At 35.8% G+C, this 72,089-nt stretch overlaps 4 protein-coding genes across 5 annotated transcripts; 1 reads left to right on the top strand and 3 right to left on the bottom strand.

Annotated features, from left to right (window-relative positions):
* Nucleotides 1-6,872: 6,872 nt before the first annotated feature.
* On the bottom strand, nt 6,873-8,574 carry LOC121985069 (probable methyltransferase At1g29790). The gene has a single exon (XM_042538340.1). The coding sequence runs from the start codon at nt 8,456-8,458 to the stop codon at nt 7,217-7,219; it is 1,242 nt and encodes a 413-aa protein (XP_042394274.1). The 5' UTR covers nt 8,459-8,574; the 3' UTR covers nt 6,873-7,216.
* Nucleotides 8,575-25,468: 16,894 nt separating this feature from the next.
* On the bottom strand, nt 25,469-36,362 carry LOC121985078. 2 transcript variants are annotated; one of them, XR_006113059.1, is made up of 3 exons: nt 36,153-36,341; nt 35,743-36,083; nt 25,469-26,718 (listed from the first exon to the last, which is right to left on the bottom strand). XR_006113059.1 is itself a non-coding variant. In XM_042538350.1 (3 exons), exons 1-3 carry the CDS (start codon nt 36,318-36,320, stop codon nt 26,487-26,489), a joined length of 738 nt encoding a protein of 245 aa, XP_042394284.1. In that variant the 5' UTR covers nt 36,321-36,362; the 3' UTR covers nt 25,469-26,486. The 2 variants fall into 2 exon arrangements, 1 of the variants encoding a protein (XP_042394284.1); XM_042538350.1 differs by having other exon boundaries at nt 35,743-36,080; nt 36,153-36,362.
* Nucleotides 36,363-38,707: 2,345 nt separating this feature from the next.
* LOC121985090 (E3 ubiquitin-protein ligase At4g11680-like) lies at nt 38,708-53,448 on the bottom strand. The gene is made up of 5 exons (XM_042538366.1): nt 52,737-53,448; nt 42,646-42,765; nt 42,426-42,558; nt 39,442-39,603; nt 38,708-39,123 (listed from the first exon to the last, which is right to left on the bottom strand). Exons 1-5 carry the CDS (start codon nt 53,255-53,257, stop codon nt 38,953-38,955), a joined length of 1,107 nt encoding a protein of 368 aa, XP_042394300.1. The 5' UTR covers nt 53,258-53,448; the 3' UTR covers nt 38,708-38,952.
* An 11,056-nt stretch (nt 53,449-64,504) lies between these two features.
* LOC122043372 (phenylalanine--tRNA ligase beta subunit, cytoplasmic-like) lies at nt 64,505-65,891 on the top strand. Its single transcript, XM_042603954.1, has 5 exons — nt 64,505-64,561; nt 64,655-64,720; nt 65,141-65,182; nt 65,507-65,548; nt 65,811-65,891. The coding sequence occupies exons 1-5, from the start codon at nt 64,505-64,507 to the stop codon at nt 65,889-65,891; spliced, it is 288 nt and encodes a 95-aa protein (XP_042459888.1).
* The last annotated feature ends 6,198 nt before the right edge of the window (nt 65,892-72,089 follow it).

Here is a 72,089-nt window from a genome sequence, read left to right on the forward strand (position 1 = left end):
ATGAAATGTAAGTAATATAATATTACTGACAATAACTTAGTAGAATTTGAGTGCAGGTTGTTAGAATGCCTCTCGGTGTAACAACAACAGAACTTGCACCAACTTGCTTCCAACAGTGAGAAAAGATTTGGATCGTAGAGAGAATTAGATTGTTGAGTCTCAGATCCCCAGGCTTCTTTTATAGCCTTTATCCGATCGACTGAAATCTCATCAATCGACTAAACCATCCAATCGATTGAACCATCTATCAAGCGACTAGACTCTGATCTTTCCTTTCTTACTTTGATCCGATCAAATCAATCCTACAAAATCCGCTTGTTCATTCGCCTAAATGCTTGTCCAAGCGACTAGACCCTAAAATTCCTTTACTATTAATCTGATCTCAACGAATTTGCTCTTTCCATATGTGTCTGATCAACTAATCTTCCTGATTAGGCGATTGAAGTTTTATTTCGTTCTTTGGTCGAATACGAATCTAATCTGTACTTATCTGCTTGGACCGGTCGACCGAACCACCATATTCAATCGATCAAACCCTTCGGTCAACCGAAATCTTTGTTTTGCAGAAAAACAAAGTTAGCATAATAGCATGATAGTAATCTTGCAAAACAGAGTTAGAAGCAGATAATTATGCATGAATCAAACTAACAATTAAGACTGTCTGATCTTGACTTTGAAACCTCCGTTGGTTTCTTCAATCAGATCAACGCCTAAGGTTGTTCCAACTAGGACACATCCTCACTATCTTCCAGAACGAAAGGTCTCACCAAGGCTTACCTAACTTACTCGCTAAACATCCGGTCCATTTGACCTATTGGAATTTCTTCTCTTACTTAGCGTCTGATCGACCTGATCCACTGAGACTTTCCTACAATACCAAGTTAACACAATAGATATAAATATTAAAGTAAAATAGTGTTATGAACATATACATTAGTCGTCCAAATAAGTTGGTCTGGTTGACCACATGCGGTAGACCTAAAACCTTACCTCAGTCCCACTTGCTTGGAGTTCATTTCTCCAAGACTTCTCACTACTTAAAGTTTACTTGCTTAGATATTTCTTTTCTCTTATAGTTTACTCCTCCAAGACTTCTCATTACCTAAGTTTCACTCTTTTAAGATTTTGCTCTTGCTTGGAGTTCACTCATCCAAGACTTCTCACTACCTAAGGTTCACTCCCTTAGATTTTTCTTCTTGCCAAGCATCCAATTACCCTTGACTTGCTTGACTCCTTTGCTAGATATCCCGTCATTCTTAATCTGCTTGGACTTTTTCTTTCCTAGACATCCGGTCAACATTAACTTGTTTGGACTTTTCCTTTGCTAGACATCTGATCAACCTTAACATGTCTAGACTTTTCCCTTGCCAAGTATCTGATTAATCGTGACATACTTAGACTTTTCCCTTTGTGACCTGACTAGACTTTTTCCTTACTTAGGTCAGTCTTGACCTATAAGGACTTCTAATTAACTTGGTCAACCTCAATCAGATCTCATTAAATATATTATCAAACAAATATTAAAATCCTAAATATTGATTGCACCAATAAAAACTAGATCCTAACTGAATGTCCAAGAGAGAAAGCTTAATCCTGGCCTAGCAGACATCTTTTCTCTTAAAATATGGAGACATTATTTGTACGGGATCACTTGAGATTTTCAGAGACCACAAAAACCTTAAATATTTGTTCACACAAAAGGAGTTAAAACCTTAAACATAGTAAATAGATGGAATTTCTAAAGCACTATGACTATACCATCAATTATCATCCGAGTAAAGCTAACATGGTAGCAGATGCGTTGATTATGAAATCTCGAGTTCTAGCTAGCCATTGGGTAGAGGTATAAATTAATCTGACAAATTTTAGATATGGATATGATAGAAAAGAGATAGACACAACGAGGGATACTGGTGTCCATGGTGGCTCAATCGCCCTTAGCCGAACAGATCAAGGAAACACAAGTCAGTGATCAACACCTCAAATTCTTAAGTAGCGTATTAGACTCGGGATGACAGACAGAATTTTCATATGATGAGGATGAGACTCTCCATTTTCGAGGTAGACGGTGTGTTCTCAAGACACACCCATTTAAAGAAAACCTACTCCAAGAACCGTAATGATCACAATTCACCGTTCATCCAAGAGGTGCCTGTATGTATTAAGACCTAAAATGTTTTTACTGGTGGAACAATATAGACATTACGTATTTTATAGCTCGATGTTTGGTGTATCTATAAGTGAAGGCAGAACATCAAAGACCAACAAACTTATTTCAGAAGTTTTTTATACCAAAATAGAAATGAAAACATATTATAATTGACTTCGTGACGGGCTTACCAAAAATCAAAAGGGGCATGATTCAATTTGGATGATCATTAATCAATTAACCAAATCCACCCATTTCCTACTAACGTGTAAGACTGACTCTTTAGATCATTTAACAAAGTTATACAGTAGGGAAATCACCAAGCTTCATGGAATACTCTTGAGTATCATTTCTGATTGAGACACACGTTTCATTTCATAATTCTGACAGAGTTTCCAACAGACTATAGGTACAAAACTTCATTTTAGTACATGTCACCCTTAGATAGATTGACAGATGGATTGCATCATTTAGATACTGGAGGATCTACTACAAGTATGCATAATGAACTTCAGAGGCAATTAGGAAGATCATTTATATCTAGTGGAGTTTGCACAATAATCACTTTGTTATCCAAATGACCCCTTTTGAAGCTTTGTATGGTAGGATCTATAGCTCCCCTACCCTACGAGAGGAAGTTGGAGAACGACAACTTTTAGGCACACTGGGTATCCAACAAGATGCAGAATTAGTACGGAACATCCAACAAAGTTTGTTGACAACTCAAGATAGATAAAAGAGTTGTGGATCGCATCACCCACCAAAGGGGTTAAGATATTTGTCCTGAAAGGGCAGTGAGTCCCTCATTATATTGGGCACTTCTAGATACTAGAATGGATAGGTGCGGTAACTTACAAGCTGCCGCTATCCCTGACTCTCGTAGTTGTGGATCCATGCCTTCATATTGAAAAAAATATTACCACATCCTACTCATATCTTAAAGGATATATTGGTCCCACTTCAACCAGATGCTACTACAAAGGGATTCCAATACGGATCCTGGATCACAAGAAATGTTTGATGTGGATCAAGACACTTCAACTTGTAAAAGTTATATAACGCTGGAGGATTGTCAAATCATGTCTTGTTAATCTAAATATCTTTGTATATTTTACTAAAGCACCACAATTGCATGATATTAAGATGACGTAATTGTGCTCTCAGAATTATGGTATAATGTATGATCTAAATACTCACGGATCGATTTCTAATTATGATAAATTTATAAAAAAATTTCCTCCAAATGAGACGTACAACCAAAGAATATTGGACTTCTTGGCCACCCACCGTGAACACTTCCTAATTTACTCCGATAGCCGATGAAAAAATTTTGTGAGACCAAATCAATCATCCCAAGACTAGTAAGCTAACTGAATTTTTTTTTAAAGATGTCATAATTGCAAGGAGTTAAATTGTTACATATTACTAATCTAAACATCTCCAATTGCCAATGCTAAAGGATCATTAGTGTGACTACACTAAAACATAACTAGTTTTGACGAAGTTTAATACACTGACTATGTTAGCATGTGACTTAACGATGCTTGCATTGCATTTATTAATTGTCGCTATTTTTTTTTTTTTTGTATGATGCTGTATATGTTGCTTAAAAAAAAAAATCTGCATGGAACTCCCGTCAATCCAGAATCTTGAGAAATTGTCAAATTACATTAAGTCTATTAAACAGTCTTACCTTACATTTAAAAAAAAGGTATATTTAACTTTGCAAGAGGCTTTATGTGTTGCCATAAATATTTTTAAAAATCTAAATGACAATTCTCCTGTAGCAACTCCAATAATAGAAATATCGTGTGCATCCAATAATCGAAAATATAGTATGTATTAATTTTAATTAATAATGTTATCTAAATGTACTAGGGCTTGAAAATCAATCCACAACAAGTATTATCATATAGACTTTTATTACTTTATTAAATTCCCAATAAAATAGAAATGCAATAAAAGATTCATTTTATAAAGTATAATCGGAATACATAATAAATGTGCATTCAATGTGATTGTCAATGCATCATATATGACATACTATATCTCCTAATGATGATTCGCCAAATAGCATATAGCTGAAATTGTTCCTAGTTGCAACACTCGTTCTCCAATTAGCCTTGTGTTTATCGAAGATTTTGAATCATGTGATTCATACATGTCACTAAACCCAATATATTGCAGACTTAACCAAACAAATTCCTGAGCTGGTGAATAATTTTACCCATATTAATCACAAATAACATGATAAGTTGAAGATACTAGACTAGGTATACGTTTACTTCGTGTTGCTTAAGCAACCTGTTCGGATAATTGTAAACATTTCAACCCAGGGACATGCTACAATCACTGGTACCATATTTATAGGTTTACTCATTAATTCCCTTGCAGAAACAAAAGAAACAGAATATTTGGAAACAAGAAAGTTAAGCATAGGAGACAAGAAACAGGTGGGGTTCGCCATGGAAAATTAGAAGGAATGTGCATAAACAAAACAGCTATCTACTTGTGATAAGTCATACTAACATCAAATTGATTGAAAATCATCATATCCTGTGGCAATAACCAATGTAGAAGGTACCATATGAAGACTTGTATTTGCTGTTTATAAGACCAGTCAAAGTGGCATACATTTCACAATTAAATGTAGTATGTCAACAACAGATCATTCCTGCTTCTCGTATTGGCTCCTCTTCCAATATTCGATTAAAAATTCTCTGTTTACAATCTAGTTCGACCTAGTCTATTTAAAATATATGATGTTTAAACTGATATATACCAGCACAACTATTATTCGGTGCAGTTCTCATGGTTGTTTCCATGTTTCAAAATGAAATTGGCAAAGAGGATAAGTAAATACAATGAGCAAAGGTGGAGAATTCACCAGGAGTGGCGAAAGCTGTGCAGGCTGCACAGGGGAAAGATGACAACCTTATTATTTCATTATATTTTTAGCTTACAGAAGGGAAAATATGCAAATTGCATAGTGTTATGAACTCCAACCCTATGGGAGAAACCAAATATCCAATATTCTGCTATCCCAGTTGTTGAGTTTGATAAGTTCTAATGGAGCAGTTGATTTAGACAATTTTTCAAACATGGTGAAAAGGCTGAAATCACAGGAAGAGTAATGACCACTGTACCAGCTCCGTTCTGAACTTTGTTAGTTAGCACAGAGGGGAGGTTAGATGACTAGCATTTTGTTGCAGATAAGTGTACATAGGATGAAATAAGGGGATGAAGCAGAAAGTTCTAGTCTTATCTAATGAAAATGATTTCGAGTAGGACAAAAGTTACATAGTAATTAAACAGGTTAATATGGTTGGCTAAGTGAATGAAGGATCCTTCTTTGAAGATTCCCTCCAAATAAATCCCTTGAGAAGGATGTCTTGTTTCTGGTTGAATCTCACCCAAGATTCATCATATACAGATCAAGCGAATCGGTTAAAGAATGATAGACTTGATTCACGTGCAATTACCTGTTTGAAAAGGCAAGCGGCAATTTCATGGTGCTCTCCCTAATTTACCTGTTTAAAAACTAGACGCAGAGTAGTCACCTCCCCTCTCCCCCAAAGTATTTGTCCAAATTAAATGTCTTCCCAAATCAAGCAAATGCAGAACTGTGTGCAGAAGAGAAGGAGAAATTCCTGATTTGCCCCTTCGGCGAACATACAAACAACGAAGGTTGAGCCTTTGTAGGGTGAACTAATGTTGGGCAATAGTGGGTCAGGGCAGGCTGGCTTCGGGTGTAAGGAGGGGGGACAGGGGGTTGGCATCAGTTGAGGAGGAGAAAGGCATATGCCAATTGTCTGCTAAGGAAGACAGTCAAGTGAGAAAAGTTTTGTAGAGCTAACAATTAAGGTTAAGGATAAACATGTGTACAATCCTTCTTGATATCCCTCCTCTCCTAAACATGCTACAATCCCTCTTGATCTCCCTCCTCTCCTTTCCGTAGGCAAATTAAGCTAGTAACAGGAAAGAGAACTTTTTCCCCTTATCCACTCCTCTCCATTCTCTCCTATCTTCTTCTGCCCAACTGCTCTCCTCCCAAGTAGACTGAGCGTTAAAGAATGGCATACATAGCCAAGGGACGGATGCAGTTGGTCTAAAGAATGGATACACGTGCATTTTTCATAAAGGACTATACTATGTCAGGGAAGAGACATCATAGAATTTGCATCCAATCATGAACCATATATTCATGCTCTCAACTATACCATTTCAAAATTGGCTAATTCAAAGCATTTATAAGTATTTACATAAAATTTGACCTAATAAAGAATATTCACATGAAATAATTCTAGAGATGGATCTTCTTCAATCTTTTGCAAAATATGGAAATCCTGAAATTTCTGTGACTAAAATTGTTTGCATAAGCTATACAAATACTTATGTTGAATATTGACAGCTTTACATGTTCAATTATGGGTGTTGAGAACAATTTTAAACACTGCCTATCCTTTAGTGTTATAGATAACAAGTATGGTGGTGACTTCAGAGTAGCCCGAAATGAGAAGCTGAGCCAATATGTTTTGCAAGTTAGAGATAAATTTACCCTCAAGTACTCATAAGAATGATACTCTTGGGAGTGGTTTAACAAAGAGAGGTTTAGGTTTGTTGCTCCCGCGGTGCTGTGAGGAAGCCTCGTGGTCAAAGACCAAAACTAATCAAAAGAAAGTACAACCATTTGATCATTATACAGAAAATTAACAAACATGGATAACAAAATAATGAATGTATATTGCTATTTGCTATAGATGAATTAGATAATTCTTCTTTGTTTTGGAAACAAATTTGATCATGGTAGCACTTTAATTCTAAAGAAGATACCTAGCTACTCTACATCTGCCCAGAAGCAGTTTAGTTGTTTAAACGAGAGAACAAACACCAGTCCAGTGTTACACTTTATTCAATATTCAGTAATTTGATAAATGAATTCCATAAAAATAACTAGCCAAGGAATTATATCATTATAAGAACCAAAACAATGGGGATCAAAGAATTTAACTGGAATTTTCCATACCGTGATAGCACCTATCCTCCATCGAACAATGCTGCAGTACTTCAGCCTCTAACCGGCTTCTCTAGCACAGCGGAGATATAAACTTGCGCCTTCTCCGAGCTGCTTTTTTCGGCCTTCTCACCCACCACCCATTTGAGTTTCTTGTACCCAAGTCTTTCCATAAGCCTGGTCACCAGACGCTTCTGCTCATCGCCAGCACACAGGTAGTTATCAAGCCAAAAGAAGCCCCCTGGTCTGAGGACACGATCGATATCAAACATCAAGAATTCAAGCGCCTCGGTACGGCTTGCCTGCCCCAGCGCCGGAGCTCCACCCTCATCGAAGGCATTCATTGTGTGCACCAGATCGAATACCGAGTCATAGAACGGAAACCTCTGTGCAGGGGAAAGGAACAGAGGGAAGAGGCCCCGAGCAGCTATGAACTCGTTCATCTGCTTTCCCCCTACTTCAAGGGTTGACGTCACGATGGTGACGTTCCGCTCCGCCATGCGGGCTGCAAAGTTCCCAGCTCCGCCTCCGATGTCGAACCCGATCCGGATCCCGCCTCGGGCGAGAGCCAGGACATCATCGATCAAAAAATCGTTTTTTCCGCCAGGTTTTATCCATAATTGCTTGTCGATGCCATAGACGCCGGCGCCAGGGTTCTTGGCGCCGGGGCTCCAGAGGGACTGAGGAAAGGGGAGGCGAGAAGCAGCAACGGGGACTGTTGGGCGCGAAAGACAGCGTCGGCGAGGGAGGGGCTCGCAGGCCTTTGCGATGAGTTTCTGGGAGAGGAAGGGGTCGTCGAGTGGGCAAGGGACGGCGGGTTTGTAGGACATGTATCGGGTGAGGAGATCGGCGGCCGGGGAGCGGGCGCAGGAGTGGCCGACGGAAGCAACCATCTCGGTGATGCCGGAGCGAGTGTCGCGGCCAAGGGGAAGGGGGTGGCGAGCAAGGAAAAGCTTGAGGTCGGGAGGGAGGGAGGGCTTGGCGGGATCGAAGGTGTCGTAGCCGGCGAGCTCGCGTTCGATCTGGTGGAGGCGGCGCTGGGAGGACTCGATCTCGCGGACAATGATGGCGACGTGCTCAGAGATGAGGGAGATGTTACGGGAGTCGGCGGTGGCGCCGGAGTCGAGTGAGTGGCGAGAGGAGAAGGAAGAGGGGGAGGAGGTGAAGGCGTAGAGAGCAAAGAGGTTGGTGGTGAGAACGGAGGCGAGCATGATGAGGTGGAGGGCGGAGGAGCAAAGTGTCGCGCGGCGGAATCGAGCGGTGCCGTCGCCGATCTTGAGGGAAACAGAGCCCATGGCTGCTGTGCCTGTGGCGTCTGTGTCTGGCGTAGTGGAGTGAGTGAGTGAGGGAGAGAGGGAGTGAGCACGTGAAGCGCCTCTCTTTCTCTCTCTTTCACGCGCAAGTTTATGCCTTAGACGCGGGTTTGAGGGGATGACGAACATCCTTGTCGGTTTCCTCACCTCAACTCCCGTGGATAATAAAAATTATTATTATTACAATAATAATAATAATAATGGAATAATAGTAATAATTATGGGGTATATTTATACGTAAAAGATATTGTCAAACAAATACTGAAGAGGAGTTGGGAGCAAAAGACTTTTGGTCGAATAAACAGTTTGTTTATCGAGTAGGTAAGCTTTTAGAAGGGAAAAATATATTTAACCCCTTCTATGTTTTTATTCCGTAGTTTTTTATCCCTTCACATTTAAAAGATAATATTTAACCCATCAAAGTTTAATATGAAAAACTTTATAAAAAATAATAATATCCTTATGTTTTTAATTTTTTTATAATATTAAAATAAATAAATATATATATATATATATATTTAATTGATATGAAAAATAATTACTTATGTTTTTAGGTCCACTTTTAATTATTAATTAATTAGATTAATAGTGTACATAAGGAGAAAAATATGCATAAAAGGATAAAAAAATATAGAAGCATCTAGTGATGTGTCCTTCGTCACTCGCTCGGATTTGTGGTTGATGTCGATTTGTCGGTGCGTCCACTCTTAGTGTTCTACAAAGCAAAGCTTGTCAATTAAGGGATGACATTGTCGATGTTATCCTCTTTGACAGTCAAGTCAGTGATGAACTGAGATGTGAGGCTCGCGTGCATGAGAAAGTAAAATAGCTCAAAGAAGACGACGAAAAATTATCTTCGCATAAGAAAAGAAAATTATACCTTCACCTATTATCGTGGAACCTTATATAATCATAAACAGAGGCAGATCTAAAATTTTGAATTTAGGGGGAAGCGAAAAAAATAATTATTATACATTATATTTTAAGGTTGCGCGACCATAGTGACGAAAATATATTTTTTAAACTACTTAATTTTATTTTATTCATATAATTAAGTATTAATATTTATATATTGTTGAAGGTTACATATAATTTATTGACTTTAATTAGTAAATTGGTAGTCATGCACATGTTGAAAATATCAATTAGGGTCTTGAATTATCTAGAATTAGTTCATATATCAACAAAAGAAACAGAAATAGATATAAATTATCAATAAATTTGATGTTTTATGCTTAAGATTATAAAAAAAATATCAAAAAAGATAAGGACATAATTGTTTTTTATAATTTTTTTTTCACATTTGACTTTGATGAATGTTATTTTTAAAATATAGAGGGGTAAAATTGTTACTTAAAAGAAAATAGAGGAGTTAAAAGTATTTTTCCCTTTTTAAAATTACCAAATTGTATAGGATAATTTTAAAATTATCAAATCACATATGAGTTGATTGATTTTTTTTTTATTAATCGCTTTTGTTTATGTCAAAAGTTAAATTTTTGAATAAATTGATTGATTTTTTAATGACTTATTTATCATTTTTTTAATCACAGTATATTTTAAATAAAATGATTGATGAATCAAATGATCTCAGATTGAAATGAAACTAGTTTCTATATATTCGTTTACCTCTCCTGATTATATCCACGTAATCAAATATCAATTTGACCTAATATATTAAGAACAATAAATTATTTTTTTTTACTAGATCATTGCTCTCAAAGTTGATATAGGTGGTGTTGTCATAATAAATTATAGAATTCATTCTCAATATATATATATATATATATATTATTTTTTTTTTTGACCCCGTGTAAAAGGTCACTTGATAAAGTCTCATATGATTTATCTACCTTTCGCATGAATAATCCTGAAAGAGTTCGAGATGAGGATTACCACGTAATTCCAAATGCTTTCCATTATAGGAAGAAAGGATTTGATTGAAGCTGTGCAGGTATTTGATTGAAATACATATGACGATTTGGCATAGTCAAAGTTGGAGATTGACTTCATAGCTCGAGCTTCGTTAAAGATTGGAAATGAACAGTGTGAGATTAGCACGGGGCCGCAAGGTGAAGGCAAACTACACAGGTGAAAAATGAAGGATAGACATAAAGAGAGCCAAGACATCCGAAGGATTTAGGGTTTAATATAATGAGAGACAATCTTGTGGGAAAAGAGGAGTTGCTGCATATAACTTTTAAGTGAGCAAATATTTAAACATGAGAGAGGGTAATTCTAAATTTAAGTGAAGACTCAAACATTATGGAACTTTTAGTCGACAATCTAGTTGACCAAAGGCAGTCTTCATTGATTGGTGGATGAGTTGATTAGGTAGTCGACTTAAGCCAATCACTAATGAACAAAATATTTTTATTTGTGACTGGGTCAACTGCACAATAGACGATAAGATCTAATTAGCTACTAAGTTAGCTGAAATGCTAGAGATAGTCGTTGATTTAACAAAATGAACATTGACCGTTAAATGACCTAAGAGTTATAGGAACAAATGTTGGAACTTTCATCCCTCTTTGCAGATATGTAGTTAAGGGTTTTGGTGAGTTGGACAAAAGGTTTAAGTTATATGTGTTGCTATATCTATGCTACAAAAGGTAAAATTCATTATCTTGAGTGGAGTGGCCCTTATACAAGGGATGAGAAATAGTGATAATTAACTTAGGTGGACTCGACCATATATGTAGTGAAAGTAGAGGAAGTCAGTCAACTAGTAGATGAGAAAATTCCACCCTAAGTGTTTAAAGTTTTAACCAGATAACTAATGGTTGTAGATCAATCAATTGGTAGGTGAAAAACTCAATACCCCAAGTGTTTGTGTTTGTTGTTTGCTCGATCGACTAGTATTTTGGGACTACTCAACTGGTGGTTTAATATGCCAAGTTGAGTCTATTTTGGGTATTGTGGAGTGGAACAATATTCATTTGATGGGTAATGATCAATCGATTCAAACCATTTAAACAATAAACAAAAAGTTTGTCCGTCAATTAAGATCCGTTTGGCCAAGAACAAAAGGTTTTTTGGTCAACTAAAGCAGTAAGCTCAATTCGGGTTGTAAACAAGTTAAACCGAGCCGAACTTTGAGGTATTCAAACTTGTTTGATAAGATAATCGAGCTGAGCCGAGCTGAGCTTAAAATGAACCAAACTTTTGAAATGAGTGTTTAAGCTTGGCTTTGTTTACTTTTTATGAGCTTGAGCTTATTTGAAACTTGACTTGAACTTGGTTCGTTTAGATATTATCAAGCTCTCAATTCAAGTTTGGTTTAAGCTTGGTTCATTTAGATGTTATCGAGCTCTCAATTCAAGTTTGTTTGATTGTTTAAAACTTTTAATTGTTTAATTGGTTATTAAGATTGATAATTTAAATTTATTTTATTTTATTGTTTATTTAGCATATTGAAAAGAGTTTATTAATAAATATGGTTTGTGACATTGTTCACAAACGTTATTGACAAATGTTAACGAGCTGAACACGTATATGTTCAAGCTTGTTTATTTAATTAATCTTATGTATATTAAACGAACATAAACAAATTCTTACCAACCGAATACCAAGTTTGTTCACGAACGCTTGGTTTATTTACAGCCCTAAGCTCAATAACAATTAGTCAATCGCTGGTAAGTCTAGCAACTAATGTTATAACGATTTATTCAAATGCAATAAAAAAATGGAAGGCACAATGGCCAAATTCAAATAAGTTTACATAGATCAGTTGATTGATGGTTAACGAATAGTCAGTTGATGGTCGCCAGTCAGCATAATGAAAGGATTCGAGGATAAGGCTATAAAAAAGCTCAGGGTACGTTGCAAAATGAAATAACTATCAACTTCATACTCTTCTCCCATGAAGCTTTTATCATATTAGATTTATTTTCATTTTTATTTCCTATGATTATTGATTTTAAAGAGGTTTTCCTACCGCGGGTGCTACCAAAAAAGAGAAAAGATAGAGGTTCCCAGGAGTGATTCATCTGAAAGATCATGGATTAGGAGTCTCAGGGTTGTTAAACCATGTTAAGCTATCAATGTGGTAAAAAGGCGATTCGCTCGTCCCCAGCGCCCCCGCCAACGCGTCCCTAGGTCAACAAGGAGGAGGTAAATCACGGATGACTACTAGTTATTAGTGCAAATGGCCAAGACATAGGGGATGTTATGCTCCATGTTAAGCTATCAATGCACTTTGATTTGATTGTTTTGTGTTTTTCAAAATTAATTTCACTACATATTTTTATTTTAGAACACTAACATCATATTGTTGGCGCAATCGACTTTTAAAATTTGATGTTTATTTGATAATATATTTAATGGAGTTCGATTAAAGTTGTCCAAGTATTTTTGTCAAAATTGATCAAGTTAATGAGAGAAATTAAGCAAGTCAAGGTTGACTAGATGCTTGAAAATGAGTTGATGAAAAATCTAAGTAGCTCAATGTTGACCAGACGCTTGACAGACAATTAAGAAGTCTCCGATAGGTCAAGACTTACCTAGGCAAAGGAAAAGTGTAATCATATTAAGATTGACTAGATGACTTATAAAGAGAAAGTTTCAACAAGTCAAAGTTGACCTAATGTTTAGCAAAAGTAAAGTTCAGTCAGGTCAAGGTTGATCTAATGACTAATAAAGAGAAAGTCCAAGCATGTTAAGGGTGACCGAATGCTTGGCAATGAAAAAGTCTAAATAAGTTAAGATTGACTAGATATATGGCAAAAGGAAAGTTCACGTAGGTCAATGATGGTCGGATGTTTGATAAGGAAAAAGTCCAAACATATCAAAGGTAGTTGGATGCTTGACAACGAGAAAACTTAAGGGGAGTAAACCCAAGGTAATGAGAAATCTTGAAGGAGTAAACTCCAAGTAAGTGTGGCCAATAGATTAGGTAGAGGAGGTTCAAGCGACAAAAATAAAGTTTTCGATCGACTGGAGATCAATCGGACCAGCTTATTTAATCAACCAAAGCACAATGTCACTAACTCTGTTTTGCATTTTTGTTTCTTTATCTATTGTGCTAACTCTGTTTTACATGAATTAATCTTCTAGTCGATCAAAAAGTATTACTGGTCGACCGAATTGTTCCATCAACCTATCACTCGGAGATAAGATCGACCAAGATATGATCCAATTTCGAAAGGAAAGATCAAAGTTGATTGTTCAAATGGATCGATCAACTAAAAACAGATCGAGTAGGATGCAATCCATCCCTTGAAAGAAAGGTTAGGATCGGTCGACAGTTCCTAATGATCAAATGACCGAACAAGCGGATCGAGCGGGATGTTTATCTAATCCGCTAATGAACCTAGACAAGAAGATGACATGGTAATTTATCGATCTATCGAAAAATTGATTCAAACAACAGATTGAGTGAGATCAATTTGGATCAGCCGTCGAACATAACTAATCGGTCAACCGAAAAAAGTCTACAAAAAACCTTCAGATCTAAGATACAATCAGCAAAGCGATCATCTTCATTCTCATGATCAAGAAGTCTCTACCAAACTCTACTCAGGTAATCTAGGAAACATCAAAAGGAGTATTGCAGCATTCAGGGCTTCAGACTAGACCTGACCACGGTTCGGAACCGACGGTTCGACGGTTCGGAACCGCCGGTTCGACGGTTCGGAACCGCCGGTTCGACGGTTCCAGGCAGGTCGACCCTTAACCTTAACCGCCCAAGACGGTTACGGTTCACGGTTCAGAACCGCCGGTTCGTCACGGTTCGTCACGGTTCAAGATTAATATGTTAATAAAAATTAAAAATTAAAAATTAAACATTAAAAATTAGAAATTAAAATTTATTAAAAAAAGGGCTTGCACTTATTTAAGTTGCCTACGTATCCCTTTAGGGGAATCAAAGCCCACGTAGTTCTTTTACATTTTTATCCTTTTACATTTTCATTCACTTCCATTTCCTGTCGTATTTGTTCCTTCAGTATCAAAATCTTCAACTTCGTCATCTGAAAGTTGCATTCCTTGGATTCTTTTCTCCGCTCTGGTCCAATCGTCCAGTAATGCTTGGGCTTCCAATGAGTCAGGAGACAAAGTTGATCGTCGTTCATCTAATATGTTGCCGCCGGCACTGAACGTCTGCTCCACAGCAACAGTTGACACTGGACAAGCTAACGGGAAAGCTTTGAGCCTTCTGTGACCACCACTTTAAGATATCGAAGTTTTCGCTATCTGCTTCATTAAAATCAAAAGAAGTCGTAAAATAATTCTCAAGTTCCTGTGTGGAACTTGAGGATCCCCGTGGACGTTTTGTCCGTTCTTTTAATAAGAGTTGTGCTTTTGTAAGTTTTAAATTACTACTAGTAGTTTGTTGAATTTCAGAAATATTAATTTGTATTCCATATTTTGCATAATATTGATTATAAATATCATATAAATAAATTCTAACATTATATATAATATTAATTGGATCAGGGGAAGAAGAATCTTTAATTGGAATTAAAGCATCATAATATAAAGTTAACATTTCTTGTAAAACTTCTAATTTAAATCTAGGATCTAAAGCAAATGCAATTAAATAAATTTTAGGAATTAAATAAAAATATTTTTCCCATTTAGTTTTCATAGCTAAGATGCAAGGAGATAAAGATTCATTATTAATATGTTCATTTAAAACTAATACTATATTAGAAAAATTTTCTAAAACTAATTGAGCAGTGGGATAATAAACACCGGAAAGTTGTTCGATTGCATCATTAAATACTTTTAAAATTTCACAAATACTACTACAAATATTCCATTGTTGTGAAAATAAATATATATTAGCATTAGTGTTTTGTGCAAAAAATGAACATAATAATTCTTTATATTGAAATGAATCTTGTAATAATTGGTATGTTGAATTCCAACGTGTTGGTACATCACGTGGAAATTTTTTAGGTCTCATTCCATTAATTTTACAAAACCTACCCCATTGTTTCATTATAGATGGATGAGACCATAAATAAGAAATTGCAATTCTAATTGGTTTAATATAACTTTCTAAAATTTTAAACCATCTTGAACACATAAATTTAAAACATGGCATACACAACGAATATGAAAAATAAACCTCCAATAATAGGTTGACAAACAAATTTTAGATCATCTATACAAGCGGTATTAGAACTAGCATTATCTAATGATATTGAAAATATTTTATGAGTTAAACCATATTCTTCTAAAATTAAACATAATAATTGTGCGATATTATGAGCATTATGTGATTCATCAAAAACTCTATAAGCTAATAATCTTTTTTGGAGATTCCAAGAGTTATCGATCCAATGGCAAGTCACACCCATATACGAATGTGTTTGCCAATGATCACTCCAAATATCGGAACATAAAGAAACTTTATTATCTAATTTACTAAATTCATCAATTAAATTCTTTTTTCCTTGTTTTACTAATTTTTTAATTGTACGAGTAAGTGTAGTCCTAGGAACACGTTTAGCACATGGATTAAGAGATTCTTTACAAAAATCTTCAAATGTGCATTTAGATCCAAAACTAAAAGAAATATGTTCTACGGAAACAAATTTAGCTAATGATTCTCTTAATTTATTATCCGAATATAAAAATAAACCGGAATCGGTACTACCGCTAGTTGAAGAAAATCTTGATAATTGTGTTTGAGAACGGTCGAGTCCATATTCCGTCGGGTGCTTCGTTTCTACATGTCGTTTCAACGACCCATAGCCGCCGCCGGCTTGGAATTTGTAGGAAGCATTGCAGTGCTTACATTTTGCACGCATTTCTCCCGACGGAAGAGTGACCTTCTCAAAATGTTTAGTAAAAATAGAAGATTTTAGAGGAGGAAGTTCCCGAACCTTAGAAGTAATTGCATCGGTACTTCCTTGTGTGTCGGGTGTCGGATTCGGAAGATGCTCGATCTCATCATCGGTGGATTGAATGTTGGGGTCCTCCTCCTGCGGATTCATTATTTGCTTTCCCTTCCGAGCTCGATGCACCTCCGCGGCCTCCTTCCATTGTAATTAAACGAAAGCGTGTAGAGATTAGAGAATACGAAAATGAGATTAAGAGTAGAGAAGATGTGTGTGAAAATGATGAAATAAGCTCTCTATTTATAGAGTTTTGATAGTAACGGACACTAAATCATAGCCATTGATCAAAAACGGTCAAATGATCCTAACCGTTGAAAAAATACCTAAAAACCCTCCCAATGGCTACGAACCGCCGGTAACTATGAACCGGTTAACCGCGGTTCAAGCCGTTAAAAAAAATTTGCGGTGAATCACGGCTCAACCGCGGTTAACCATTTACATCAATGAACCGCCCGCAACTTGCCGGCCGGTTCCGATTCCGGGTCGACGGTTACGGGCCCGGGCCGGGTCCGGGCCAGACCCGGCCCGGGGTCGGGTCTACTTCAGACGAGATCACACGAGTTTCTTTATTTTTATTATATGCTTATGCTTTAAGTTTATTACATGTGCTTGTACCTTACGAAATTGGTAAGAGATATTTTCCAGAAAGGGGGAAAAAATTATAGTGGACTCATACTAACTACACGGATGGTCTTAATCCTAAACTTTTATTTATCCTAATTGTCAGTAAAAAATTTTCATGAGATCGGATTGGTCACCTCCAGAGATAGCCAATGAAGCTAATTAAGATTATCATTTTTATCCCTGGGACTATGGTACCGTGATAGGACATCCAAGTTATCACTCAGGTACTCACGGTTCAATTTCCAGTTATGACATATTTATAGAAATTTTTCCTCCAAATTGAGGGTACAACCAAAGGATGTTGGACTTCTGAATTAGTCGTCGTGTGTGCTTCTCGATTTATTTTAATGGTCGATGAAAAACTTCTATTAGACCGAGTTGAGTACCCTAAAAATAATCAATGAAATTAACTGAAATAATAATTTTTTTTTCCGAAGAAGAAAAAGTTAATAAGTTTACGAGCTCACCGATGAATCATAGGCTGTCGTTGTGGAATGGAAACGAAGATTCTAAACCACATTATATAGTGTGCTAGCAAAAACACATTTAATTATTATCAGTTTTATTATAATAACAATGAGTAATATATATATTCAAGAAAAAAAATCATCTCTAGTCAATTAACAATAGTTATAAATTCGACCTATAATTTATCTTCTTTTATATAATCTAAGTTAATCTTATAATTTATTTATTTTTTATATAATTTAAAGACGGCTGATATCTGAGATAAACGTAATTTTATAATTAATCATGGCAAGCTGTTAACAAGAGCAGAAGCTAATTTCACATTTTAAACGTGATTTACACTCCCCTATAGCCATCTGACCATCAACTAAATAGTCCTAATAGAAAGTAAAAACACAACAAGAAAAATAAAATAAAATACTTTAAATGCACTGAACATAGAAAATTATAGGTTAATTGTCCAAACAGCATGAAGAAGGAAATTCACATAAAAAACAAATAGAAAAAAAAAAGAACAGGGGAAAATAAACCAAGAAGAGATTAAAGTGTTTTACTGAGGATTAATTGTCCAGACACTAAGGAGGCGGTGATTTACTGAATGAATCATGCACCCAACTTTTACAATTATCTAAATCATGCACCTCTTTTCTAAAGTATCTTTCTTTGTGCACATGTTTATCCGACCCATTTGAGCCACCGAAACACATTTAAAAACTATTTTTTTTTTTAAACCTCACAATAGGCTAAATAAGATGTGAAATCGACATTAAAGAGTATAGTTACCCAAAAAAAAATTGATCATGGTTTGAGTTGAATCTGATAATCCATTAGTAAGTTTTGGCTAAAACTAATTGTGTGACTTCATAATAAAATTATAAAAGGTTGATTTTTTTTTTTTAAAAAAAAACTCCCTTCGAGCTAACTAAGGTATGAAATAAAGGTAAGAGGACATGGATATACTCAAGAGTCTCAAAAATATATTGATCTTGATTTAAATTTAATCTAATAAATTTAAGGTCATTAATGAATTTTGGCCTAAAGTTATGATAACCTTAGATACATCCAAATCAATTCAAACTTAGATCAATGCATCCTTAGAGGTATCTTGAATATAACTATACCCTTTAACTTTTGTTTCATGTCCCAGATAGGTTTAAAATTTATATAACTTTAAGTACATTTGACACAAACTCACTTTTAAACTTAGGCATCTCATATTCACTCACCAACAACACTAATGAATTTTTGAAACTCTCCTAACTCTTACCATTCCCAAAATTTTTAAATATGGCCATTGTATAGTCATTAGTTAGTTTCACTAAAACTCACTTATGGCCTTAGCCAACATCAAAATCAATCCAAATTAATTACAAATTTTGTAGCTTATGTGACCATCAATGAGTTTTGACTACAACTCATTGATAGCCTCAAATTAATTAGAATGAATTCAAATCAGGACCAATGCACTACTACAAACCTCTTAAGTGTCGTCATGTCCTTAAACGATTATTCCATAGCATAGATAGTACATTGTGGATTTCTAAATTTAGATAAACCTTATACAATTTTGGCACAAATTCACTGTTAAACTTAAGTCTAACATATTCACTCAATAATAACATCAATGTATTCTTGGGACTTCTCTAACTTGACCATACTTAAAATTTTATATTTTGGACATTCTACGACATCAATGAGTTTTAACTAAAATTCATTGATGACCTTAGCCACATCAAAATCATCTCAAATCATGACCAATGCACTTCTCCCTCCAACCTTGGTTTCACATCCTAGATAGGTTACACTAAATTTTTAAAATGTATGCCACTTTGAGTAAATTTGACATAAACTCGCTGTAGACTAAGGTCTATCATATGTACTCAATAGCAATACCAATGTGTTCTTGCTACTCACTCTGCCCATGTCATGCAAGCGCTAGAATTTAGAATTTTAGGTATAGTGAGACTCAAGAGGTTCCTAAGAATGCATTGATCATGATTTTCGTTGATTCTAATGTTCCTAAGGTTTCAGTGAATTTTGGCTAAAGCTCATTAATGGTCATACAATGTTCATATTCCAAAATTTTAGATATGATTAAAGTCAAAAGAGTCTTAAGAATAAATTGAAGGATTGTGAAAGACGATAAGGGGGGGATTGAATATCGTCAGTTAAAAATATTTTCTTTTATCGTAAAACAATCAAAGTAAGCAGCGGAATAAGATAGCAAAAGCAATGCAATAGACAGTTGGTTACTTGATTCAGAGTCTATGTTGACTCATACTTTAAGGCCCGCGATCCTTGATCGCACCATTGGATAATCGACAAAAATTCTCTTTTCAAAACCTTCAGAACAGAGGTAATTCATACAAAGATGTTTACAACGGATTATGCAAGCTAAAAATAAATATACCGATAATGAAGGTATAAGATGAAGTTTCATCGGAGCTCTTCGGCATTGTAGCTTGAACATAGAGTTGAAGCGTAGAATAGTAGCACGAACAGAATGATTGAAGATCAAAAGGTTGCATAGAAGTTCTTCTTCTGGCTCGAAGCTTGAGGTGTACTTTTTATAAGTTGCATACGGTTGACCGAAAAGCCATTCGATCAACTGATCTTTTCGATCGAACGATCTCCCTATCGATTGACTAATCACGTGTCCATCCTTTTTCACCAAGATCCAATCTTCACCTCATTAGTTACATTTAATGTATGGTCAACTAATCCCTGGGTTGGATCGACTGATCCTCCTGAATTCTTTCTTTACCGGATTCGATCATAAATTGCATTAAATGTTCGGTTAATTGATCTCTGAATTCGGTCAACCGATCAGTCTGACTTCTAAGTTTACTCTACTTGATCTGAACCCTATCACATTAACTAGGTTTGATCAACTGAACCTCTTGTTCGATCGATCGATCCCATCAATTTCTCTAAAATAGAGTTAATTCCACAGTATAAAAATATCCTTGTAACACAAAAGTTAGCACAATAGTATAATGTTGCATGAGTAAGAAAATATAGTAAGACCTGTCTTGATCTCAACTTAGAAACTTCTCAGCTTCTTCAGTTGGATCGGTGACATACAGTTTGACCCTTCCCGAGACACGCCCTCCCCGTCGCTCCACTCTAGTTAGTAACCCCAACTCACCTGCCAAACATTTGGTCCTCCAAACCTATTTGGACTTTCTCTACTCAATGTCTAATCGTCTGATCCACTAAGACTTTTTCTGTAATAGTAAATTAGCCAACAACAATAATAGTAATACAAAATACTATGGTAAAACTAAACTTAGGTTTACCAAATCTGCTGGTTCGATTGACCACACACGATCAACCGAAAACCTTTCGATCAACCTTGTTTGGAGTTCACTCCTCCAAGACTTCTCGTTACCTAAGGTTATCTCCCCCTAGGATTTTCACCACCTGGCTTCACTCACTAAGACCTAGGGTTACCTCCCCTTAGGGTTTCACCACCTGACTTTACTCACCAGGACCTAGGTTACCTCTCCCTTGGGTTTTCTCTACTTGTCTTCATTCACTAGGACTCAACATCGAATCAGCCTACCAGGAATTCGATATCGGGTCCTCTAGACCTACCGAATCCTCCTACTTGGTTTCCAAAAGTTGTCAAGATTTTCATTGCCTAGCCATAACTAGGACTTCTTTTGCCTAACCACAGTTAGGACTTCCCTTGATAGACTTCTCACCCTTACTAGTCATCTGGCCAATATTAACCTGACTAGACTCCATTAAACATATTGTCAAATAAACATCAAAACCCTGGAGATCGATTGTACCAATATAAATTAGTATTGTTGTTAAGTGAATAGAATAGACTTAGGCTTAATAGTGAATTTGTACCAAAATCACACAAGATTGTCTAAATTTCAAAAACCCATAATATGCTTTCTATGTTGTGAAATTAAAGTTTGAGGGCACAACACTTAGGTTGCTTTTAGAAGTGCATGAGTCCTTGTTAGTTAGAGCCCTAGAGCCAATCATTTGATGATTGTATGGACTCTTTGTATCATATTCTTGTATATCAATAAAGGTATTTGTTTGGTTATTATACTTATTTGTATTAGTGCCAAATAGACTAAGTATAATAGCGTCCTTGAGTAGAAGGTTCATACTTATATCAATCGATTAGTTGAATCGATAGTGAGATGATATAGGGAACACTACTCTAAATCATTCCTAGTCAAGTATTAACATTCAGGGACAATGTTAATGCAATAAGACTAGCATGTAGGTCAGCTCGATGACTTGATCTCACAAGTCATGGATATAGAGATATCAAGCTGACACATGGGTATACATTGGAGAATGTATACTGAATGACCCGCCATGAGAAAGTATCATGGATCGTTGTATGAGTGTCATATACTTTCTCATGTGACTATTAATATGACTACTAGTCCTTAGACCTGAAGTCACCATAGATCCCTACATAAGGAGTTATGTACTTTGGTTTCGTCAAACGTCACCCGTAACTGGGTGGACTATAAAGGCGATTACTGGGTATATAACGAATTATGTAGAGGGATGTGAGTGATGTAGATGGGATCTATCCCTCCCATATGACGGGAGCGACATCGGTATTCTTGATAGAGTGAGACCACTAAGTGCATGACCATGCCCAAATGAGTCAACATTAGATGTTGAGCTCATTTGATCGAGTGAGTCTACTTGGAGTTCAAGATTTAGATTTATTAGAGGATGACACGGTCTATGCCTCATATTGACCAATCTAGATGTCTAGGATAGAAGGACACTTGTCATATATTGTGAAGAGTCACAATTAGTAGTCACAAGGTGATGTCGGATCTCGACATTCTTGTAACTTGGGTAGTAATGATGTGTTGCTAGATACCGCTCATTACTTACGCTCCTAAATGGGTTTAGGGCATTGCCAACGTTACAAGAACTTATAGGGTCATACACTTAGGACAATTAGATGGAGATTAGGTTCATATGATGAACCAAGAGAATTAGATTCATTTGATGAATCAAATTGGATTAAGAGTAATCCTAATTGGGCTAACTTGAGTTCGACTCAAGTTGATTCATGTGTTCAATGAGTCTAATTTAGATTTTGACTCATTGAATCAATTTAATTAAATGAATTAGATTCATTATATTAAGTTGGCTTGAATCAAATGGTTGGATTCGATCAACCATGGAAGAGATTTGGTCAAGTTTGACTTGACTTGAGAGGAAGATTAAAAGTCAAGTTTGACTTGACTTTATGCCACCTCATTGGTGAGTTGGCATTGAAGTGGACCAATGATGTTACTCCACATCATCATGGGTGCCACCTCATGGAAGTTACAAAGCCATTTTCTTAATAACTTCACATTAATTGCATTTAATGGGGAGTTACACATGAAGATAGTGGCCGGCCACATTTTGAATGGGTTGAATTGATTTTCATTCATTCATTCAAGTGTGCATTATTCTTCCTTCTTCCTCAAGCTCTCCCTCTCCCTCTCCCTCTCCTCCTTGCTTGACCGAATCTTACCAAGGTGCTAGCACACCTTTGTGTGAGGTTTTCTCCACCTACGTGTCCGTGTGGATACTTCTAGAGGACCGACGCTTGACGGTCTAGAGATCCGGCAATTCCTTGGACGAGCGGGAACGCGAAAGGGCACGCTTCAAGGTATATTTCTTAACACATAGATCTATGAGTAGATCTAGATATTTGAAAACTCGTACTTGTAATTTTCGTTCGGTTTTCTTTGCACGGATCTACGGCTTTGGGTGATTCGGGGTTTCCGCGACGCGAAAAAACGATTTTCGCGGCCCGAAGAACCCAACAGAACTTAGAATCATTCTGAATTGATGGTCTTGAGCTCATTGATGGATCAAGTAGGCTCCAGAATCTAGGATTTTGAGTATGGTGAAATTTAAGAGGCTCTTAGGAATGCATTGGTCTAGTTTAGGTTGATTTGGATGTGGCTAAGGTCATTAATGAGTTTTTGTTAAAACTTATTGATGGTTGTATAGTGTCATGTCCAGATTTTAAATTTTTGGACATGGTTAGAGTTAGAAAAGTTTCAAGAATACATTAGTGTTGTTGTTGAGTAATATGATATGTCTAAGTCTAACCGTGAATTTGTGTTAAAAACTTAAAGTTATGTAAATTTTAAAAACTCAAAATAGCCTATCTAGGATGTGAAACAAAGGTTAAAGGACATGATTATGCTCAGAAGACTTTAAGAAAGCATGGATCTTGTGTTGAATTAATTTAAATGTCTAATGTGATCGGTGACTTTTAGGCAAAACTCACTAATGAATCATCAATTGGAGCAAAAGGTGAAGATGTCATCTTAGCGCTCCCTTCAAGACGGCCTCACACTCTTTGAAAAGGGATAAATCATGGATGACATTTGCCTTAACGCAACGACCCTTTGCATAGCACTAATGAGTTAGAAAGCATGGATCTTGTGTTGAATTAATTTAAATGTCTAATGTGATCGGTGACTTTTAGGCAAAACTCACTAATGAATCATCAATTGGAGCAAAAGGTGAAGATGTCATCTTAGCGCTCCCTTCAAGACGGCCTCACACTCTTTGAAAAGAGATAAATCATGGATGACATTTGCCTTAACGCAACGACCCTTTGCATAGCACTAATGAGTCATCAATGAGTCTTAATCAAAAGTCATTGATGACCTTATACTCACCCAATTCAATCTAAATTAAGATTAATATATTCTTGAAACTCTCTCGAGTGTAATCATGTCCTAAAATCTTTGTTCTGTACCCTATTTTGTTTGTTGTGAATTTTTTAAAAAGTCCAACGTAATATAATTTTATTACAAAGCCACTAATAGACTTAGAATTATCATATTCATTTAATAAAGTACCTATGAATTCCTAAGACTTGCAAATGTGACCATGTTCAAAAAATTTAAATTTAGACCTTATAAAACCATCAGTGAATTTTAACTAACACTCACTCCAAACCAAGACTAATGTAAACTTAAGACTCTCCTAAGTGTAATCATACACAATCTTAATGTCACACCATATTTAGCCCACCATGAAATTTTTAAAAACTTTAATTTTCTTCTAGGGAGATAAAACATGTAGGTTTTTTTAGATATTAAATAGGGAGATAAAATAATGCTAAAATGTAGTTTTCCTTTTTTTGAGATTTTGAGGGAGTGTTTGAGAGAGTTTTTACTTATTTAAAGTAATTCTTACATGGATTATTTTAAAATCAATGATAAACTAAAGTATAGAGTGTTTAAAAATAAAATTCAAAAGCTAATACAAGATAAAGTTTGGGTGTTTGATGAATAATTACTTTCAAACTTAATTTTTAATTAAATGACAATAATATTCTTAAATTATATAAATTAATCTTTACTAATTATTTAAATATAATTTTGATACACCATCAATATATTATATGTTTATATAATTATTATTATATTTTGAATATTCTATCAAAATTATTTTTTTATAACATGAATGTTTGAAAAAAATATATAAAATTAATAAAAATATAAACATAAAAAATAATAAAATTTATATAAATACACAAAAATATATATATAAAATTGTAAATTATATAAAAAATAAAATATTATTTAAAAATAAATACATATAATAAAATATGATTGCTAAAGCAAGAACAAAAAAGCATCTTCATTTATTAAGACTATAAATATCAACTTTTAATTTTAGAACATAAAAAAAAAAAAAAAAGTAAAAAAAACACATCAAATTCTTACTTCTACCTTTTGAGTAAAAGTTATAGAAATTAAAACAAAATTTAACATTCACAAACACTAAAAAATACTTTCATGTAACTAGAATTCAAGAAGCACGTAAAAATTCTACCAAATACTCGCTAAATGTGCTTGGATAGCTCAAGTCAGATATGCATGTGTACAAAAGAAGAGATATTAAAAAAAAAAAAAAAAAAAAAAAAGAAGAAGAATATGATTTGATAAATATGAAAGTATAATGTGTGATTCAGATGTTAATAAAAATCAGGCATCCGACTTAGTAAAATGCCGCTCGGGAAGAATCCAAAAGAACAACCAAGAAGAAATCTATTTTTTCATTTTTTTGGGCACATAACAGGGCATTACAAGAGTCACTATCTACTATCAAAAAGAGAAAGGTTCGCCGAATGGTCCCGAGATTTACTCCCTTCTAATATATTTAGGATGGTCTTGAAGTAGCTCTCAGGGTAAGGGTTATCATCTTTTTACCACGAGAAGAGGAATGAGATGCCCCCACGGCCATAGTGCAACGACAAGAGCATTTGGCGTCAATCAAGAAGACTACAATTCGATACTCTACTCGAGCATGCGTTGATAATGAATTTGCTAGAAAAACCTATGCTTGGCAGCCCCATTCGAAATATCCACGAGCAGAAAAAATTGAAAGTTTACCTTTGCAGACCGAGTACACAATTCAGCATTGAACCACTTTACAAGGATAGCATGACTGGAGGGATCTATCGACGATGTATTACTATTGTGTTCGCAGATATACCGATGGGCGAATAAATGGGAGGGCCATCAACTTCCAAGACAGATGATGCGCCTAGACACCTGGATTAAAAAAAACAAAGGAATGAGATTCCCTGACTACCCACTCAAAGGCATCATAAGAAAATATAAAGATGGAAGGGTTAGAGATGTTGAATTAGAAAAATCAAACATTAAGAAAAAAAATTAACGACGTGATAAAAACCTGCAAAAGCTAAAAGACATAACACAGTTTCTTTTAACTACAATGTTAGACAATCAGCTGGAGGAATGTTCGCAAGAATATTAGACCTATGATGATAACTAGAAAGGTTATCATGAATACAACCCAAGTGGGACCATCCCTACTGGACTAGTTCACTGCCGAAAGTTTTAATTCACCACACGGAAGATCAACACAAGTAATGCAGTTCCCCATTACGATAACTCATCAAATCAGGCTACAGATGTGATTAGAAGAGGAAACCAAAACATTATGGAGAGCTATCTGAATACTTCCAGCATAGAAAATCTTTCAGATTCTCTTTCCATTGTCTTCCCATCGATCACTCAAACACCACCTCAGGGTAACACGTTTGCCTTGGTCTCATCCTTGTCTTTGCAAACTTCCAAGTGAACTAACTCATGCTGGTTTTTGTCATTGACAAATTGACCGAGCTTCCCAAACCAATTCACAAGATTGTGATGATTCTTAAGGTATAGCCAAGCTTGCACAAATGGGAAAAGTCTGTCATCAACTCCACGATCTTCTAGATATCGAGAAAGTTGGGCCCTCAGTTTCTCGTCCAACTCCCTGCAAAATCAACCAGAGATCATTAAGCATGATAATAATTGGTAAACATCTTAAACTACAACGAGATCTCAAAAAGTTGGCTCTCCGGAAGTTCAAAATCAACCAGAGCCCATTAAGCATGATAATAATTGGTAAACATCTTAACCTACAACGAGATCTCAATAAGTTGGCTCTCCGGAAGTTCAATTCAACAAATGGTTAATTAAAGATCTTTTTGAGATTGTGAACGAATTGTTTAATCATATTTTCATCCTTTCGCTTCATGATAAGAGACTATACCAAGAAATATAAGAAAAAAGTAACTTAAGTCTTATTTATTGTACTGGAAAAGGCAATAATACATTCTGCTAAAGAGAATTTGTCAGTGGATTATCATGTCCATAAATATTGTTTTAAATAATGCAGCAAAAGCTATCAATTGAGTGAATTTGTTCCTAGCTTATATCAATACTTATTGTTCATGTAGTGCAAAGTAAAGGCAATCTACAATATTTTGTTTGGTTGATACTGCCAGCAATCTGGTATGCTTCATGTTGACAAAGTGGGACTCAAAACTCTCAGATGAGAATAAGGAACAATTGAGAAGCTGTTTTGGACTACAAGTAGCCCATTTTCAAAATAAAATGCCTGCAACCACTGTCTCACTTAACATTTGCAATATATATATATATATAAAAAGATATCAGCACACCATTTACCAAACTGATATCTTCCTGCATGGAAAAAGAATAAGAAACATTTTTATCCGGCAAAATTAAAAAATGTTGCCCCTCCTTTTCTGAATTGTGAAAAGGGCACCCATTTTGATTTATCATCAAAAGAGCATCCTCGCGTTCTGTTAGGATTGATATAAGAGTGAGATGATAGTTAAAGGGCTGCGAAGAGTGCTGGACATGAAAAATACAAAAACTTTCTCTTGCAAAACCAAATACAACAACTACCAAACCTTATCCCACTAGGTGAGGTCGGCTATATGGACTCTTCTATGCCATTAGGTTCTATCCCCTACTATATCATTATCTATATTTAAATATATTTTATTTTATTGTTGCTAACCAAGTCTTTTTTGGTTTTCCTCTTTCACATTTGATGTGTATATTTGTCATAGTTTCATATCGCAAAGCATTTAATCATCTAAGTACACGTTCATACCACCTTAAACATGTCTCTCGAAGTTTTCCCTCAATAGATGTAACCTCGACTTTCTCTCTAATATTTCATTTCTTATTCAATCTATCATCGTATATCCACACATTCCCCTTAACATCCTCATTTCTGCAACTCTCATCTTCTACTTATGTGCTCAAGTCATAGCTCAACATTCAGCTCCATATAACATAGTAGGTATGACCATTTTGTAAAACTTCCCTTTAAATTTATAGGTACTTTACGATTACATAGAACACCTGATGTTCTCCTCCATTTCGACCATCTTGTTTCTATTTTATGTAAGACATCTCTCAATCCCTCCATCATTTTGCAAATAAGATCATAAATACTTAAAGCTCTTAGTTCCATACAACTAGTCATCTCCTATCTTAATAATTCTCATTATATCTAATATTGCTAAACTTAAATTTCATATATTTGATCTTTCTCTACTAAGTCTAAAACCCTTTACTTTCGGTGTTTCCCGTCAAGATTCGAGTTTACAAAACAATATCATTTGCAAATAACATGCACCATGGTACCCTGTCTTAAATGTATCCGGTGAGTTCGTCGATGATTATTGTAAAAAGATAGGGACTTAAAGATCCTCGATGTAACCCTATCTTCATGGGAAATCAAATGTAAAAGATCAATACAATAGATATATTAGAAATATAGAGGAGAAAACAAAGCCACTAATTTTGTCCTATCCATGGTCTATGGACTTTTAAGGTGAATTACCCCTCAAAAAGTCACTAATTTTGTCCTTATCAGAGATGGAGAACCATCATGCAAATCCATTTGTATATAAGTAAAGCGAAACTTTGAATATAAAAAGATTAAGGACTTAAAAGTTATAAAGCTTAAGTCCTATACATAAAAGATTATAAAATAAAAGGAAGGCTTTGTAAAGTTTGAAATAGACTAAGAATCATGGATTTGTTGTTGTATTAAGTCCTATACATGAAATATTATAAAATAAAAATAAGGCTTTGTGAAGCTGTGAAATAGACTAAGAATTATCGCTTTGTGGTTGTATTTCAAGCGCCCTTTACCTCTCTGTTTATAATCTTCAATTATACTAGCAATCTCCTTCTAATGTTGACAATCCATTTAAGTTAGGGAAAATGATAAAAATCACATAACCAAAAATAGGATACTCGTACACCTAAGCGCCCTTAGTTAATAATTTATAAGATTTAGTTAAACCATTTTTTTTTACTCCCACTTTGACACACAAAATATGATTGAGTAGATGTAATTGATCGAAGAGAGATCAAAACATATCCTAAGTTCAAATCAATTCAAAATGTGCATCAAAACCTATTGCAAAACTCATGTGGATTTTCTGTTATATTTCAGTTGACTCACAGTTTGGCATAATTAACCAAATAGAGTGTTCGACCAACTGATGCTTGAAATAGCATCAGTGCAGTTTTTGAAAACTTTTCAAAGATCATAAAAATTTCCAAGAATCTCAAAATTTAATTAACACATATGTTTCACAAGTTTCTAGAATTTTAGTAGAGAATTTTATTTCAAGGAAAATCATTATATTTTGTCAATTTAATACAAAGTTTAAAAAAAAATTAAGCATTCAAGAGTTTCACTTTTTGAAAGTAGAAAATTTAAATTTTAGCAACAGAAACAGCAAGCAAAGCAACAAACAGAAAGCAAAAATATTTTTCAAGCAATTAACAGTAATGTATTCCATGGCTAGCTAAATTATTGTTGTGTCCAAATTTTAATCATAATGTAAGAGCCAAATATACACTTGTTAAAATATTTGTCTTTCTCACAATTAATCAAATGATTAGTATGTATCTTCTTTTTCAAAATGATCTAAAAACTCATAGATGATTTGGACAAACATCTTTTATTCATTGTTTCCATTTTGCCTTTGTGTGATAATACAATGGTAGACTTTTTTCATTGTTTGTTTATAACCTAAACCACTTTTGTTGTAATTTACTCTTTGACTCCTAATAATATATTTAGTAAATTGAAGTCAATGATAAATTGCTCAAGGGCTTTTTCAATGTTTGATTTTAATTTTTAAAATGTTATTTTCATTTTCAAATTAGTTCAACATGAAAATTATCTAGTCAATTTTACAAGATTCCGACAAGCTTTTTCAAATGTATGTTTTTTCTATTTTGATTTTTCCAAAGATTTAGTTAATGAAGAAACATCAAGCTTGTCAAATGTATGTTTTTTCTATTTTGATTTTTCCAAAGATTTAGTTAATGAAGAAACATCTAATAATTGCTCAACTGAAAAATTAAATACCTTACATACCAAGTCATCCAAACAGTAAAATTTAAATACCTTAGTTACCGAGTCATCCAAATAGTAAAATTTCACTACCCTTGATTTAAGCTTGCTTCTTCGGATGAGGTAGATAGGACCCCGTCTTATACAATGAGTGCAAGAAAGTTCTTGTGCATTAGCTCTTTTTCCTACTCGGATGAGGTGTTTTCCCATGTTGCCTTCAACGTTTTTTTCCTTCTTTTCAACTTTTGACTTTTCTTTCCCTTCACCAACTTTAGGCACTGCTCTCTCATTTGTCCTTCTTGGCAATTGAAGGATTATTCTTTGCTTGTTCTTCTTTCCCCTCAAGATTATTTTCAGGTCGTTCATTCTAAGATTTATATATCAAAAGGCTTTACCTAATTTTCTTACATTGTAAACTTCTTTGCTGCCATCTGCCAAATATAATCATGAGGGTTTTTGAGGTTCTAAGAGCGTAGGACTATCTTTTTGTTCTTCTTACTTGCTATAAAGGTGATTCCACTTGTTCTACCCTTTTCTTCTTCTGACATTCCTACATTACAAGTTTCGTGCGATTCCATGGTTGAAGAAAAGGTTATTAAGAGTACATACCTTGAGGTTTCATGACGTGTGCAAGACGTATATCATTGAAGCCCATTTGAGGTGTACGTGGAAATTCATTCAAAATGTCTTGGAGTATCTCTCGGTTGGATAAGGTTTCTCCAATATTAATTAAACTATGTACCATCTTATTGTACCTTGAGTGCAGTTTCATGTACCTTGAGTGCAACAATAAGGTTTAGGTGGTTTGAAACTCTCAGTATCTACTCGACGGCCTACATACTTTTAAGATAAAAGTTTTACTACCTAGTCAATTTGGATAAAACTTAATATGAATGGATCATCGACTTCAACCTAAAAACATTTTGTTTCTTGGTCGAGCCTTATGACTAAGTAAGAATGTATGTGAATCCCTGAGTACAAGTCAATTGACTCTCACAGCTCAATTAGAAGTTTTACCTTTGTCCATAAAGTAATCTCTTATTAGATCATAAAGAATCCAGGGAACATATAGGGGAGTGTTTGTTTGTGAGTTTTGAGTCCATAAAATAGTTTTGGCCAAAACTATTACATAAACGAAAACTACCCAAGTTAATTTCAAATATATGACTCATTTAGTGTTTGTTACTCATGCATATTATGAAAATTTGATATTATATCTTTTTTTATTTCTACAATGCTAGATGGGTTTAAGTTCTTAAAAAAATTAATTAACACGAGGAATCTAGAAGCATTACATTGCACGATTATAAAAGAAAACTAGAGTGAAATAATTTTGTTTAAGAGATAGATTGTGAAGCCAGACGCTTCACCTTTCAAAATGACCCAATAAATCTGACGATATTGGATATTTCATTCATCCTACAACTCACATTTATTTCACTCACTTTTAGAGTTTCACATGCATACTATACATAATTTGTGATACTCTTATTAACTCTTGTTAGCGTTACTAATTATCAAAGATAAGTCAATTCAAGTGTTTTTTTTCTTCCCCAAGTTAAAGACCTAGTAAAGAAGTGATGCTTTATTATCGAAGAATCGCTTGATGATAGGAAAATAATAATGCATGGATAAGAATTGTACCTCTAACTTTGATATATGTGCAAGGAGAACATTTGTACCTTTGTAACTTTGATATAATCTCAAATGATGACATTATATTTTTTTCATTGAATAATATAATGTAAATTAAATTAGAATTATGCAACTACAATTTAAATTTTATCTATGTTATCTATCCACCTAAATATTTAACCACTCCTCTAAGATGCCCACATAGTAATTTTTTGTCAAAAATACTGCACAGGATATTTCTGCTCAAATAGTGAAATTGAATAAAGAGATGTTCAAGGAGCTTTTGGAGTCCATCCAAGGCTTTAGAACTATACATCTTTTTCTTCCAAGATGGCTATGTAGCAGTTTTGACCAAAACTGTCACATAGACCTAAAATGTTCAAAATTAGAAGGAAAAAAAAACACATTGTATGTGTAGGTCCAAAGAATGCAAAGAGTATTTATTTATAAAATTAGATCAGTTAGTTTAGATTTATATAGTTTTGACCAAATATGCTACATAAAGCTAAACTACTTTAATCGGAAAAGAAAGCCATTATACTAATTTTGAGACTCAAGGAAACATAGAAGAATCCTTGTTTATAAAATTATATTAGTTTGGAACCATACACTTTTGGCCAAAATTGTTCCATGAACCTAAATTGATTTAAATTGGAAAAGAAAAGAATTATATGAATCGCGGGGGTTTAAAAAACATAGAGTTGTTTGTATGCGAAATTAGACTATAATGGTTTTATAAAGCAGCCTTGACCAAAATTATTATATGGACCTAAATTAGTCTAAATTGAAACATGTATTGTACAAGTTATCCAAGAAACACAAAGGAAGTGTTTGTTTATCAAATTAGAACAATTCAGTTCATGCAGAAATTTTGACCTAATTTGTTACCTAAAGTTGCTTGTTTGTAAAAGTAAATCACTTTGAATAGATTCTAAAGTATATTCAAAACGTGATAACGCTCACGCCAAGCACCCCTCTCATCGTTGGCTCCATGGTGAAATGAAGGGAGGTAAATCAGGTAATGAGAGCCCCCTAAGTGAGAGAGTTATTTGTTGCAGCCGCAACTCGAACCCTTGCCCACTGATGCAAGTCTACCCCTTGAGTACCAACTCATTCTAAAGTATGCTAAGTATTTTGGTTGTCAACTAGGCCTTCCTACATTTAATATATCTTATTTTATGGTTGTTAAATGATGCTTCGTCTCCTTTCCTCCAAGTGCCCTTTAATCTTGGGCATAAACTATTCATTCATAATTTAGAGTCAACATCAAATGAGATGAAGCATTATTTTAGTCATAAAATAGTAAATATTAGGTGTAGGAAGTTCTAATGATACAAAAGCTTTGTCAAAATTTAAAACCACATCCAAGTACTGAAAGAGTTACCTCCTATAGTTGTGAATTAAGAAAGAGTCCACTTTCATAGTTGGCTGGCTATTAAAGACTTAGAGTCATCTAGTACTGAAAGCATATTAGTCTATCATATATACCTAAATTGGTAAAAATTATAAATTGAAGACAATGTGTTGCAAGATGCTCCAAGTAACATATACTTATTTGTGAAATTTAGTAGACATAGAACCATATAACAATTTTGGCTAAAAGTGTTAAATGACCTCCTAAGACAAACAACATAAGTGTGAATAGGATAACTTGAAACTGCTACATGGCTATGCAAGACTCAAACATGCAACCTAACATAAAAACCATTTTACGGCTTTGTCTACCTTGAAGGGTGGAAAGAGAAGAAAAAGGATAACTAGTGGAAAAGGAAGAAGGGAAAGAAGAATAAAGGGAGGAAAGGGGAAAGAAAAGGGAGGAGGGAACTCATAGTTGGTCACTTTAAGGTCGTTGTCAGTGTCGCAAGCTCGTAACAGCCTAGCAGTGATTGCTAGCTCCCAACGGCTTGGCGGTAGGCTCGTGGTGACCTAGCCGTGACCACAACTCACAGCTAAGTCGTCGTGAGTTTGTTGGGTTATTAGCTTGCCAATCATTGGGTTATTGGTTGGACAGATTTCACATAGGAGAAGAAAGAGGATGCTAGCTTCAGATTTGCCATCAAGAAGAAAGTTTGTTCCGCTTGATTTCAAGTAGAAAAAAAAAAATTAAACTTAATCTAAGGAAGGATTTAGAATACATCCTTTCCCTAAATTTACACAAGTAAATAAAGAAAAGTATCTCCACTCTCATGTCATTCAACCTATCCTTCGTCTATCTTTCAGGATAAACAAAGCATAAAAGGTTTCAAAAAAGACAAGAAAGGGGTCAACTAAAATTTAGATAATGTAGGTTGATATTCCAATTTTGGCCAATTTATATAAATCTAAGATGGTCAAAATTGAAAAAGAAAGACATATAATAACTCCATGAATTGCAGGAACACAACAAAGAGTTACTTTGAATTTTGGGTGGTTTACAATCATATAACAGTTTTAGTCAAAATTGCTACAATCTTCGAGGTTTCAAATAGATCTAACAACATAAAATAACTCAATAGGTTCCAAGGAGGAACAAATGGTTAATTAGGCATTTTAGATCCACATAGCAATTTAAGAAAAATGTAATGTCTACATTGTCCTAAAGTGCTCAAATTAAAAGATGATGGCATAAATGACTGGATTAGTGTCAAAGAGCACGAAGTACTTATGTACAAAATTTGACAATATAGACCCACATAGAAGTTTTACCAAATCAACTATGTAAACCTATATCATTTTAAAAAGAGTAAAATACAATATATCTATATATAAGTGATAGGCAAGAGGTAGGAGGTAGGAGGTAGGAAGGCCCAAGTTTGCTACTTATCTTGGGATTTTACAAGTTTAGATTCATCTAACACTCTAGCTACTCTAGCAATGATAGCACTACAAGGGCTTTACAAAATATAAAATCCAAAAAAAAATGTCTAAAATGCTTCATAATAAAGTAAAATATCAAAATAAAAAACCATAAAATCCTTTAAGTATTTTATACCAATTGCTGTTAAATTGTTCATGGTGCTCTTGCAGCTTGTGCAGGTTGGTATCATAGATATAGTCAGAATTTTGTTGGACGTGACCGGAAGAGCAAGATATGGATCAAAGAAACATAATCATAAAGGGAAATTAAATACAAAAGCAAGGCTATATATAGTAATTTCATGCGAAGCATTTGTCAATTGGGCTTCCGGACCAATTTTTTGAGTGGACAAGTCAGAGTGCAGTGGATTGGGCAGGTAAGTTTATAGTGGCATTTGTGGCATAAAAGAAAAGTTGTGGTGCCCTTTTGATGATAAATCAAAATGGAGTTTCCTTTAATGATTAGGTAAAATATTAGCACCATTTGGATTTTTATCTCATTCTATTATCCAATTCTACTTGAAGGCCAAGATTAAAGGACTCATTAGTGCACTTCAGTGTCTGTTTTGTGTTTTATTGTCACATGATTGTCTAGTGTGTCAATACACATATGTCAACAGCCAATCTTCCTAAAACTACAGGTATTAGGCATCATAAGCTTAAACATCTCAACAATTATAAATAATTTCAAGTAGAATAACTTGTTTTTGAATACAAAAAAAAAAACAAATTTATAGGAACATAGAAATGATTGCATGGCATAAATATAGTTTTCTTTACATCTATAACATTAGTAATGCAAGAGAAAAAAATATCACACTTGATGATATTAATAACTTGGAACCATGCAATAAATTTAAAAAACTGTTGATCAACAGCTTACCTTTGTAAACTAAACTTTTGACATTTCAAACAAAATGGCAATCAGTACTGAGTTAGAACTTATTTCTAGGATTAAATAAAACACAACAATTCGCAAGCATGAAATATTGTATCAACTGATGAAAATCTAAATTATTTTAAGTATGAAAAGTTTTCGATATAATTTATCAATCATAATTCATGCACTCACAAGCACGTTCACGTGCATAGAAGAAAATTTTATGATACTTGTAGAAAATACTATCTTACATGAAGACGCGGCCCTGGTACGAGTCAGGGTTAAGCTTAGATAGCAGGCAGACCGAGTGGATTCCAACAGAATCCGGATAAAGCCCGCAGAGAAAAAGAAGTGAGTTGCTTCGTCCCCTCGACACACCCACGTGAAGCAATAGGTCGCTGATGAAGCCAGGGCTATGATCTTCGGCACCATCTCCATTGCTTGAATCATGCGATGGTAAGGCAAGGGCACGGCGCACAACTGATAAGGTGATTTCTTCATCCCCATACACCCGCCGGAGAAGAGGGCCCTCGCTACGTTTAAGCGCCCCCTTCACGATAGAGTACGGCGGCGGTGGATTGACTTTCTTCTACTATATTGAAAAGAAAGATGAGCAACCAAAGTAGGAATTCAAATAGGCTATAAGAGGGCGTGAGGATACCGGGGGTGGGGAAATCATGGAGACTTCTCTGAAACTCTCTTCCACGGCGCGGCGGATTTCGAAGTTCACATCAACAGCCGTGGAAATCCACCGCCTTGAAGTGGATATACGGGCGGCGGCGGCGACAGCAACGGCGGCGGCGGTGTCGGCGAAGGATTGCTTCCACATCGCTACACTAAACCCTGACGCACTGTTGGAGAGGAGACAGCGGTCCTGCGCAAAGGGTTTTAATTTTAAAATATTGTATGAATTTCATAAATATACTAAATAATTAATTAAAAAAATATAACTCGTATCTGTATACGTTAAAAAAAATATGGGTGCAAAAATAAAAATACCTTTATCTATCATTATCATTAAAAATAACATTCTATTTTTTAAAAAAACATATATATTTTAAAAAAAAATATTATCCAACAACGTTGTTGTTATAGAAGCTTTAAAGTAGTTGGAGCAACTTTAATAAAATTAATTTAAATAATTATATTCAAATGCTATGTATAGTAATAATTTTGATTAAAACTACTATGTTATAATAGTTTTTATCAAAATAATTTAAATTGTAATAGTTTTGTTTAAAATTATTATAATGGTATTTGATTAATTTTAATTAATTTAGAGCAATTTAATTAAATTGAAGTCATTTTTACTAATATTTAAATTGTTTTGACCAATATTAAATAGTTTTAATTATCGGTCTTCACCTCCTATCTCATTTGGCTCCAACTACTAAGGTGTCTTTTTTCCTTATAACAATGTCTTGAACATCCGAGTAGAAATTGCTAATTATAAATTGACGAGTTCTCGCAGAGACTAGCAAGTTCAATGAATGTCTTGCTTTGACAAGTTTATGAGTAGTGCACTTGGGAGAAGCCAATCTTGGAGCGGCGTCAATTGCTTTATTTGGGTTTGTAGAACACATCATTCAACCACATAACAAATAACATTGCCCTTGTCTCTTGGCAAAGATCTTGTTCGGAAGACTCGCATGTCTCAGTTTATAATGGTAGATGCTCCGCACTCATACAATGTCATCTTGGGACAACTGTTTTAGTCACTTTTATGGTTGTGGTATCTCCCTATTATCAAAAAATAAAATTTTCAATTGGGCACCAAATTGGGGAGGTACAAGCAGACCAACAAACAACTCAAGGGTGCTATGTAGAAATGGGCTGGACCGGACCGATTATAAATCGGCTCAAGTAATTGAGACTGATCAGACTCGGCAAGACGGCAAGAGGATTGGCCATAAGTTGAACAAACCATGCCCATTTTCTATACGAAGTAGGAACCATGGAGGAAGCCAAGTTTGAGCAAGTGCAACTATTGGGAGGGAAAGTCACTCGGGTTGTTCGAGGATTAAATGACAACTTAAAGGAAGATTTGGAGGCATGCCTCAAAGCAAATACGAATGTGTTCGTCAATAGCATCCAAGAGTTGACGTAGATTGTTGTTATGTGTAAATCATGTATATGTTTTGAATATTATTTAGCATATATTTTTTACATTACAGGAGCATATGTTAAATAAACTTCTAATCTTTCATTTATTTTATATCAACATAACGTAGATTTTGATGTCGGAGCACGTTTGAAGATGCAAAAATTGAAGGAAACATATAGCAGAATGATCCACGACCAACCAGTAATAGTCATCATAGTTGTGGCTCATCCAGAAAGTCAGATAGCCAATGGAGTGTCAATCGAGAACAAGCAGCAAGAATCCTCCATGATAGCCACCACAGCTGTGATTAGTACTGAGCAAAGCTAAGAGACAAGATAACACGATTAAGGACCAGCCCATGGAACATTCCACGATCGTGGATCATTAGGGTTAATTGACAATGTCACCCTATTTTTAAGAATTTTTTTTAAACTTTCCCCAATCAACCTTGATCTATTTAAACTTTAACCTCAATAGTTATTAAATCATCAATACACTTAAAATTATCAATAAAATTTTTTGCAATTACATACTTGACAATGACAACAAACAAACCTAATCATACTATATGAGACAATGACAACAAACAAACCTAATCATACTATATGAGATCGATTATATTAATCCTTCTATATCATTCAACTTTATCTCCTATTATATCATCATTTATATTTAAATAAATTTTATCTTATTTTATTATTATTAACCAAATTTTTTTTATCTTTCTTTTCCTCATTTGATATAAACATTTATCATAATTTATCATAATTTCACATCATATAACTGAAACATTTATTGATTGTCTAAATACATATCCTATCAAACATATAAAAAACACTAGTTAAACTTAAATCTTTTGCCAATAACATCAAAATAAATGGATTCAACCTTTCCAAGTGTTGCAACCATTTCCCTGCAACTTTTTATCAACTGAGTTGTTTTCACGACTGCAAATAATATGTCAACGTAGGCATTTAAATCTTGGTATATAATCCTTTGAATTGACTACGCAAACACTTGAATGTTCAACACTAAACCCATATTGCACTCCAAATAATCTTCTATAAGTGGATACTCTGAAAGCATAAAACTTTTAGCTATACATCATCCCAGATCCTAACCAAATAGATTTTCAAAGAAAATATCCAATCAGAAGAGCACACCAATCAGGAACTAACATTGAAGCATGTTCCCCACAACAATCTTTCTACTATTTAACATAAGCTAGTGAAAGGTAATGTGGAATAAGTCTCCACTTCTTGTTTTTTTCTGAATCACACAAGTTGACACTCATTACTGAGAATCATGAGGCAGTATACAACATCTCCGATCAAAGGGTATAGGCAATCAGCATCAACTACACCTCCTCCCTTCTATTGTTGCTTTTTATAATATTGAACTTGCAGAGAGGGCAAGTGGCATTTATCTGCAGCCATTTATCTATGCAGCCACAATGAAAATGGTGGTTGCATGGAAGTTCTCGTAGCTCCGCCCCATCTTCATATGGTGAAAGGCAAATGCAGCACTCCTGCAGGTTGAAAAATAAGTGAACTAACTTATCAAGGCTTGGTTGTATTATTGAACGAGAAATACAGGAACAGATTCAAGATGCAGACGCATGCAGTTTAATACAATTATACATAACCGCTGCTAAATGGCAATGGCTTTGAGACAGGCACACAAGTAAAAGTGGAGCAATTTACTGCTGCCTCTCAGTGCGATCAATAAATGATTAGAGAAGAATTTTTTCTGTGCTCCTGGTTGTTACCTGATAACTAATTGATACACACTATAGCAACCAGCAATCAACCAAAAAAAAGTGAAATGGTCAAGCTCGGAAGCTTACAGCATCCTCTGCTGAAAGGGCATGTTCCACAGGTGGATCACTTCCACACTCGGTCATGATACCACTAAAAGGCCCTGATATCTCATCAAACTTTTCAGAATCTTCAATCATCCGAAATTTGTACTTTGGTAGTTGGCATATATCTTCTTCGGACGCTCCTTCCTGTTTTAGAAATGAAATAAATGAATAACAAATTGAATTTTATAAACCATATGCTACAATAACAAATATACCAATTAACACAATACACAGCATAAACAGTACAAAGCATAACAAGAATGTCATAATGACATGGCAATATTCAGTGGTCAGAAAGTACCATAACTAGATGTAGATCAAGAATAAGAAATGCCCCCATAAATTCCCCAAAGAGCCAAAAGAAAACCATTACAAGAAGAAATAAAATTTATAAAAAAAATTAACATTGCCAAATTTTCATGTCTCCACAATCTAACTAAATGTAGACGTTAGAAGCTTCTACGGAAGCATCATTATGATCAAAAGATAGCTCAATATAGAGATGACGAATTCCCAATGAGAGCATCTAACTTTTACTATTTTTTTACAAATCACACACCATAATTTTTTTTCCCAAAATCAAGCACCAATAGAAACTAAGTGTGCCTGTTAGAAAATCTATGCCATTAAGAAATATTCCCCCCCAAACAAATTGATTTAACAAAATTAACCTTTTATTGGTAAAGAAATTTTTGATGGCTCAAATAGTCATTTATTACTCAAAAGAGAAACTATGAATTCTTAAAAAAAAACTATATAGTTTAGGACTGTCGAAATTGCCTTAATGACAAGAACACCTTGATGGTCATACACAGAAATATAAGTAGCTAAAATATGAGATCCTAGAGTCCAAAGAGCAATCTCATTTTATGTTTTTGACAAGTCTCCTACTCGGGTCGCCACTATATTCTAGTAGAATAAGGTGGGATCCCTGTATGCTGTGCAGGTGAATCACTGCAAATTCGAGAGTAAATCTAGTAGACTGGTTATGGTCCTAGAGCTCCTCAAAAGGTTATTAGTCTCATCTTAAAATGAATCAGCATGGAAAACAGATTGGTCCTCAAACCATTGCGCGCTAGCCAACAAGCTTCCTGAAATTGCAATACAAGCAGACCACCTACAGGGAAATCCTTGTACCACTATCAGACAATATCAGCAAATCAACTAATGCTACCATTGATATAGAGGACAAGGACTTGATTGCCATCAAAGTGTAATCCTTTCGCATTGGTTAGTTTATTTCCCACACATGACAGTGCGACACTTCAGTAGAACATTCTAAAACCACATTTTGATAGCCCCACATTGGTCAGAAATAAATAAGATCATATTTGGGCTCTACAGGCTCACAGGAACTCATATTTGCTCAAATTTCAGTCATATGTATGATTTTAGACAATAAAGATGTTTTCAGAAAGGCAACCACTCAATTTCCATCAATGTAAATACATTCATGGTTAGTCTATTTCCCACATCCAATGGTGCCAGAACTCAATATCACATCCTGAAGAAATAAAAAATAAAATAAAACGACCTTCACATGTCAAAACATAAAATGAGGCATTATTTCAATCCATTGGCCTCTAGGAACCCTTATCTACTTTCATTTCTTCTATATGAAGAGTTATCATCAAGACATTTTTGATTAAAAAAGAGCCTTGATGTCTACTCTTGACAAAATAAAATATCATATTTTTTACTCAACCTCCTAGAAACTCATATTTATTTTCATACCTTCCATATGAGCAACATAAAGCCATGAACGTGTTTGTGCAAGAATATGTCCCTATGCTTGTTAAAAAATATTGAAATGAGAGAATATAGTTGTGCCTTGGAATTTTATAAATATCCACTCTCGGTTCTGCATTTAAGTTGTGTAAAGCCATCTCAGCATTTTTATCAAAAACACCTTCATAGCCCTCCACTTCACAGGTATTTTTAATCCAAAATTTGCTATTTTCAAAGAACTGCAATATTCCTCTTGAGACATCTAGGATGCCCCTAGGATAAGCCTAGGGCCAAAATGAGTCTTTTAGGACAAAAACACTTTGACAACCCCCTTTAGCTTGTTCAAAAATAATTTCTTGTATAACTTTAGTTCTCACAAAAGGCGCAGCTACCTTTTTTTTTTACAAAAATAACTTAGCTTGAACCATCAAAATTTTTGAAAGAATAAAAAGGCTAATTTTGCTAAGCTATGGTATTTGGCAGCTAATTTCCTAATGAGTGTCGCTAAACTTATGAAGTTTCACAATGGGGACACCGAAGTGCTGTTTTTCCCAATTCACATAGCCTCCTTTGTCTTTTTCCAAATCATGACGCAGAGTATTTTGGTATGGAAATAAAGGAGATATGTGATATGAAAGGATAATAATAATAAAGTGGGGTATGTGGTTTAAGGAAATGGAAAAGTTAGGTGCACCCGTTGAGAAATTTATAGGGAAATAACCGATGCAAAATGCCAAGTAATCACCATAGATTAAAACAACAAAAAGAAAACATATAAAATTTTTTTAAGGAAATCCCAAAAAATTTAACCAGGAATCTTTGCCACAACATTGAAGCCAATTAATATAACATGGACCTCAATGTAACCATAAAACTAGATTCAAGAATATTTACTTAAAGAGGATAGAAATTACCAAAGACAAAGAAACCAAGGAAAAAGCTACAGCCAACAGCAGTCTAACTAACATCATATTGGACAACAAAACCCAAATATACAGTTTAAAGGATAAGTATGCAAGAACCATTGAAGCAGCAAATAATCAAAAACAGCAACAGTATAATAGACGTACGTGATAGATTTTTTCCAGTTCTTATCTTAGTAAACTATGCTATAAAAATGGAAGTATCAAGCAATTTCTTTTTCACAAAATTGCTCCAATATGCAAATTTATGAAGGGAAAGGTAGTAGCTGCATGATAGAAAGATAAATATTTGACCTAGCACTCAAAGTGGCCCACCTGATCAGCAACAGCATACAAAATTGCAATGATGCAAGGCAGACAGCAACAAACAGCAATACCAATTACGCATGCCAAAGCAACACAGAAGACAACAAAGAATACATCAAACGCTAGAAAAACTATGCACAGCCTGCAAGATAGAAAACTAAATTAGAGCATATTCAATATTAGAGCTTCAAATGGAGAACCAAAGAAAACAAATTTGTCATAGAAAGACCAGTAAAGTTGTGGTGCATCATGGGTCAACTCTTGTCCTCCAGCAGATACCCAATAAAATCCAATAATCCACCATATGAATGAGAACATAGTGTTTGCAGACTCCAAATGTTTAACAACACTGCCACAATGGAGTGATGGAGAGTCAAAAAAAGAAACTCAACTTTTAACAAGAAAAACAAACATGGAATGAATTAGATCTATATGGATATGAAGATTAAGTACGTAGAAGAATAAAATAATGATAGATCCTCACAGGTGAACTCCTTTTTCGAAAACAAAGACACATTACTACAAAAGTTGCTATTTACTCACGCAGAAAGATTTGCAGACAAGAAACTAAGCATAACTTATTACAGCATGTATCATCTAGATTGCCCTTTCATAAAAATTTGAATGGTAATGCCACAGCAATCATCAATATGGAAAAAAATATTTATAGTTAGATACAGAAAAGATAAAGGTTACATAATTTTAGCCAAATTCTCAAATTACATGTTTCAAACACAAGGAAAAAAAAACACTACAGATATGCCTTCAAATCTGTAATATATCAATCTATATCTGAAAAATGAACATCTGAAGCATATACATGAATGGTACCGGTTCTTGTAGGTGCATTTATCAATAGTAGTGTGAAACATAAAGAGCACAAGCTCATAGAATAAGATCATCTTTAATGCACAATGAGGCCTTCTCACCAGTTCTTGTAAATGCATCTACCCATAGCAGTGGGTAACAGAAAGAACACAAATTCAGAGAATGAGACCATCTCTATTATATCAGAAAAGGATAATGCACAATGAGACCTTCTCACTGGTTCTTATAGGTGCATTTATCCATAGCAATATGTAACAGAAAGCGCACAAGTTCATAGAATGAAACCATCTCTACTATGTCAGACAAGGATAATGGACAATTAGGCCTTCTCGTGACCTAGGCGAGAGAACCTATTTTGGCCAGCACATTAAGGATACCTATGTGAAGAATTCCGATCAACTTAAGATATGGCCACAAATTTACTCAATCTGCAATCAACATATGAAGTATACATCAGTTGTGAACAAGAGAAAGTCGATCTTAAGACTATAAATATGGTATGAAACATTGTGCCATACCGGGCTCAATGGTTGAAATTCACTATTTCGGTAAGGGTGTCAAAAATGAACCCGACCTGCCAATCTGACCAGAATCGACACAAAAATATCAAGTTAAGGTTGGGGGGTTTAGGGTTTGGGTCAGATCAGGTTGGACCCGAAATCTAACCCATAAAATTTTTTTGGATTGGGTTGGGTTCGGGTTGACCTGAATTTAGGATAAAGAAGTGGAGCTTGAAACATGAAAGTTATTTTGTGATGCTTGACAGCTTGAAGACTTTTTGATTTTATATTGATATCATAAATTTTCATAGTGTAATATTTATTTTGTGAAAGATTTGAATTTTCTAAACAATTATTTCTTTTGTGGAGTAATTAATAGTTTAGACAATTAAACTCTTATATTTAAATATTTAAATCCATGAAATATAATTATCATATTTAGACTAGACGAGGTTTGTTATTGTGTTTAAATTAAAATATTAGTATTATGTGTTTTGAATTTTTATTTAATTATTTTGTTAAAGAATAATAGCGCATAGTAAAAAATCAAATTCGGTTGGTCAGGTTATTCAGGTTCGTCCGGGTTTATAGTTTTCAAGTTGGTTCGGGTCGAATTGACACCTCTATATTTCGGTAAATTGCTAAAACCCAATACATAGTTACTCTCCTAAGCCGCCCATGCCAATTACCATGGTTATGCCCTGAAAATACTTCCCTTCTTCACCAATCACATTTCCTAATAACTATATCTTATCATTTTAGAGGACTTTGTTCGGAAAAATTAGGCAAAAACTCTCCTCTATTAGATAACTCTGTAAATACATAATACACCAAGGTCAATTACCAGCGACAATTCACAAACATAAACATTAATTGAACTCAATGCATAGCCATGAATCACCATAGAAACACTATCATACCACATAAAAGGCAGCCCGGTGCGCTTCCGCCAATGCGGAGTCGCTGAGAAGGGTCTATTGTAATACCCCTGCTTTTGTAAGAGGTTGTTTCCGACTCAAACTCGTGACCTCTAGGTCACACGGCAGCAACTTTACCGTTACTCCAAGGCTCCCCTTCTAAACACTATCATATCACATCATCCACAAAATAAGTTGTGATCAATCTATATAAATGAGACAACCGACAAAACATCCCAACACCAACATACAGTATCCACAATTACATAAAGCTAAATGTGCATATAAAAATTATGTTGGTTGAAGCCCACTAGGTAACACGAAAGTCACACCTAGACCTCAATTGAGAGGAAACTGTCCCAAGAAAATGGTCATAGCCCACTAGGTCATATGAACGACATCCTAAGCTCCATCACAGGGAACTGTGTAAAAAATAAGACGATAAAATTATGTATCTCCAACCACAAATGAAGGGTTCTAATGGATTTGAAATAAATACTAATCCAGGCAAAGAGGGTTAATGATCCGACTGATAATTCCCATCCGAAACTTCCTTTCTTATCCCCAATCCATCTTAGAATCACCCAATTGGTATCCTTAATGCCTTAGAGTAGCATGACAGTTGGAAAATACAAACCTATCTGCTCTCCTATACAAGGGTTATGCCTCCTTAGAGCCATCAGTTCATTTATTATATCATCACTCGCCTTAAATTCCCTTTGAAGAGTTTTTGTTAGGTCTCCAAATTGTTTTAACTTGCACCAATACACCTACTTCCTACAATCACATCCAAACATCATTTTTGAAGGGCTCTATACTTAAAGATTTCTCCAATACTTCAAGGATGCTTACTGTAGAGAATTGATCTCCTTTTAAGAAACTCCAACTTCACCTAAAACACGCTACCCTAAAATGAAAAATCCCTAAAAATTAGAGGAAAAGTCCATCTTAAGCCCAATCTATCACTATATGGGTAATTCATCTCCCACTATAAGGCCCTAAATCATCTTTAGGATCCCTTAGAACTTCAACAACACAAAAGATCATTGTTAAGGTAAGATTCTTATGTAAACTAAAGATGAAAGAGTTCGTGTAGTAGCTCCTAATCCCAAATGTTTTCCTTCCTATCGTAAAGGTGTCAATTACACCAAGAGAGAGGAAAGATTTTATTAAGGTGGAGAGGCTTAGGCTGAGGAAGAAACATAAAAACCCTAGAAGGAGAGGATAAGTTTGGCTAGAAGATGTTGGTGCAATCATGCCTCAAGCGGTCGTGTTTGACCCGATTGGTTTGACATATTTTTCATAGGATTTAAGTTAGGTTAATTTATGTTAATTTTAATAGGTATCTCTATAGCTCTAGGTGCAATAATTGGAAAAGTCTAGTAGCTCAAGATTGATAAAATATTTAGCAGATGGAAAAGTGAAGACATAGAGATAGAGAAGACAAATAAGGAAACCAAAAGGCAAGACCTCTTGACAGATGGGAAAATCTCGAAGACATGGCTTCTTAGTTCTTATCGTAGAAAGCTTGAAGGTGAGGCCTCTTAGCAAGCGAAAGAAGCCCCATAAGTGAAACTGCAAGTAAATAGAAGAAGACACAGAGGTAAGGCCTCTTTGCATGAGAGATGTGAGAGATTACGAATGAATATATAATCTTGGGCATGTAGTAGATTTTTAATTAGGTGTGTAATAACCAGGGTATGAAAAATCCCTAAAAATTAGAGGAAAAGTCCATCTTAAGCCCAATCTATCACTATATGGGTAATTCATCTCCCACTATAAGGCCCTAAATCATCTTTAGGATCCCTTAGAACTTCAACAACACAAAAGATCATTGTTAAGGTAAGATTCTTATGTAAACTAAAGATGAAAGAGTTCGTGTAGTAGCTCCTAATCCCAAATGTTTTCCTTCCTATCGTAAAGGTGTCAATTACACCAAGAGAGAGGAAAGATTTTATTAAGGTGGAGAGGCTTAGGCTGAGGAAGAAACATAAAAACCCTAGAAGGAGAGGATAAGTTTGGCTAGAAGATGTTGGTGCAATCATGCCTCAAGCGGTCGTGTTTGACCCGATTGGTTTGACATATTTTTCATAGGATTTAAGTTAGGTTAATTTATGTTAATTTTAATAGGTATCTCTATAGCTCTAGGTGCAATAATTGGAAAAGTCTAGTAGCTCAAGATTGATAAAATATTTAGCAGATGGAAAAGTGAAGACATAGAGATAGAGAAGACAAATAAGGAAACCAAAAGGCAAGACCTCTTGACAGATGGGAAAATCTCGAAGACATGGCTTCTTAGTTCTTATCGTAGAAAGCTTGAAGGTGAGGCCTCTTAGCAAGCGAAAGAAGCCCCATAAGTGAAACTGCAAGTAAATAGAAGAAGACACAGAGGTAAGGCCTCTTTGCATGAGAGATGTGAGAGATTACGAATGAATATATAATCTTGGGCATGTAGTAGATTTTTAATTAGGTGTGTAATAACCAGGGTATTTTGGCTCATAATCGATGATTTAAGTCTCGAGAGAGATTTAGTTGACTAGGAGTTGTGATGACTACTAATCGAGTTTGATTAGGTAGTTGATTCAAGACATTCTACTAGCAAATAGAAGAGTTTTATTTCAACTTGAGTTGACTGTTAGTCACTTAAGTCAACTGCTAGAAGTAACTCTTTGAGTTTTATATCAACTTGAATTGATTCACATGGAATTTGAGTCCACTGTGAGTCGATTGAAGAATAGTTGACATAGTGTTATCAACCTTGTAGTCAACTAGAGGAAGATTTGAATCGACTCGCATTAAACAGGAAAACTATGTGAAACTTATTCAAATTCATTTTGAAAGCTATAAATAGAAGGGTAAAGGGAGCTTGTCTAACAACAATCAACTTATCATTCTATAACAATTCCACTACTCCACTTTGTATTTATTGTTCTTTTAGTCTTTTTATTTTTAGGGTTTAAGGCTTAACCTTTAAGATCATACAAGCTTTTTGAAATTTTTTTTTTAGTATTTTTATTTTTTTTTTATTTTTTTGTAAAAGAGAGTTAATCGAGGTTTCTTTGCTTATAGCAAGGAGAGTTAAACTTTGTTTTTTTTTTTCCTTTATGTAATTAACTCTTGTATTAAAACTTTGCAACTGAATAACTCTTGTTCATGAATATCTAGTTATTCACCCCCTCTAGTTGTTTCCTTTGAACCTACATTTGCTATCAGATCTGAATGCTCTAAGAGGATGCTCTAAGAGGGCTTACCACTAACAAAGCCATGGACTAGAAGAAAGTACTCTGATACAACCAAGATTTGGTATTAGAGCAGGATGACTTTAAAGGATAAATCACCCAAAGAGTAAGTCTCCGAGGGCTTTCATAACTTTCTATATCAAAAGAGACGAGCATTTGATCCAACTCTAAAATACGATCTAAAGCATTTTGACGTTTAGAAGATGAAGATGGAATATTACTTCCAAATTAAGTTTGAAAAGTTCATAGCAGCAGTCAAAGGATCCCAAATTCAAAGTATGAAGGAGGGATCACATTTGAAAAGGAGAAATAGACAAATGCACAAATCAAGAGATTTGAAGCAAGTGAAAAAGGTATAAGAAATGATGGTTAATATTTTACTTAGCATAATCTTATACAACATCAAAAAATATACTGATATAAAATGAAAGACTTGTGGAACAAGGTGGTCACCTACACACCTCCCTAAGCACAAAATCTGAAAATGATAAAAGAAAGTCATGAAGAATAAAGTCCATCAATGCCAGAACAAACAAACAAACACAAAGACACTCCACATCCAGAATTGAAAGTAATGATAAATCAACTTCATCCAAACAAATAGAAGATGACCGCTCACCCAATTCTTTAGAAAAAGATGATGGTTCAAAATTAAGGTTGAGAAATTATGAAAGCATTGTTGTCACTCCTTGCAAGTCCCACAACCTTGAATACGGAAGGTAAAAATAAAATCCATATAATTATCCTTAAGAAAAAGAGAAACTTGAAAGAAAGTGATCCAAGGAAACCATTTTGAGAAACAAAGCAAAAGGACAACTTGAAGTGCTTCAACTGCCATGAGAAGGGCACTACAAAAGTAAATGCACTTGGATAAAAAGAAACAAAAATAACTTGGATTTCCAAGTGAATGAGAAGTCAATGGAGGAGAAAATCTAGAAGAAAGAAAGAAGAATATAAAATGATGCTAAAAATGCAAGGAGTAAGGATATTGTTTAGTGTTTTAAAAATCGGCCTAGGCGGCCGCTTAGGCGCCACCTAGGCGCTAGGCGCCAAGCAACTGCACCAAAAACATGTTGGTCGGTCAACCTAGGCGTCCTTGGCACCTAGGTAGGATTAGGCGGCCCTAGGCGCCGACTAATCGATCGAATCGTCTAGGCGCCACGGAAATAGTGTAGGGCTTTCATGATTTCTTTTAGTTTAGGCTTTTAAATTTAAAGTCCAATTAAAAAAAATGAAATATAACCTTTTTTGTGTTGGGCTTATAAGCCCTAAACTTTGGTCCAATAAGAAAATCGATTTGTTGGCTTGCCCTGACGGCTAGTACCAAACTTCATCTTCATCGGAGCGAATGAAGATATCCACATTTTTGAGAAATCAGAGAGTTAAAAGCTAGAGAAATCGATTTGAAGAAAATTTGTTGTTTGATCTTTCCTCAACTGAGCGACTTGAAAGGGATTGAATTGAAGGTTGGTCAAAGCCTAATCCTAGTCATTTCATCAGACAAGCCCGAAAAAGCTCTAGAGTGAGAGAACTTCATGTGGATGATTTTGCATCCAAAGAAGAAGAGAAGAATCACAATGATGATATTGAGTTTGTGTTCGATGAAGAATAAGTGGTTGAAAATTATGGAGAAAAGGTAGAATAAATTTGTAATATTTTATTAATTGTGTAATTTTGAACTCATTTTAAATTTGATATTATTATGTTGGAATTATAGAATATGATTTATTATGTCATATATGTTGATATTGTGGAATCCGCTTAGCGACACCTAGTCCCCGTCTAGGTGGCCTAGGCGCTGGTTTAGCGTCCAACTAGCGCCTAACGAATTTTAGATCCTTGATATTGTTTGGTTAAACAAAAGCTCAAACTAAAGGAGAGTCCAAATGAAAAAACCAAGGTAACTACTTTAAAATTTAATTTAAATTATAAAATACCTTTTTGTAAGAATCCAAGAAAATGAACAAAACCAATCTCTACTTATATGCTAGACCCTAAGATTCAAGGAATTAAATTTCGTAACATACCAAACGAAACGAGTGGAATTTACTATTTGTCGAGGTCCATATTAGGCGAGCCGTCGCAATCTCCGCGCGATCGTGACGACCTCCACAAGGTCGCAAGAGCATCACGATCCCATAGCTTTATTTATTTTTTATTTTTTCTATGTTTAATTTTTTTAATATTTGGATTAAAAAAATTATTTTTTTAAGAGGTAATTCCTCTCCCATATTAATTTTTCCTACTTCTTAATTTTTTTCTTTATTTTATTCATTATTTTTTTGCTTCCTTATTAATTGTTTTACTCTTTCATCTATTAATTTTTTCCCTACGCACAAAAAAGATAAACAAAGACAAAAAAAAACTCTTAAGGATGGTTAATTTGTTTCTCTCCTTATCTCTTTACAAGATAAATAGAGAAAAAAATAACCTCCTAACTTTAAAATGATTATCCTTTTTCCTTCTTTATCTGTATGAGATAAACATATACAAAAAAAATTAAAAAGGTAGGAAACAAATTATTAAGAAAGATAAAAGGCAACTCATGCACGAAACTCTAGCCAATGTAGGAAAGGTTTATTGTATGCAGCCTTACCCTACTTTGTAAGAGGTTTCCGAGCCTAAAACCTGTGACCTTTAGGTCACACCACAATGATTTTTCCGTTGTGCCAAGGCTCTCCTTCAGATTATTAAGAAAGATAAAAAAAATTAAATAAAATAGAATTTTAACTTTATAAAATATACTAGTACTTTTAGCTACCATCAACATTGCACCTCAATGCTCTGCATCCCATAATCCCTCAAATGTCGTGTTGCATCACTCTCCAATCTCCAACCAACCCTCTGCCAAGACTTTAAGCAACTTGGTCACGTCAAGTCAAGATCTATGAACTACTCCGACGCTACCTTAATGTTTCTTGACCTATAGTCTCTCAGATGCCTCATGCAACCTTTTTTGAACTTTTATTGAACCTTCAAGTCTTTAAGAGTCTTCTCTTGGTCACACTAGTCATCATCCACACTCAACTTCGTTGAGTCACAAGCTCCACGAGCTCCATGTACAAGCTCCACGCTAGTCATCATCCACACACAACTTCGTTGAGTCACAAGCTCCACGAGCTCCATATGCAAGCTCCACAAACTCCATGCTAGTCATCTATCCTTATCCTTCTAAGTCCTGTATAACTTTAACACATATATCAAATACAAATACAATGTCTAATTTAAACCCTTTGCCCAAACATAAAACCTCAAGGTTGAACAAATCACTTAGGGTACGATTGTACCAACAATATTAAAAAAAAAAACTGCACAATAGACGTCCCCTCTTACTACTCTCTAACCAAATAAGGTCTTATCTCTTTGATAATTCCACCACTTCTATGTACAATTCCCCACCATCTTATGTGCATTTTCTTGTTGTGTTATTATAAATTTACATCTAATCATAGATATTTATTATATATAACCCTTTAGTTTTGTCACATAGATGTGGTGACACATGTAATCAAACATAATTAGGGTCATTGCCACATGGATAATTCAACAGATATATTGACCATGTAACATTGAAAACTCAACTTGACAAATTGAATTTAGTTTATGGGAGAGAATGCTGCAAGAATAGTTATTCTAAGTCATTATGTGTAGCAAGCTTTTTCTTTTCTTTTTCACTTTTTATTTCTACAAGATGTATACTTATTTTGTTGTCTATTTTTGCTGTTCTAAAAGGACTAAAATGTTGGTGCAATTTACCCATAGGTGGTTAGGAATTAGGATTGATCATAGGTTTTGATGTTTGGGGAAATAGTTTAAGTTGAAATTGCCTTGGTATTTGTTGTGTATTTGGTCATGGAGGATTTAATAAAATACACATGGAGACAACTTGGTGTAGACAAAGTCGGTTGGATACCCGATAGCTCGAGGTCCATGAAGATCAAAGAAGGATGGCATAGGACATTCAAGGGATTGTAGGATGAGAGTAACAGAGTGCAGTTGTGCCGATGGAGGCAAATTACATAGATAGATTCTTAAGGATGGCACTGGCACGTGGAGCAAGTGAGTTAAAAGTTGAGAGATGGCACATAGAGTGAGTGAGTTAAGAGACTTGTATTTAAAGGGAGTGTCTAGATCTCAACTTAGGTGGACTTGATGAATTCAGTAATCAATGAGTTGACTGGTGGGTTAATCAACTAAGTAATCAACTCGAGGACTCTAGCTAGCGATTAATTTTAGAGCTAAAACTAGAGTCAGGTGACTAAGGAATTGATTGACTCAGCTGATGGTGGTTGAATCAATTAGGCACTCGGGTTGCTTGGCTAACGAATAGAATGTTTTTGTTTGAGCTCTAGTCAACTAGGGGGGTCAACTGAGATCAATCGACTAATGAAAGAATCCAGATAATTAATTTACAATAGAAAAGCTGGAGAGATATTTTTGATGGAAAAAGGCTATGTAATAATGATCAAATCATGCATCAATCAACCGATAGTAATAAGATGAATGGTTTTCTATGCGAGTAGCAAAACGGTAGCCAACAACTAAAGAGATTGGAGACCTATTTAAGGGAAATAAGATGGAACGATTTGAAGCTAATGTTCACTACCATATTCTTGTAACAACTATCCTTATTGTAATTCTTTCTCTCCCTCATTTATAGGTTTCCTTATAATTTACTAAAATCTTGTGACAACAACCATTACTGACATGAAATCGTAACGTCAATGAGGCAATGTGATTATAAAAAATGATATTAAACAAGCATGTAGACAGCTTGAAGGGAAACCGATGTTGATTAATTGTTAAATTTAAGATGAATGGAGAGTAAGCCCTTACCTAGTACTACCTTCCTGCTCACCCTGCTCATCATCTGCAGCCTCTCCTATTGAGTTGGAGCTCCTTCCGCTCCCGCCTTCTTCCTCGTCCAGATGAGACCCCTCGGGCATCTGCCTACGCCTGTACTCAACACACACACAAACCATATGCAGCACACACTGTAGCGCATACCCAACGATCCACAACCGAAGAGGCATCGACGGCGTCTCATCCTTGCTCATGATCAACACCCCGACGCCGACGCCCACAAAGGCCAGGTTCCACAGGATATCGAGGAACACCACAGGCTTGGAGTAGGCCCAGTCGCTCTGCCGCTCCTCCAGATGCGCCGCCGCCGTCTCCCGCACCATCATCGACGGTTCCCTCATCATATGCCGGCTGCTAGCCCGACGGAGGAACCTAGCGGCGCGGAGGAGGCCCCGGCCACGTCCGGAGCGGCGTCCGCCGTTGCGGATGCCGAGGAACGGGGTGGGGTCGACGCCGGAGACAGCACCAGAGATCGGAGGGCTCGTTGTAGCCATCCCAACGATCGAAGACAAGAAATCAGATAGGAAAGCTGGAAATCTTTCCCTATGACTGACAGATCTGGTTGCTTCCACCCATGTAGATCCAAATCGAGAAGGGAGAGGGGAGAAGGGTGAGAGAGTAGGAAGAATGATATCTTCAGAATTCACGTGGCTCCCGTTTAAGCAGAAACAGAAACAGAAACAGAAACAGAAGCCGACGCGTAACCGTGTGACTACCGCACGCGACCAGGCCTGTGGATCGGGAACCACGGGAACGAATATGTCCCAATGTCAGGAAAAACAAAGCAGCTGCAACTGGCCTAGCCTCAACAGCGCACGGCCCAAGCACATCTTTTACGGGGCGCTGGGGCGAGCTCATTCATCTCTTTACCACCATGTTGACTGACTTTTATGCGGCCTGAGCTAGGCAGCACTCTCCGTTGGGGTGTAAACGTTTAATTAAATCTAATTAAAAATTCAGTTCAGTTGATTTAGAAATTAGATTTTTTTTTAAAATACTGATTGATTCAATTTAATGGAGTCGACTTCAATTTAAAAAAATCTTAATTCAGTTAAATCGATTAATAGATTAAATTGAACCGGAATCTTATTTTAAATAAAATCCTTAATTTCATACTCCCGTAACCCTCTTGCCCTTCTCTTCTCCCGGTTCCCACTCGTTTTGAAGTCAAAAACCTTGTGTATATCATCGGTCATCGTTAACAGAACCTAAAACCCCGTCACCTACAGCTTGGCTTGCCTTCCCCTCAAGGCCACGCTCAGCCCAATCAGCACTTGCATGACCATGCGAGTGTCGCAAGACATCCCCTCATTCAATAGAATGTTGAATTGCGAGCTCAAACGATGTTGCTGTATACGCCATCTCAAAAGAGGTGGAAACGTCGTCTAGAGAGGTCAACCATCGGTTTATGCTTTGCCATAGATTCATTAGAAAGGGGTCGAGCATTAAGCACACCAATGGTCAGAGGTTGTCTGTTTGACTCTACACGAGAAGGGAAGCAGAGATGGGAGTGAGGTCATAGGCCTCATCTACCTCATCGAGCATTGATCTCGTGAAGAGGCTAAAGTGGACGAGGAGACACACGAGGCAACAAAAGGGGTCGATTTGGCCAATGGAATATAGAGTTGGGAAAAGAGAATAGACAGAGGTGATCATGGGCTGATGGTGATTGTTGGTATCGCTGTGATGGATGTCGTCAGCAATTCTAGGTTGGCAGTGCACTTGAGGGCCATGGAATTGATGTGGATGAGTACAGTGTTCAAGAGATAGGTGTGGGCTTGCCACAGTTGTTCCTGCTGATGATCCTTTTCATCATCAATGCTTTGTTGCTCTCATATTGCTTGTCTCGATGTCATGCTTGTTGGATTCTGTGGTGGTTTTAACGTGATCAATCAAGTTAGGTTGGGTTCTATTTGGTTTTGATCCCTGTGTCTAAGTGTGCAGGAGCTTAGGAGCGCAGGAAGTCGAGCGGAAGATACAGCTAGTGAGAAAAACGGCACGGGAAGGAAGTCGACGGGCTCAGTGCGTCCGAAGGACGAAAGAGCTGCGGAAGAGTATACTGGTGGACGAGAAGACCGTGCACGACGTTCGAGGGACAAGAAGCCAGGACGGAAGCATACTCGAGGAGAAGGCCGGAAATTGGATTCGGGTGAGCCATATTTTGGTTGGCCGCAATCACCTAATCAAACAAAACTTCGGAAGCTGAAAAGGAGAGGAAGAAGTGCTGGAAAAACAGCTAGAGGCGGCCTCAACAGTCGTTGGAGGCGCCTCTGACTTCAGCACGCTGAAGGCACCCTCAATGGCATTGAGGGCGCCCTCAACAGCCTTGGAGGCGCCCTCAATACCTTTGAGGGCGCTCTCGACCTGGCCAACTTGGTCGTTGACGAGTGGATAAAGTTTTATCTGCTCATCCCCTTGGAGGCGCCCTGAACCCCTTTGGAGATGCCCTTAAGACTCGAGATAGGATTTCCAAGAATTATATAAAGGCCCCTGGAGCTAGGAATTAATGATTCAACTCTGTATTCAATTTCCTAACAACTCTTGAGTTCTTTAAGTGTGTAAAAGGTTTCTCCGCCTTCAGAGAAGGAGATTCTTAGTGCGTTGTTCAACCGCCTTGGATTAACAATCATCTAGTTTGTAACCAACTCAAATTGTTGAGTATTCTTTCTTTCTTTTCTGTTATTTGATTTTTTTTACTGTTGTTATTTTAAGAGTTGAAAGCACAAGAAGAGTATATTTTATTTTGCAGGCAATTCACCCCTCCCATCTTGGCGGCCCCGCTGAACCAACAATGCTCTCTCTAAATTTTTTGTGCGACCTCACTGATCAGGAAGATGCCTTTTGGGTAATTTCCTCTTCTCGCATGTAGGGTGATATGGTGAATAAGGTAAGGCTCCCGAAGTTGGGGTTAGAGTCAAGAAAGTTGGCTGATATGGAGGTCAAAATCAAGGAAGAGACAACCCTCGGGGCTAACACGGTTACAAGGCTTGGCTAAGTAGTCTAGCCGATTGGACTTTTAGTCCAATCGGAGCCCAAGTTCCCATGGCTCAGTTATGTCTAGGGTACGTCATAAAGCCCAAGTAGTCTAGCCGATAAAAGCCCAAGTTCCCATAGCTCGGTTATGTCCAGAGTATGCCATAAAGCCCAATTATTCTAGCTGATTGAACTTTTAGTCTAATCGGAGCTCAAGTTCTCATGGCTCGGTTATGTCCATGGCACGCTATAAAGCCCAAGTAGTCTAGCCGATCGGACTTTTAGTCTGATCAGAGCCCGAAGTTCCCATGGCTTGGTTATGTCTAGGGTACGCCATAAATCCCAAGTAGTCTAGCTGATTGGACTTTTAATCTGATCGGAGTCCAAGTTCCCATGGCTCAGTTATGTCCAGGGTACGCCATAAAGCCCAAGTAGTATAGTCGATTGGACTTTTAGTCCAATCGGAGCCCAAGTTCCCATGGCCTAGTTGATCGGACTTTTAAGCCGATTGTAGCCCAAGTTCCCATAGCTCAGTTATGTCCAGGGTACGCCATAAAGCCCAAGTAGTATAGTTGATCAGACTTTTAGTCCAATCAGAGCCCAAGTTCCCATGGCTTGGGGAAAGCCCGAGCTAAGTTGTTTCAACTTGATTCAGAAGCACACGGTCGCATGACTCAACTGAGTGATCTAGCTGATCAGACCTTTTGACCCATCAGACTAGACTCCGAGTCCTCAAAGAAACCAAGCCAAGTCCTCAAAGAGGTCGAGTCCTCAAGGTGGTTTACATCCCTTAGACTAGCCGCCCCCTCTGATAGCAAGGTTTGATCGGAAGATAGAGGGGACTTAGCCGACCTATCATCATAGCACATTAATGACTTAATAGCTCAACATTCCTTTTTGGCTTTTTGCGTAACCATCGCCAGGGAATCAGGGGAATATTCCTCGTACAAGCTGTATACCAGAAGCTTCTACCCTACAAGCACAGGAATTGCAAGCCTATTTCAAGAAAGGTGTCAGAGTGTCATAATGATTGGCTCTATCTTAGTAATGTATCAAGATTTGTGCAAAGGGGAAAGGTAACACTATATAAGGGGGGTCCCATCTACAGGCGCAAGTACGTGAGGCTTCGTTATCATAGTTCATTATTCATAATTACTATTCTTCATCTTCAGCACCACCATTTGTTTGACTTGAGCATTGGAGTGCCTGTGCCGAGGACCCTTCCCTAGCCCGTGATTGACGTTTCTCATTTCTAGTTCTTTTCCTTAATATGCATATTAGCTCACAACACTAGGTCACACCGGTTTGAAGTCTCTTTGCAGTCAACATCGAAACCACCTATCTAGTGAACCATCCTCCTCAATTCTAGACAAGATCAAATTTTGCGCCATCTGTGAGAACTTCGCCTGAATTTGTAATGCAAAGATGAAAAAATCTGGATGATTCACAATAGTTACTTTGTCGCAAGAGGGCCTGGAATTGCTCATGGTCGCACAAGTGCAAAAGTTGGTACAACAACAACAATAAACTGACAGACATCCTTTGCCAAATGACCCAACGTACTCAGTAATAGGACCTCACACCGAGCGAAGGACCAAGGAGGAAGGATCGATAGAGTTTCCTCTAGTCCCTCCGCCAATCGATTTTACTCAAGCGCCCGTACAGCCAAGTGATTTTCCTCCTATACCCCCCATCTCCAATTGTATACCACCGAGCGATACTCCGTACGTCGCTCGAAAACATGGGTCATCTAGAGAGGCTTAAGGGATCATTCTCGGAGGACGTACCCTCTCAGGATCTACGGAAGGGGGAGGCTCTAGCCCCTAGTGGCTCTCCGAGCAAATATGCTTGTTGTTCTCCTAGGAAATATGGGAGGACAAACTACCAAGTTATTTCCGACCCTTAGTGATCGGGGAATATGAAAGAGTCACCGACCCAAAGAACCATCTTCTCAAGTTCGATAATGTAGCTATCCTCCACCAATATATGAATGACATTAAGTACCGAGTATTCTTAACCACCCTTTCAGGCTTGATATAGAGATGGTTCAACCAGCTTCCGGCTGACTCAATTTGTTTTTCAAAGATTTCCGCAAGACGTACCTCCCCCACTTCGCTAGCTACCGTCAATGTCATAAGACGTTGAGTTTATTTTCCCTCAAGCAAGGGCCCAAGAAGGCGTTGTGGGCGTACATCAAATGGTTCAACCAAGTATCCATAGACATTCCTTCGGCCAATCTAGAGATTCTAGTGAGCATTTTCTCCCAGGGGCTCACAAATGGTGACTTATTTTGGTCCTTGATCAAAAATCCACCTAGAAACTTTGAGCATCTACTGGGGAGGACAACCAAGTACATCAACATGGAGGAGGCACAGTCTTCTTGGAAGAAGGAAGTGGTTGCGACTGCTCTTGTCCTTCTTTCCTATGAGCGCTGAGCCCCTCTCCCTCCTCTACCACACAAAGGACCTCGAGTGGGTCATCCACCTTATCCCCATGAGCAGCGACTGAGCACAATCCAACACATGGAGGTCAAGCAGATGCAATTCCCCGAGCCCCATCGATGACCTTGTCGTTCTGTACTTACCATCGTTCGAGGACCCAAAATATTGAGAATTGTTATCAATATAACCAAGAGGTGTGCCAAGCAGTGATAACTAGCATTTTTTATCTATTATTTTGGCTCTTATACTTGATATTTTTACCTTCTCGTATAATAAATTTAGTATTTATATAATATTTTGAGTAGGAAATTATTTTAGACTTAATTATAAATTTTATACAATTGTGGAATTAAATCTCATATTTTAATGTGATTTTGTAGGAAATCCAAAGAGTTATGACTTAGGGTAGAGTCGAATCGAAGCTGGCTTAATTTGGAAGTTAAATAGAGGAGATCAAGCTGAATCAATCTGAACCATTGATCCAGATCTAGAGAGATCTTGTTTTTTTCATTCAGATCTAAGTCATCCAGCTCTTGATCTAGATCTAAAATAATTTGGACATTTGCGTCATCAAGAATGAGATCAAGCCACTCATCATTCTCATCATTAAATCTGAACCCCACATCCACTCATATTGAACAGACGGCTCAGATTGGAGGAAGAAAGACTTTCATTTCCTTCATGTGGACGCATGAAGCGACAACAACTAGGATTTCAATTTCTCTTCATCAACTCCTGATCATCCCTTCCTTTCTCCCGAGCAATGCGGCGAAGGAGACGACAACATCTTCTAGCGGAGCTATAGCCACGACAACATTCGGCAGAGTCGGAGTGGTATCTCTGGTGAGGCCTCTCATCCCTCTTGTATCCCCTTTGGGTGAGCCTTTGTCAGACGCGATAAAGAAGACAGTAGCAATGCCGACGAGTAGCAAGCTGTAGTTATCCTCTAGCGCCCCTCCATTTCTTGTACCAGCATCAAAGTACTGAGTTACTCTACCGGACACGATGAAGAAGGCAGTAGTAAATCAGAATTCTAGCATCCCTCTTCCCTTCACTGGAGAAGTCCAGTCGACGTTCATCCACGTTTCTCGACCACCAACCACAACTCCAAGTTCCTCTACTAGAAATGGCGAAGCAGGCAACGACTTAGGGTTCAGACATCCCCCTTTTTATCCTTTCGCTAGTGAAGTTACAGCAGAGATCTTACAGGTTTCGGCACCACACAACCTCAATCTACCCAAAGCGGTGAAGAGAGCATATCTAGGTTGACGGTTCTTAGTAGATTTTCTTGTCATCCAACAAATTTCCTTGGAGTGGTTCGCTTCAAGGAAATTGTGCTTCCACCATTGACGCTTACATTTTCGACCAACGACATCATCGTCCATCGAAGTCAAGAGGATTCCAAGTGATAGAGGTTTTCTTCCTTGTCGGTTCTATTTGTGACAAGCAAAACACTTCTCGTGTTTGATCGGAGAATTGGATTGGTTACTTAGGATTTAATTGCTTTCCATGTTTGTTTATTTTCATTAATGTTGCTTAATTATTACCTTTGCAATTTTACTTGTTTAGTATCTTGTCTATTGATGATTAAACTTATGTTGTAGGGTGATAATACATGTTTGTCATTGATAGTTAGATAGAATTATAGTTAATTCTTCTTGCATGTTATTTATGTTGATGATATTATTTATAGTGTAGAGTGACACTACATTATGAGTTCATTATTGATGGTTAGATAGGACTTTCAATTATTACATTAGGTTTAGAAACCCCCAAAATAAATCCCTTGTTTGATTTTATCTGGAAGTAAATGTCTTATCACTGGTTCCACATTAGAGATGACACGGTTCTCTACTATACTACCTTAGTATAGGTTAAGGGGTTCAGTTGGTTATAAATTGTTAATTTGATTTGCGTAAGTGACAATTGCAACCTTATCAAATTTTGAAGTCGTTGCGGGGAAACCTAGTGGTATTCGTTTGTTTCTAGACTATATATTTGTTTTATCTTTATCTTATTCTTATTTTTTACTTCATTATTTTATTTTTCATTTGATGTAACTGTTAGTATCTCCCTTTCGCTCTTGAACTTTGCAGGTTGAAAGAAAGGGGTGAGGAAAGTAATACTTTAGCTATGTCATGAATAAAGGCCTATTTTGGCCAAATTTCATCAGTTAGACCACCGTTTCAAATTTTTAATATTTTTATTTCATTTTTTATTTGATTCTCTCTTATTTCTACTTCTTTGGCGATTGCAAAAATTCAAAAATATTATTAGGGTTTAATTATTTCATCTCTTGTATGCACACATTTGATCTTGTATATTTCCTGTGTCTTTTGATTTTATGTGTATGTCTTTCAGGTAAAACTAGGAAATCTCTGTGTGTCATCAATAGTTTTAGTATTAGGTGTGATCAGGATCTCAAATTTATTAAGTAACATGGAGAACGACACTAAATGACTCTTGGAGAACTTTGGGCACTAGATTTGTCAGATGAGTCATTCTGCATTAGATACTCTAATTTAGAAGCAAACTTCGAGTTATAGCAAATTATTCATTTATTACCGAAGTTTTATGAACTTTCTGGTGAAGATCCCAATAAACATCTATAGGAATTTCATATGGTGTGCTCTACATTAAAATCACATAGTAAATCAAGAGAAGATATCAAACTTGGAGCATTTCCATTCTCACTAGCAGATTTAGCAAAAGAATGGTTGTACTGTCTCCCACCTAATTCTATCACTAGCTGGTTTGAGATGAAGAAATCATTTCTGGCGAGGTTCTTTCCTGCCTTTATGATCACAACTATTTGGAGGAGTATTTGCGGAGCTCAATAATTCATAGGAGAACCATTACAAGAATATTAGGAGATATTCAAAAGACTTGTTGCTAGTTGCCCTCAGCACCAAATTAGCGATCATCTACTGATTATGTACTTCTATGAGGGATTACTTCCAATGGACAGGAGTATGGCTGATACAGCTAGTGGAGAGACTCTAGTTAATAAGACACCTACTCAAGCTAGAGAATTTATTGAGATTATGACTGTAAATTATTATTAGTTTGGGACTAGATCAGTGATTGCCAAACATGTTCATTCCTTTGCCAATGTGATCTCGACTAGTGTCTTGCATCATCAGCCTGATTCTCAGTATTATCAGCTCCATCAACATAATAGGTATAATTCATTGTTAGGATTCAGGTATGGAAACACTCAACAAGGGACTTTTGAGTGGCCCCAGTATTATCAGCTCCATCAACATAATAGGTATAATTCATTGTTAGGATTCAGGTATGGAAACACTCAACAAGGGACTTTTGAGTGGCCCCAGTATTACCAGCCTTATTTTCAATACCACTAGCCTGAGCATGATCTTAGGGAGCAGTTGCAAAAATTTTGACAACAACAAAAAATATAGTTCTGACCAAGAACACATTCATCGACATAATTATAGTTACAATTATATCAATCTACTACATCAATTTTCGAGAAGATAGATTATAGATTTTGTGATATTCCTGGCCTTATTTTAGCTACTCTACAAGACTCTTCTAGTTTATATTGTGATATTATAGTTGATCTTGTTAACATTGTTGTTGATGATATTGCTATTCCAAATATTCTTAATGTTGTAGGTGTTGTTGATAAGGATGGAAGTGTAGGGACTTGTGTTGTGAAGACAAAGCCCTAAGAATCGCTTCCTTTGATTATACTACCACCTGAGCCAGTCAAGCCTGCTATTCTACTTAGTGATGATGGAAGTGTAGGAATGACCACCCAAGAATCACTTCCTTTTGAGTGCATGACCACCTCAACTAGAGGCAGAGCCTTTACTTGACTAAGATGATGTTACATTCACTGTTTTAAACCCTCTAGGTACCTTTCAGCATGGTAAGGTCAATATTTCTTTAGAATCTTTAGAAAATTTCATGGAGATAATTCATTCTGATTTTATTAGATGCAACTCATCATGTAATTCATGCTCTATTGACATTAATGTTATTTCTAGTCCATCTAACCTCGCATGCATGCGGGAAATGCATCATTCTTTTGTCAATGTTTAAGATTTCTATAGGCATTTCAGTGGGAGTCAATTATACAAGGATACATTCTACCATTGGAAGATGACCCTAACACTTTATACAATAATGACACTTCTGGAGTAGACACTCCAACTAAACCATCTTCGACCACTGAAGAAAATTTTTAAGGAGACGATGATGGAGGGAGCAGTCCTCACTTCACCTACAACCATCCTACTTCCATATTGGCTTCTATAACTAGATTGACTCCGACCACCAAAAATTTAGGGTAGTATATTCCATCTCACTTTTTCTTTTTGTTTGTATATATTTCTTTGCCTGGTTTACTTTTGGTTGGTAATTCATTTTTATTTTATCTTGTCAATTTTCATAATAAAGTCCCTATGCATTCTTTTTATCATTTTAGAAATTATGAAAGCTAGTTAAATTACACTACAACAAAAATGACTTTCCGCAGCGCATCATCAACAACACGCGGTTAAAGCACACCGTTAATAATAATTTTTATGGCGTGCCCAATTATGTGCACTGCGGATAGTATAATATTTATATAAACTATGTCTTGCCAAAATAAGTATGCTGTCAATAAATTTTTCTACGGCATACAATGTGTGCTGTTAAAATTTAATATTAACAGCATGCAGAGCGTGCTATTAATAGTTATTATACATATATAAATGACGGCATACAAAAATATATGCTGCGAATAAATAGTTTAACAGCGTACAATATGCACCGTTAATAATCCTCCAAATTTTCTAAATATCAAGCCAAAAATTTTCACACGAAACCTCCCGCAATTATTTGCCAAACATCCTCACGCCCGCGAACTACTTCCAGGCGAAACATCCTCACGCCGAACCTCTCCTCACTACGTACAAAAACCAGTCGGCAAAACCTAAAATCTCTACCTCTCCTCACGCGACCTCCTCCTCACGCGAACCCTAAACTCCTCTCCGCCAACAGTGAAGCCCTCCTCCTCACGCGAACTCTCTCTGCCGAAGCCCTCTCCGCCGAAGCCCTCTCCACCGAAGCCTCCTCATGTGAACTCCCTCCACTGAAGCCTCCTCATGCAAACTCCCTCCGTCGAAACCTCACTGTCGCAACCCTAAACTCCTCTCTCCGCCAAAGCCTCCTCACGCGAACTCCCTCCACTGAAGCCTCCTCACGCGAACTCCCTCCATCGAAGCCTCTCTACCGCAGCCCTAAACTCCTCTCTGTCGAACATCTCCGCCCATCCTATCTTAGACGAAGTGCTCTAAGGCAAAGCCCTCTCTGGTGAAGCCCTCTCCGCCAAAGCTCTTCTCAAGTTGGATTTTCTTTTGTTTTCTTTGTTTTTCTTGTATTATGTTTTCTTTTGTTTTCTTATCAAAAATCAAATGAAATAGAAGGATTCAAAGAATAGAGACACACTGATTCGTTACAAGCCAAGGTGTATGTCAGGTTTAAAGCACTAGATAGATCTGATAATTTTTGGCAGTTCAGTCTGGTTTCAAGAAGAACAAGAAGCTGGTGATGAGGACGAGGAGGTCATATTTAAGATTGGTGTTGCCGCCAATAGGTAAAATTTGATTATTTTGTAGTCTTTTTTAGTCAACCTGTCTCATGGAGGCGCAAAAGGAAATTATTTCAGTAGCAATTTATTTTATTCAGAATCTAAACATGCAAAGATGATCAAAATTGTTGTTATATATCTCTCTACTGTTGCTGTGTTATAAGAAACGTTCTATAGATACACAGAGTATCGAACTTCATCAAGTTTTGACTTCTGGTTTCTAATTGGATCATGTTAGCCTAGTATTTAGGCCAGAGCTTTTCTCTTTTCATCTTTTGTTTTTATCTATTAGGCTGATGCAATGCATTGAAAGAAAGACAAACTATTAAGTATAGTTTTGTAGTTCAAATATGATACCGATGATGGATGCCATATTGGTTTTGTAACTTCCTTTTTTCTGTCTGGTTATTCAACTGCAGATACGATTTGCTCTGTCTTGAAGGAATTGCTTGGGCTCTTAGAATTTTCATTGAAAAGGAAGCTAGCCCTTTGTATACAGTCACTAGTGTCTCACCCGAATCAATACTCAAAATGCATGTCAAACCTGAGGTGATTAAAATGATTGAGACAAGCTTCTTGGGTTTTCTTGTTTTATTTTTGTTCTTATATCTTTTTTCTTTATTTTTTGAGACAAGAACAAAGTTTGTAACATGATTCTCTTATTTAATAGACCTCATTAATCCGACCTTTTGTTGTTTGTGCTGTTTTGAGGGGAATAGCCTTTGATGAAGCAAGATACAACATCTTCATTGACCTGCAAGATAAATTGCACCAAAATATATGTAGGTATGCTACATGTTTCAATTATTGCTGGTTTTCTCCATTATTTTTGTTGGTGAATCAGTGCCAAAATTTATTCTTCTTGGAATACCAAGCGAAGAACCTTAGTTGCTATTGGGACACATGATTTGGATACAATAGAGGGTCCTTTTTCCTATGAGGTAACCTATGTGCCTTGCTTTATGATAAGTAGTAATCCTTTGTGCTTTTGGACCTTATGTTACTACTGTTAATAAGCTTGAAATCACACAACACTATTATGGAGATAATGAATTGTGCATAACCAACACAAATCATCCAGAAGATATGGAATTCATTACTAATATAGTACATTATCGAAGTCTCTTCTTATATGATACTGCAAATGCCACGATTCTGAATGCTATTATATTGAGATTCTAGGTAGTAGGTAGAAAATCCTTACATTGTTCAATATGTGCCATAGTTAGCAAAATGTCTATGCCTTTTTTACTCTTCACATGAATTAGCTAATGAAGCTTTTAGTGCCCCACCATTGTTCTTCTCTCATATGAGGATTTCCAATGTTCTTACAATTTTTTCCTTTCCTTTTCACTTTTTAGGCTTTACCACCTCAAGAGATTAATTTTGTGCCTTTAAAGCAGGTACTTCAATATTTATGTATTGTCGTCTTTGTACAGTTTGATGCTATAAATATCACTTAATTCTAGCTACTTTTGCAAGATCCACATGTCATTCTTCATTTTTTCCGTATGAAAATTTCTCCGATATGCTACATTTGAAAATTTGTTAGAAATTAATGAAGTTAAAGTACTGTTATAGATAACTCTATAGATTGGAGAGGTTTGCAATCAATAATTTAATGTCTCGTTTAATAGTCTGTAGTCTTATTTCTAGTAAATTTTTTGTGTTAAATAATTGATCCATATAATTTTGGTTTAATTCTATTTTTCTTTGCTGCTTCGTAGGAGAAAATTTTCAGGGTTGATGAGCTGTTGGAATATTACAAAGTAAGTTTTTCTAGATTGTTTCTTTAATAAATTGATTGATTAATCACTGATGCAGAACTTCTTTCTTCTATTTAAAAGCACTTATTCTACGTTGATAGTGGATTAATGTAAATGCTCCTATCTATTTTGAAACACAGTAGCTTGCCTCTCTTGTCGACTTGTATATTAATAATTTATTTCTTTTGTATGCCCTGTTTTATGAAAATGCAAATTTCTAAAACCATGAAGACTATTGACTTATCACCATTTCTGTATATTGCAGTCAGATATAAAGCTTAAGAAGTTCTTGCATATAATTGAGAACTCTCCTGCGTACCCAATGATCTATGACAGAAATAGGTAAAAATAATCATCTGGTACCCACATTATTCGGCTACAACCTGACAATCTCTTGGTTAATTTGTCAAATAATTGATTTTGATTATTCTCTAATGTACTTTATACTTATATGTTGTCCTTTAATGTACTTCTGGTATTGGGAATGATTTTGGTAGCAATAGCGATATCAATAGTGGTGTAAAAAAAATGATGATTTTGGTCATGTTTTTCAGGTAATTATCATAAATTATGTATTTCTAAATCACAAAATTGTTACAAAAATATACATGATTGAATTAATAATTTTTTATTGTTTATTTACAACCAAATTTGAGAAATGTGAGTCATGGAGATATCTGTGCTAATACCAAATGTAAGCTGCTTCATTGGTCTACCGATGAATTAGTTGTTGTAGAAGGTCGAATTGCATCCATAGATCCAAACACAAAAGTGCATCACGTTATTCTTGGTGGATAATGTTGGAAAGTTTGGGTTGATAAGGTTTTGGTGGAAAAGGTGGACCTAATTCGATCAAATGATGAAATGCAGTTTCTCAATGATGTAATAGGAAGCACGGTCACATGGTTATCTAAATTTATAGTATTGTGTGATTGATACATATTGTACTAATTTGTGTGGATTGTAAGTTTAATTGTTGCTATGTAATTGCTAGTTTGTTAGAGATTTCATATCTTGTTTTAGATCTTTAGAGTTTTTTGGTATAATGAAAAACTTTGGCTTATATTAATTTTGTATAGATTTGATTTGAACTAAATTTGTTGTAAAATTTTGGTTTATTATTTTCGTCAAATTATTTTTTTTAATATAGTTAAGATCATCAACAGTGTACATTTGCACGTCGCGAAAAATATTATTTACGGCGTGCTTTGCGTGTTGCGGAAAATATTATCTGCGGCATGCTTTGCGCGCTGCGGAAAATATTATCCGCAGCGTGCAAAGCATGCCGCGGATAATATTTTCCGCGGTGTGCTTTGCGCGCCGCGGATAATATTTTCCGCAACGTGCAAAGAACGCCGTGGATAATTTATGACTTTCAACAGCTTTTAATTGTGCAGCGTGCAATGTGCGTTGCGAAAAGCGAATTTGCACGCTGCGAAAAATAATTTTAGTTGTAGTGTTAATTGTTGAGTTTGCAAATTTATTGTCATGATTGGATTCTTAGATTACATGTGGTTATAACTTGGTGATGGATTCTATGTGGGTAGATTGAGATGATAATTTTGATGTACCTAGTGAGGATTTTTAGGCATATTGTTCTCATTTAGTGTGATGCACCTGTCGTTAATGTTATTATAGAACTTGCTTTAATTCTTTTAAGACCATATTATTATGGGATTGCATGATTTTTATGAAAGTCATCTTCACTTGTTTCTATTCATTCCTTGTGTTATCACATGTTACTTGAATAATTCCCTTATCTTTGAACATGTCATTCTTTTCTCTCGTCCATCTATTTCACTTTATTACTCTTTAGTATATGGATATTTTGGATATTGCTTGATAAGTGTGTTGTTCGGGACATACAAAAGTTTAAATATAGGGGAGAGGAATAACTTAGAAGAATTTAAGAGAGGTATAGGTAAACCATGCTTGACCACCATAAGTGAACCATGCTCGTTATCATTTTAGTTGAGCTATTATTGATATGTAGGGAAGTGCATAATATGTTTGAAAATATGGGAAAAAAATAGAAATGAAAAAACAACATATATGTAAAAAAAATCAAAAATGAAAAAACAAAAGAAAAATCAGAAATGACAAAAAAACCAGAAGAGAAAAAACATACAACAACAATCAAGCCTTTTTCCACTAGGTGGGGTCAGCTGTATGAATCCTTTTACGCCATTGAACTCAATCTCCTATTATATCATCATATATATTTAAATAAATTTTATCTTATTTTATTGTTGCTAACTAAGTCTTTTTTAGTCTTCCTCTTCCTTGTTCGATATGCATGTTTATAATAGTTTCACATCGCCTAACTGGAACATTTATTGGTCGTCTAAGTACATGTTTGTACCATCTTAAATGTGTCTTTCAGAGTTTTTTCTCAATAGATGCAACTCCAACTTTCTCTCTAATGCTCTCATTTCTTATTTTGTCCATCCTCGTATGTCCACGCATCCACCTTAGCATCCTCATCTCTGCAACTCTCATCTTCTGCTCATGTGCTCGAGTTATAGCCCAACATTCAACTCCATATAATATAGCAGGTCTAACTGCGGTTTTATAGAACTTACCTTTAAGTTTAAGAGGTACTTAACGGTCACATAAAACACTCGACACTCCCTTCCATTTTACCCATCTTGCTTGTATTCTATATAAAACATCTCTCTCAATCCCTCCATTGTTTTGCAAAAGTGATCTTAAATATTTAAATCTCTCAGTTCCAAGCAACTCGTCCTCTCCTATCTTAACAATTATTTCATTACTTCTAATATTGTTAAACTTAAATTCCATATATTTTGTCTTTAATCTACTAAGCTTAAAATCTTTCCTTTCTAGTGTTTCCCTCTAAGATTCTAGTTTAGCATTTACTCCTTCACTTGTTTCATCTACCAAAATAATATCATCTACAAACAACATGCACCACGGTACTATGTCTTGAATGTGCGTAATGAGTTCGTCCATAATTAGTGTAAAAAGATAGGGACTTAGAGCTGATCCTTGATGTAACCCTATATTTATTCGAAATGCTTTAGTTACTCCGCCTGAAGTCTTTACTCTGGTCGTTACATCCTCATACATATCTTTAATTAGTTCAATATATGTTATGCTAACACCTCTATTTTCTAAAATTCTCCATATCATTTCTCTTGGGACTCTATCATAAGCTTTTTTTAAGTCAATAAATACCATGTGTAAATCTTGTTTTTGCTTCCGATATTTTTCAATTAATTGTCTAAGAAGATGTATAACTTCTATTGTCGACCTTCCAAGCATGAACCCAAATTGATTTTCTATCACTGTGGTCTCATTCCTTAATCTTTTTTCTATTACTTTTTCCTAAAATTTCATAATATGACTCATTAGTTTAATACCCCTATAGTTTATACAATTTTGTACGTCTCCCTTGTTTTTATATAAGGGAACTAAAGTATTTATCCTCCATTGATCAAACATTTTTTTTTCAATATCATATTAAATAATTTTGTAAGTCATTCAATATCTTGTTTCCCTAAGCACTTCCATACCTCTATCCGAATATTATCTAGTCCAAAGGTTTTTCCATTATGCATCTCATTTAAAGTTTATTTTATTTCTGAAGTTTGAATTCTACGATAAAAATTAAAATTTCTATGCTCATTTGACCTACTTAAATTACCTAAGTTAAGTTGGTCACCTAAATCTTCATTAAAAAGTTGATAAATACCTCTTCCACCGCTCTTTTATTTCTTCATCGTTTACTAATACCCTATTATATTCATCTTTAATACATTTTATTTGGCTAAGATCTCTTGTTTTCCTTATTCTCACTTAAACTATTCTATAAATGTCTCTTTCCCCCTCTTTTGTATCCAATTTTTGATATAATCATTCAAAAGTTTAATTTTTTACTTCACTCACTACTTTCTTAGCTTCTTTCTTAGCCATTGTATATTTTTTTAAGTTTTCCTCATTCTTACAAATATATAATTCCTTATAAGCTTTTCATTTTTCCTTCACTTTCTCTTATACTTTCTCATTCCACCACCAAGATTCTTTACTTAGTGGTGCATGTCCCTTTGACTTACCAAGTACACTCTTAGCTACTATTTTCAACTTTGATATCATCTTATCCCATATTGTATTAGAGTCATCGTATATTTCACCTAATGCTTGTACTTCTACCTTCTTCTTAAATATATTTTGCTGAAGAGAAAAAACATAAAAAGAAAAAAAAAGAAAAGAAGAATAAAAGAAGAAAATTTGATTTTGACATGTCGTGCATTCTATATTCAGTTGTGGTAGAATTTTTTAGGTGACAATTTTTATTGTAACAACATTAAGATATGATTATATATCATGAGTAGAATTTTTATTGTGAAAAACTATAGTATAGATTGTGTACATATTTATTGAGTTGTGAAGAGCTAGCTTAGAAGTTGAATGAGATATTTTTTTGGTATTGTTTTCTTGTACTCATCTATGTAGCATTCCATTATTTCCATGTCCTAGTTTTCCATCATTATTTTTCTTTATCTTCCTCATGGCTTTTTTTACACATACTATCATTTTCCTTTATGCATGTTTCTCTTACATTATATGTTGGGGTTGCAAGGTTGCAAACATAGTCCCATATTAGAAACACATGGGAAACATCATGAGTTTATAAGAGAAAAGATATCTCCATTGGCATGAGACCTTTTGGGGAAAGCCCAAGAGCAAAGTCATGAGGGTCTAGGCCCAAAGTGGACAATATCATGCTATTGTGGAGATATCTAAATTCTTTTCGATCCTACAATTGGTATCAGAGCCCGGACTATCAGAAGGTTTAACCGCCGACTGTGCACAACCATGTGAGTACAATATTGACCTCGAACAAAGAAAGTGGAGGCTCCTATGTTCGGATCAAGAGGACCAGACACCAGGCAGGAAGTCCTAGTTGCGGCTAGGCAAGGAAGTCCTAGTAGATTGGGTAGACCGAGGGGCAGGAAGTCCTAGTAGGTGGGGTAGACCGAGGGGCAGGAAGACCTGGTGGGTCGAGGATCGGACGTGGGAAGCCTATGGTCCTTTGTTTGAGGGGAGGATTATTGGAGTTGCAAGGTTGCAAACATAGTCCCATATTGGAAACACATGGGAAAGATCATGGGTTTATAAGAGAAAAGATATCTCCATTGGCATGAGGCCTTTTGGGGAGAGCCTAAGAGCAAAGCCATGAGGGTCTAGTCCCAAAGTAGACAATATCATGTTATTGTGGAGATATCTAAATTCTTTTTGATCCTACATTATAAACGTCTTCATTATTTTATTATACATTCTTATGCATATGATAGTGGTGAAAATTAGAAGAAAAGTAAGCATATGGTAGTGCATGAACCATGAGTAGCTTGAGCAAACTCCACCATTACATGTATATGAGAGGAGAGCCACCATCATTTACCTTGTGAGGTTTATTTTGTTATCATTTTCAGTTTATTAATTATGGATTGAAGTTATCATACTTGTTAAGCAATGTATGAATTGAATCCATGAATGCTTGTATCATTTGAATTTAACAATCCTAGGTAACTTTCTTTCTTGATCTTCTAAACATGATTACATTTAGAAATATTTATTTAGAAATAAATATTTATTTAGAAATAAGAATCACATTGGTCAAGTATCTACATTTATATATACTGAGTGTAGTCGTTCAATTAATTTATATTGTAGATAACACGGTGTGTGGTGTCACACACAGGAGATCGTGTTATCGGTTCTTTATAAATTATAAACAGTAGCTCACGACTAAGATGGAAATGAACAAACCATTGGAATAGTTGTAGTGTAATTAGGTATTAGTTTATCTTGACTAATAAATTACACTTGTGTTGTAGGGTGACAATACGATGCATGTTTGTCATTGATAGTTAGATAAGATTGTAGTCAATTCTTCTTGCATGTTATTTCTATTGATGATGTTATCTGGAGTGTATGTTGGAGCAATCTTGCCTCAAGATGGTCTGTTGTGACCATGGGTTTTGATGGTTTGAGCAAAGAGTTTATGTTAAGTTTATCCTTGTATTTGATATGTGTATTTGAGTTGTACAGACTTACAAAATACACATATGACTCAGCTTGATAGCTTTGGGTCCGATGAAGGATGGAGCATCCGAGGGATCGTGGACAACACAGTAAGGACAAGAGCGAGGGAAACACACTTCGAGGCATACGTAAAGGATGACATTAGGACAAGCCGCATGCTTAAATGCATCCAAGAGATGAAAGCCAAAAGAAGTAGGCTTGAAGGCAAGAGGTCAAGGCTGCAAATGAGGGTCCAAGTGCTGAGAGAAATGTACTCGGTGTTAGAGTATATACTAAAAGCCTAGCTTTTGTATAAACATTTATTTAGAAATAAGAATCACATTGGTCAAGTATCTACATTTATATATACTGAGTGTAGTCGTTCAATTAATTTATATTGTAGATAACACGGTGTGTGGTGTCACACACAGGAGATCGTGTTATCGGTTCTTTATAAATTATAAACAGTAGCTCACGACTAAGATGGAAAGGAACA

This window comes from Zingiber officinale, chromosome 1B, assembly GCF_018446385.1.
Source record: "Zingiber officinale cultivar Zhangliang chromosome 1B, Zo_v1.1, whole genome shotgun sequence".
Classification (NCBI taxonomy): Eukaryota; Viridiplantae; Streptophyta; class Magnoliopsida; order Zingiberales; family Zingiberaceae; genus Zingiber; species Zingiber officinale.

Bases quoted from the DNA above. Each gene is read 5' to 3' on its own strand.
- LOC122043372 (XM_042603954.1), top strand. From the start codon at position 64,505: ATGAAGCAAGATACAACATCTTCATTGACCTGCAAGATAAATTGCACC. The intron at 65,183-65,506 runs GTACTTCAATAT...GCTGCTTCGTAG, and splicing joins ATTTTGTGCCTTTAAAGCAG to GAGAAAATTTTCAGGGTTGA. The intron at 65,549-65,810 runs GTAAGTTTTTCT...TGTATATTGCAG, and splicing joins AGCTGTTGGAATATTACAAA to TCAGATATAAAGCTTAAGAA.
- LOC121985090 (XM_042538366.1), bottom strand. From the start codon at position 53,257: ATGGCTACAACGAGCCCTCCGATCTCTGGTGCTGTCTCCGGCGTCGAC. The intron at 42,766-52,736 runs GTAAGGGCTTAC...CCATTGTGGCAG, and splicing joins GAGCAGGAAGGTAGTACTAG to TGTTGTTAAACATTTGGAGT. The intron at 42,559-42,645 runs GTCTTTCTATGA...TCTATCTTGCAG, and splicing joins GATGCACCACAACTTTACTG to GCTGTGCATAGTTTTTCTAG.
- LOC121985069 (XM_042538340.1), bottom strand. From the start codon at position 8,458: ATGGGCTCTGTTTCCCTCAAGATCGGCGACGGCACCGCTCGATTCCGC.
- LOC121985078 (XM_042538350.1), bottom strand. From the start codon at position 36,320: ATGTGGAAGCAATCCTTCGCCGACACCGCCGCCGCCGTTGCTGTCGCC. The intron at 36,081-36,152 runs GTATCCTCACGC...TCAATATAGTAG, and splicing joins CCATGATTTCCCCACCCCCG to AAGAAAGTCAATCCACCGCC. The intron at 26,719-35,742 runs GTAAGATAGTAT...TTGATTTTGCAG, and splicing joins TACCAGGGCCGCGTCTTCAT to GGAGTTGGACGAGAAACTGA.